Below are 56,653 nucleotides of genomic sequence, written 5' to 3'. Positions count from 1 at the left end.
TTCATGGCCTGGCTCCTATTATGGCCCCTTTACTAATGACACAATACTCTAATTCTAACAATGATACGCGCTGAAACAGACTTGGTACTGATAGATCCTTTGGATCTAATTCATTTTTTCTTTACAAATTCTGTTTATTAACTATTTAAAAACAATAAGGTGTTAGCTTCAGTGGTATTGAGATAGGATCCCAGTTTTCATCTGCTAAATGTTTTTTTCAAAACAAAGAAATAAAATACTATAAATTTTACAGCTAAATTTAACAGTTTTTCTTAAATTCTAATTCAGATTTGATAGAAAACTGTAATTTCAACTTAAATTAAGTCAAAAATATGTAACATTCCTAGATTCTGAATGTGTATTGACCTAATCAGACATTAAGAATTTTAATGAAACCTAATTGAAGAGAAATTTCACTTCATGCAGTTATCTTAATTTATTTGAATCCCTTTCCCTGTTTTTTCATTTCATGCTATTCTGTTCCCCCATGCTGGTCCCCTCCTGGCCCCCGTGACACATTTGGTCTAGAACAGCCACTGGATCCAACAGATTCTGCAACAGTTTCTTCCCCACTGCCATCAGACTGCTGCACTGTTAAAAGAAAAAGTCTCTAAATCAAGTCACAGATTCTGCATCACACTGATAACACCAACAGCTAGATGGGGGGCCAGGGGGGGCCATGGCCACCCTTAGTCAATCATTTGCCACCCCTACCATTTTTTTCCCTCTAATACAGACAGTGGCAGCAGAATTACTCTCAAGTGGAATGTTTTAACTTATTCAACATTTTAATTTTCTATATGTAAACAATTACCTGACAACTAAAAAGCTGTGGTTAATTATGCACATCAATATGCTTACAATAAAGATGATACAGAATTAATGCACTTTTCAGAACTACATTTTGTCTTATATTGGGTCTACAATTCATTTGCGAATCTCCACTTAAATCAGAGATAATTATTTTAATAAAAAGTAATCCATTTAATATAGATATTATTAGATTTAAATATTAATTGTATACAGAATGATTATTGATAAAAGTAGATAGGTAGTGACAACAAATAAGATGTTCGCCCCAGAACCCAAAACTGAAAGAATTTTTTCCACCACACCTTTAATTTAATTAGCATGGATGTTTAAATATATGCGTCTATTTGTTAGCAAAGGCTGTAGGAAAGTATAGTTTGTCTTTATTTTGAAAATATGGATGTTGTAGTTGTTCATTTTCTTTTTTTGGAACAATGTAGATTGACCCTGAGCTTCTGGCACCTATCTGCTTTTGGCCTCCCCTCAGGTTATTGCCTGGCCACCCTTATTAAAATGTTCTGGCTACACCTCTGAACACCAAGCCAAAAATACTGCACATTTGCACCAAATGTATAAATGCTCTGAACTTCGATATCAATGCATTTTTTGCACCATGTTTTTTTCCCCCACACTGTTTACATTTGCTCACTGCTGCACTTTATGGAATGCCAATGTTCATTTACTATCTGAAAAGCTGCACAACATGAAATTTCGTTTTGTATAAACTCTGTGTATAGAAAATGACAATAAAAGTTGTCTAAGTCATCTCAGCAAAGATATCATTACAATTTCATTCCAAAAAAGTAAAAAAAAAGTAATAAAAAAACACCTTTTTGTCTGTTTATTTGTTTTAAATGTTTTGAACTTTTCTGGAATAATAAATGACCTGGATGACTGAGAATTTTTACCAGCATATACATTTTCTTTTAATTTTCACAACCATCATTTTTTCTTCCTCTCAAAACTTCTAATTGATGTTTTTGAACATTCAGTAAAAATAGCCCTTTGTTGCCTACATCCTCTCTGTTAAGGGTGTCAGTGACTCACAGTTGTACCGAAACATTACATTGAAAAAAAAATGCATATATATTCACGTTTGTAAAACTGGTAGAGAATTATTTCACCCACTTTAGTAAAGAGGAAAGCCGAACATTTGCAGCTGTTTCTTGCAGTGCAGAGCTGGGCCCAGTGACGTGCGGTGAGGTTCATAGCTGGTGAGGCACTGACGTCATCAGAATCAGATTTGCAAATAGATGCATAGATTGACAGCAGTTTACAGGTTATGTTTCACTTCTGCATCCTTACACATACAAACTGTAGCTCACAAAACACACATTTCCTTAAAAAACAAAACAAAATAAATGTTATTACTGTCTTACCTTTACTTATAAATGAATAGAAGTCCTCCTTATCTTCCTTCAGTTTTAAAAGTCTCTCTGTCTCAATGGAGATCACTGCCAGGGAAGAAAGCCTTCCTTGATCCGTCCTGTTCCTGCCTTATGTTTTCAGTCTCTTGAGCACCCCCTGCCATGAGGCAAGAGAACTGCCTGCCTCACCTCGAACTTGTTCTCTGCCGTTTATAATCGCTCATTACACGAAACACGTTACACAAACACAGTTGGTGACAAAAAGCTCTGTACATTATATACATAAGCCAAATTATTAGAAATAAGTTCACATATTACATTTGTTTAAACCATTTTATTGATGCCGTACAGCAACATGCTCTCTCCGCTTTGCAGCCAGCGCAGAGCCAGGGGTTGCGCAATCCAAGGTGAGGCAGAGCTCGCTGCTGCCTCACCGGCATCGCTTCCAAGCATTTGAATGGGAAAATAAGAAAATTCAGCGATTTTGAACAAATAAAAATCGAAATTGGTGAAGCTACATGAAAAATGAATATTTTTTAGTACAAACCACCGGATGAATATAACAATTTAAATTACTTTATGATTATATATTTTCTTTCTTTCCATGATGGCTGGTGAGGCACTGCCTCACCTGCCTCCCCTGACCGCACGTCACTGGCTGGGCCATATGTCTCTAAGGACACTTTGCTCTCCTTTCATTTGCAGTCTGAGGTTAGTTGAGGGTAGCTAACCCATGCACTGAATAGATTCAGGGTACGCATGAAAATCCCTAGAGCAGCGTGAAATAAAAAAATAAGCATGTAATGTATATGAGTTATAATTGAAAAATAACAAAAAATATGGAGTTTTATTAAAACTGAATTTGTATTACAGTAATTTAGTTCAATAAATGGGGTAGGTTATTGAATGTCATAAATTATACATCCAGTGTAAATAGGTGTCAGCCATCTGGCAGGGCTGATCTTATCAGAGACCTTTCTCCATTAGATTTTAAATGTCATTTAGTGAGATGCAAATTCAGGGCAGGCACAAGTTTCCATGCCCTGAGCAGAATTTGATTTTCTACCCTTTATTTCTGCCAATAATAAAGAGACCCCACAATAATGATAATCAGCTCATTCACACACCTACTATAAGCATTGTAGCTCTGCAATGCAGTTTACAGTCTCCTAAATTAAAACAAAATGAAATTTAAAGTTAAATAATTAGCTGTGAAAATAATGTAAATGTACGTAACTGCAGTGCAAACACACAGGCTTCCTAGCTTTAAAGATTTTACTAAGGGGAACTTTTAAACTCCAAACAGAGCTTTTGGCCAGAATGTTGCAATCCTACTACTATATCCAAATTTGAAAGAATGTTCTGTCTGTGTCACGTTTTAGTTGTGGTTTGAGGACCCAAATGCAGAGGCAGGGAGGCAGATGTGAGTTCTTGTAGTTTTAATGAGAGGAAACAGTTTAACAGAGGCAGGAGTCCAAAATTCAACTTAATATTTAACACAAACCAGAACCATGGAGACATCAAGGGAAAACACGCACAAGGAGCCAGGGAGAGACGAGGTGAGAGGACAACGGCGACGACAGGACCAGCAACAACAGGGAACCAACAAGGAGCGACTTCAGAGGGAGAGTATATGTAGCTGACAGACAAAGGGAGGGCTAACGAGCTGACAAGGAGCAGGTGTGAGAGGAGACAACGAGGGAGCCAAGGGGAAAGGAACAAACACACACACAAGAGGGCAACAGAGGACAACAGAAAAACATGAGAACTAACATAAATCTAGAAATTACAACAAAAAAGGAATTAAACCAATAAAACTAGGAAACACTGAGCAAAGTAAAGCACAATATAACCAAAACCATGACAGTCTGTTTCTATCTCTTTCTTTCTATCTTTCTTTCCATTCAGCTAGACACATCAAAACAACTGAATTGCTATTTCAGCTAAAGTGTTGTGTTGTGATACATTTTTCCCCCGCATGGGATACAGTGAGTTGTCTGCCCTCCACAGCCTTGTCATGCTCCAAGCAATCGCATCTCTCTGCACCTGTGTAATTGGATATGCTTACACTTTAGGCGCACACATAATACAGCACACATTTCGATGAGGAATTTTAACTGAACTTATTCAAATTTTTATCCCCTTTCCAACAGACAGAAATTTGACACTGGATTATCCGGCTAATGACAGGCTTATTTGCATACTAAATGGTAATAGGGTGTTCACTGTGGGAAAGCTCTCTCCTGGTCACAGAGAGAAAATGACAAAACCAGCCCAGCACAGAGCAGAGGGGACAGAGAGATTAGAGCAAAAGGCTTTTTGGCAGATCTGATTTGAGGGTGGAGGGCAATTGGGCAGTGTACCATGTCGACCATACATATGGCCAACCATAAAAAGTAAAACTAAAAAGCAGATCAAAACATTTTAAGACTGCTATGCTTTATTATAAATTTCTTTATGAACTTTTGGCAGTCTTCTTGCTTGTGCTGTAAAATTCCTACTTCAATTAAAAACAGGTGACACAATTCATAAGAATATCTCGTCTCTGTTTAGTTTGTGTTTTTACTTCACTAATACGTCATATATGCCAAGATTCACCATAGCACTATATTATTGTGCGATTAATAAAATGTCCTTAACAATCCTTTTAAGTACCCAGACATCTGCATTCCTGTGTTTGATTATTGGCTCTATGTTAATGGAAGATTTTAATTTTAAATTGGTCCTTCAGTCAAATAAACTCAAGCTGTTTTTAGGATTACCTCACCGGTCTTCATTACCTATTGGCTGCCATTGTCAGTATATGATGCCGGGGTGCTCTGAGTGATGAGAAAATCCTCGTTCCTATTGTCACCGTTCTCTCTAACATCCTATTAGCTGGCTCAATTACCAGCTACCAGCCTTACCAACAAGGACCAGAGACTCCCGTGACACTGACATTGCCTCTCTTCTTCCCAGTTCAGGACCTACAAGCTACACCAATGTAGCATCTCCAGACTTCCTGAGTTACATTAACGCACAGTCTACTGTGTATATAATATATGGCTATATACTATATATTTTATACAGTATATTGTATTTTTTATTTTGTATATAGCTATAGATTCTGTATTCTGTATATATGTCTGATTTGTCTGCACCATCAATACCAAGTCAAATTTCTTGTAAGTGCAAACCTACTTGGCAATAAACTTGATTCTGACTCCTTCTTTTCCATTCCTGATTTCTGTTGTACCCACTTTCTCTCTGGAGAGGAACAAGTAATGTAACCAAAGCATAACCCTGACTTCAGCTAGCAAATGTATTTTCATTAATATATACCTATGTGTTGTAGATGCATTTCTAGGTCTTTAGTGTCTCCTTCTACAGGAATGTTTATAATTCATATGTGAGCAAAGTCCAATATTTATCCTACAAACATTCTTTTAAAAGTAATCCTTTTTGTGACATCTACAGCACATTCTCTGAAGGGTACTACATTAGCTTATGACCTACAGTATAGTTATGACCTGTTAGAAACAACCACACCTCTTAGTTCCTATTATAGTTTCCCCATTGGATAACAGGATGGATATTTACAGCTGCAAATATTCATGAATCATTTAGACAAAGTGTCTCCAACCTGGAGAGCCTCTGTCCATTAAGCACCTCTTCTCAAACACATCTGAATCAATTGATTTTCTATTACCAGACCTCAGAGGAACTTTAAGTTAATGTCATCTTTTTATTATATTACAATGTACAGTTTTAATATTGATACATTTCAAAGAAACAATGTTGATTAAAATGCTTCACAAGAGGGTACAAAAACAAAATAAATTCAGAAGACAATCATAAAGTGCAATTACATTGAATTAAAAAAAACTGAAATATGAAAACAAAAACAATATCTAACAGATCTGATGGAAATCAAACTGAACTCTAGTTAAAAGCTAATGAGAAAAATCGGTTTCAAGAAGGGCCTTAGATATCTGCCTTATGAATCCCGGGCAAATTATGTCTGGGGGTTGAAAAGCCTGATTCCCTCTGCCTTTAACCTGGCTTTCATCTTTATCAAAATGATCTGGGTGGAATATCGCAGTGCTCTTTTTTGTTTTAAATGTTTATAAAAAATCTATGAACTAGCTGTGTGGCTAACCATTTAAAAGTGAGTTAAAAAATTAAAGTTAAAAAGTTAAAGTTAAAACAATACGTAACTGAACAGGCAGCCAAGTCAAATCTGCTAAAATTGGAATGATGTGGTAATGCTCTCTGGTACTTGTTACGAGCTGCAGCGTTCTGGACCGCATGAAGGTCATCAACAGATATTTTTAAATCCAAAATATTAGTATTTGCAGTAGTCTGATTTGGAAGTAATGAAGTCATGCACAGGAGCGACAAAGTTCTAGGAGATATTTAAGAGTTTGTAATTGTACACATTGAGTTCAGTGTTAGTGATAATCATTTCTCTAAGTTGAATTGAACTCCATCTTTTAAACTTCTGGTTTGATAATACTGTATGTGTGCAGCAACTGTTTGAAAAAGAAAAAACCTTTATTAACCTGCCGTCTTGAAGGAAAATCTTTACTGATTGACTCAAACAGCATACCTACACCTTAGACTGATAAGTATGATTCTATTTCTGGTTTTAATGAAATAATTGTATACGTATAATTTTTTGTGGTTGCTTTTTTTTTTTTTTGACAGTTTGATCATGTCTTTTGCCTCAATCTCAGTCTAACCTCCTATCATCTGAAAGGAAAAATCACCTCATTAACATTCTAAAATTAGGAGGATACTTTATGTTTTAATTAATTTGAAGTTATAAATAAATGACTTGTTTAGCAATGAAGTCATCAGAGATCTACAAGCTGAGGACATCATGTTGGTAGACATTTAAAAATGGGATCAGCTGGAGATTTTTTTTAATAAATAATGGTTAGATGGAGATAATATAAATGAAATAATATTTATATACTCCCATGTAAAACTGAGAAAGACTGGAACAATACAGTAAAATGGTCACAATTATGCACAAATGTTTGCTCTACAACTTCACTTTAAATATCTGTTATTCTTTTAATTATGTTAAATGTACAGAAACATGTGAGGCAACATGAAAGCAAAGCTTTTATTAAATACTTTAGCACACATGCCATCATATAATGTAAGTCTATGCAGAATCATCAGAAACGGCTTTAGCTTGCTGTTTTTTACGGGCTTTTTTTCTGGGTGTTCTGAAGATATTTTTTAACAAATTGAGCCACTTGTTAATACAGTAAAAGCTGGCCAATTTTTTTTTGTTGTATTTTAGAATGAGTTGTTTTCAAATGCTTTTGTAAGGCCACAATAGAAAAAATAAAGAAGAGACATAAGTTACTGCCTGTTACTCATATAAGTTGAAAAAGAGTCACTTTTGGAACAGACTAAGACAAAAAAATAGACACCAGACTTTGCTTGTTTGTTGTTTTCCCACCACAAAGCTACAGTCTAGAACTATATATTGTCTTTTCCCACAGAGTGGAAAAAATCACACCATCTTACATCTTCAAAGCTCCAACACAGCAGGAAACAGAGCTGGAAACAGAATCACACACACAAAAAACAGCCACACACGTCAAAGAGGTGAGCCATAACACTTAACACATAGTGACACTATTACAACGATTAAAAGTATCAACACAGCAGCTGTACTCTTACAGACATCAGTAACGGTGAAAGCTTAATGTCAGTAATTCCTCTTTTTAATTTAGCAATTATTTAAGGTTTTGGCAATGGCAAAGTGAAAGATTATGTCACTAAAGACGTAAACTCACTGCATTGCATGATCTTTAGCTGGTGAAAACTTTGAAGGCATTATGTGACTTATGTTGTTTTTATTTTTTAAAGCATGATTAACTTTTGTGTGACTTCCTTTACTTTAGGCTGTTAATAGTGCAATAGTTTATCTCTGCACTGAGAGCAGCATCTTGGAAGATTAAGATGCACATTCAGTCAGTTTACAGTAGTTTGTTGCTCTTCAGTGAATGATTTTTTTTCAGCTAAAACTCAGACTGGAGTTTTGAGAGATAGTTACAAGAAGCTATGTGACAGAATATGTCATGAGTAGTTATTTGCCTTTGCAGTGGCTACAGGTTATAGTAAATACATTAACCGTGATTTTGCACAGAAAGATGCAAAAAAAATATTTCATCATTAGCGGACACTCCTGAGAAATAAAAAAAAACTACAGCTGAGATCAATTCTCCTTTTCTTGATTCTGTTTATACTGTAAACAGATTTGCATTTGCACTGCTAAACAGCAAGCTGTTAGCTTCCACTTGTCCCTTCAACAGTTATTTACAAGCTGCCAGCGTTTGTTGATTGATTATATTCTGTTCTGATATTATGAAAATGAATTTCATGAAGTATTTTTGTTAAATGTTTTTACAGAGAATTAGTGCTAAATGTACCCAAACACTGGGCTGAGAAAATGAGTATTCCTTTGTGTATTATAGCTCTTGTTCTCCTTAAAGGTATAGTGGAGGATGTTCTTTTTCCAGGTGGATAATCAAAATAAGCGGTTCTCCTAATTGGCAATCATTCTGGAAATATGTTTGCGTAAGGCCGTCCCACGTGTTCTTCCCAATTTTCACGTACCTTTGGCAAGTCTGAAATAGTTTAAAAATTGAAAACCTGCTTTTGGAAAATAAGCTTGTATGAGTGATGCAAACAGCAACTTTTAAACAGAGCGTGCATGTTTTTGCACACATTTAACAGGCGTTCCTTCTCGGGAGCGGGAACAGGGTTGTGCATGTGCATTTCTTTTGAGTGGAGAGGGCGGGTCTTTTAAAAAATTAGCAAAATCTTCCATTATACCTTTAAATTTGAAACAATTTTAATTATTTTCTATTCAACTTTGGCGATATGTGAAATCAGAAGCAGATTTATTAATATGTAACTTAGGTTGAAGTCTCTATAAACATTCATATTAGCTTGCTTAAGTGAGACGGATTCTGTTACAGGGAAACAGCAAATCTGATAAACCTGAAGGGTGTTAATCCAAACAAAACAAGACCATTCTTTATCTACTGTGACTGGCTGGTTTATTTTAACACACTTATCTACTGTAGCAATCACAGCATCTATCCTTGTTTTACAGTCTCTTTCATTCTATCTTGAAGAATTTTAGGGTAACAATCATAACCTCTGTTCAGGTTCAGGAGACATTGCCAAGCTGGTTCTATTCACACAAAGACACTGAACAGAGGGAACTCTGACTGGTCTGGTTGTAGGAGGTCGACCAGGAAACAAACAGTCCCAGAGAGGCCCTCGAACAGACTGTAGATGCTGGTGACAGAGAGCGAGCCTGCTTTAAACTCCTCAGTGAAGATGAACTCTGCAAACCTGTAAGTGGAAGAAAAAAACAGAAAGTAAACGATGAAATCACTTGGCAGCAGCTGATTGCTGATGCAGATCACATTGGTTGGTGTATATTTGTATTAACGACATGTAGCTGTGTTCAAGATAAACATCAGCAGGGAAAATAGGTACTAAACACATCAATGTGTTGGGTAGCACTGATGCCTTGCAGCAAAAAAATTCCGGGTTCAATTCCCGATTCTGCATGGAGTTTGCAAGTTCTCCCTGTGCATGGTTGGGTTCTCTCTAGGTACTCTGGCTTCCTCCCACAATCCAAAAACATGATCGTTAGGTTAATTGGCTTCTCTAAATTCTCCTTAAGTGTATGTGTGTGCGTGAAAGGTTGTTTGTCCTGTTTACCTCTGTGTTGCTGGATGGATGGATGGATGGATGGATGGATGGATGGATGGATGGATGGATGGATGGATGGATGGATGGATGGATGGATGGATGGATGGATGGATGGATGGATGGATGGATGGGAATGAGTAATGAAAACATAAATAAAGGGAGGTATAAAACAGGATAGAAATCCATTAAAAATTAAATAAATTCTGTCTTTCAAATGGTATCTCTTTACCTCTCTGTAGCTTATAGAACATCTCTAAATTGGTAAATGCATCTTTTTTTGTTGAAACACAAGTTGATGGTGTTAGTTACAGAAAAAAATCATAGCTTTCGAAAGTTAAAGATTAAAAGAGTAAAGCCATAATCCAGAAAAAGAAATTATGCAATTTTACATGACATGAGGGATAATCAGGGACTCCTTTATATTATTTTTTACTGAAGAAGAAAATAAATAATAACATGAGTTTCCATCAGCTGAAGTCTAACAAGAGAGACGGACCTGTTTCAAGAAAAATAATATTGAAGCTAATTTTAATAAATTTTGACAAGCCATTGAAATATAGTCTGATAAGAACAGACTTGAACTCTTTTGAGGTCTAAGCTCACATTATGTTTGGACAAATAATGTTAATTTAAGCAGCCTGACAAAAATATTTAGCAACATATCATAAAGCTAAATCTTGGTCCAAAATTTGAACAAAATAAACAGCAGTGGTTCATGGAGCTACGGTATCTCTCTTGGGAAAATTGAAGCTTGTTTTAATGTCGATACTTTATTTGCTATACATTTAAATAATTTAGATATAAAGTACAATTAAATAGTTTTCTCCCATCTTAGTTCATATTTTTGCTGTGTGAAAACTAAAATGAAGGTCAGAAAGAAAGTTTAGTTTAACTGAGCAACCATTTTATGACATACTGGGAAAATCAAATTTACTGCCAGTTTCAGACACATCTCATGAAATTTCGATCTTACAGACGGTCTATGGCCGATCTACTTCAGACCAGTGGGAATAATGAAAATGTATTGCCTGCCTTTGTGCACGGTAGAGGTATTTCGAATTGCCTGTGAGACGATAAAGTAGCAGAAAGACATAAGCGCTGCCTGCAACCCCGTGACAAATGCCAGGTCCTTTCTTTAGCAGGCCTTTCTGCCAGACCAGCTCCCCACTTCGGATGCACGTGTCCAGATACTGTGGCTTCTTATTGATCAGATAGGCTTTTGCAAAGAGATACGCCACACCTGCAGGACGAGATGGAACCATTAGCATAACCACAATATGCAACAGGTAATGTGAAACGACATCATTAACAGTTGTTGTACCCGGCGCTCCGTGGCACCAGTGCACCAGCTCGTTTTCTCTCTCGATGATGGCCCCAAGCTCTGCCGGCCAGTTGCAATTCTGTTCCTGGCTCATTAGGAAATCAACGCTCTGCCACACCAGGTCCTTCTCCGCCCCACTGAGCATATCCTGGTAGCTTAGCAGCATCTGCAGCACTGAAGATAGGCCATGGGCTGCACCTAAAAGGAGGCACCGTGAGGAGTGGGTCATGCACGCACCAACGAAACCAGGCATGCAGGCCAACACTATGCCAGGCACACAAACAGACACAGCCTTGCAAGATACAAGCATAAAACACTGACAACAGACTGCATGTAGACTTCTTTTTGCCTCTTGTAGCTCACTGACCTGGCTCAGCAATTATACCTGGCAGCAATGAGAAAACTTTGGAGAATATCTGCGAGTAAATCAATGACATCTGGCTTCAATATCAGTTAAGCCCAACATTTCTTTACCCCCCTGGAAGGTGTAGGCTAAAGTTTTTTAATTTTTATTTGACTCGTTTTGACAAATACAACTTTGGATCATCCCAGCATGGGTTCTGACTTGAATATAGAAGAGAACTGATGGAAGGAGCTAAACATTAGGATGATGGCAAGAAGATGTTACAAAAACTTGGAGCTCAGTCACCATTGAGAAGTTGTTAAAATAGTGCAAACACTTAAAAATCTTATTAAAAATTATGAAAAGGGTTTGATATATCTGGAAGTCCCACAGGTTCTTAGCTCTGCCATTCTCCACCACCTTAGGCGGTGGCTCCCATTTTGACCTGTGGGTCGCCAGTTTGTATTCTGCGCAGATGCACACATCCTGGTGGTGTGGATCAGCAAGTCAATGTCTTATTCACTCGTAGCAAACAGCAAGATGTCATCCATGTACATGAGGTGGCCCCATTTACAAGTTGGTATCCATAGCCAGTCTTGTTGATTATTTGACTGTACAGGCCTATGCAGAACAGAAGGGGGAGTAGAGCATCTCTTTGGTATATTCCAGACTTGATGGAGATTTTTCCAAGTGGTTTGAAGTTGATCTCATGTGTGGTTTTCCACAGCACCATGGAGTTTAACATGAAGGCTCTTAGAGGGCTGTTGGTCTTGTAGGACTTCAGGCATTCCAGGATCCATGTGTGTGTCATTGAGTCATAGGCTTCTTGTAATCAACTTTGGCTGTGCACAGATTTGGTTGTCTGGTTTTGTATATAGGTGAATATTTTTTTAACATTTACATTAATTGACATATATAGGCTAAAAGAAAAACAAAACTAATGCAAATTTGATTGTGCCTTCAAATTGTCTCAAAATCAGTTTCACTGACATATTTGCCATATGTAGCCTGGTAAATAAAGGTATATTATTCTTGATTTAATAATTGACTTAAATAACAGAATATTTTGGGTGTTTTGTTTTTTTCAAAAGCAATCAAAATTGTCATTCATAAATCTGTTTTAGGGTCAATAGCATGACATATTATAAATAAGATGCACAGGTCCGCAACTGAAAATAACTCTGACCTACAAACTGGGAAAACCCTTTTCCCAAAAACCAATACCACTGGGTTTAAATCAGGCCAGATCGTTGAAAGGTGGAGCTAAATCACATGAATCCTGGACAGAGAGTCATTAACATCGCTAAACACATGCAGTGCAACCAAAGCTCTCTGGGATTTTACAAACACTGCAGTCTTCTTTCAGGATCAGAAACCTACTGTACAAACGGTAAACGGTAAGCAAAGGTTTCAGGACAGGCAAAGTTGAACACATGCAGATCCCTAAACAAGCGCCCAACTCTTAAAACTCTTAAAATAGTCAACTTGTTTCACCCCTCAATCAGCCGTTGATGATGAAACCATGCAGAGGTGACCAGCAGGGCTATGCTTACTATGAACTCTGCGCTTGTCTGAAAGTTAGTGAGGAACTCCAGCCCTGATGCTTCTCCTCATCTGATGCAGTCGGGAAAAGCACAGTTAGCTTTACACATATGAACACAACAGCTCTACAGCCAGAGACACAGTCATGTATAAAGATCAGGACACCTAATACCAGTCTGCTTGTGTTTTTATAGCAAATATGGATATTTGATAGCAATTTTTAACAATGGAAAAACATTTTAGGTAATAACTAAATTCAAAACATGTAATTTCTATGCAGGATTAGATTCACACAACCAAGCATATATTTCTGTCCATGATAACTAAATTTACACATAGCTGCATCACATTAGATTTAAATGGTTACATCATTACTCAGCTTTTTGAAATAGGGTCACCCTGTTTACACCTCAGCCATTTAGCGTGGGACTCTCCTGGCAGTTATAGCCAGAGCAATCACCATGCATAGATGTAATACATGTCCAATAAAGTTTACTTGAAAAAGAGACTGCATGATGATAAACATTTGCTGCAAATGGACCAGGACAGCATAAAATCCACCATGACCTCTAAGGTGTATCAGAGGACGTTTGAGGAAAATGTGAGGTTATCTATTTAAAAAAATAAGGCTGTGTCTGATATAAAACATAGTATTTAATCTGCCAAAGGATACTGAGAATTAAGAAATGAAAAGTAGTTCATGTTGAGGTCAAATTTCATAACTTTATTTAACTCATAAAGTTATGATGCCGCATAACAGGCTGACTGTAAGAGAAGCCCTTCAAACATCTCACAAGGTGAGGGGGAGAGAAAACTTTCTGTGATCCAGACTACAAAAACATATGTGAAACTATTATTTAAAAAAGGTGTGTGGCTAGGAAACAGAATGTAGGGTGTCGTAACTTTTTCCTAAGCTATAAATGCCTTTTTCTTACATTTCAATTAACATTTAAAATTAGCTTTATTACAGGTGCTTACCTGCAGGTTTTCCAGAGATAAATAAAAAAATGAAACAATATTCAACATTTTCTTCAGAAACTGAATATTTAATGGGGTGTTCATATTTTTTTTTCCACATTACTGAAGTTCTGGAATTGAACAATACATTTTTATCATTAAAAGTGATAAAACCGTTATGACAGGCATTTGAGGAAGCAGGACTGTACAAAGGTTTTAAAATGGCACACTCTCTTTATATCAGTAGATCATCTAAGGGTCTTTTACAAAGTTGAAAAGAGAACAAAAAACAAAACCAGGCTTTTTCAAGGGAACTTGTAAATAAATTAGGAATGATTAAGGGCTTATGTAGAAAACTGTTAAAAAAAAATGAAATAAGTAAGGGGAAAGTTAATGTTCTTACCGAGGTATTCTGTTCCATAGTATGAATACATTAGCGGGAAAGGCTTTCTCTTCCTCCTGGCGTACTGCTTTCCTGACTCAATGATAGCCTGGCAAATATATTTGATCTGATCTTTGCTTAGAATCTGCAGAAAGACGAACACACACAGATGTTATCTGTAATGCATTCATTACAATAAAGACAATGATTAATCTGCAGTCAGAAGCTCTCAAGCACCACTAATGATTTGTCCTTCTGCTAGAATAACTACAAATTACAATCCTACTCTCTAAGACACAAAAGTCATTAATGCAATAAACTGATGGCAACATCCATCCTAATAAGACAAATCCAAAAAATGCTCCAGGAAAAAGCTGCCAGTACTGACTCAGAGATTCCTGGTAAGGCCAGAAATAAAAGAGACTAAAGGCGTCAGGGAGAATAAAGGTCACCTAAGGAAGCAAACTATGAAGAAAGTCAAAGGTGTTCTATGTCTTGTTTAGTCAGGCAAGAGGGGAGAGTGAAATAGATGAGGCTGAAACTGCTGTGACAACAATCAAGAATAGAACATTTGAAGATGAAGTCCTGTCAAGGTCCTTTATCGGATATCATCTTTAATATTACCTTTAGGATAATTACCAATGGGTAAGTCTACATTAAAACTAGTTTGATTCTGGTAATTATAAGATAATTGTGATGCTGAAACAAGTAACTGTTTTACTATAACTGGTTTAGTCATTGAGTACTAATATCCCGATATGCATGGGCATTTCTAGACAGGGGCCAGCAGGCCCAAGGGCCCCTGTAGAACTGGTCTTTGCCCCTGCTGTGGCCCCTGTACTAAAGACATAATACTAAATACATTTCAAATAATTGTATAAGCCATAATTTATTGGTCCCTGTATCTATTTTTTAGGGTTTACTTTTTAAATAATGCAAAAAAATAATTTATTCCACTTTAAGCTTATAGTCATATTTAGACAGGATCACAGTTTTTATTTGTTTTTCTTAGGTGTCCACACATGAAAGTAGCAGCTGTTTGGATCAAGTGTCACTGATGTAACCGGAACTATTTCCCTCTGAAGATACACCCCTCTGAGGTTTTAAAAGAGGTAACTTCCTGTTTCATCGTTCTAATTTGATGATGACCCTAGGCTGCATAAGGCTAGTGTGAGCACTCCCCATCTGAAGGCTTCACTCAGTAGCGACCAAATTCCTCCTGAGAAGTCTGCGCTCGCTGGACCGAGTCAGACTGCCTTTTTCCTGTGATTCAGAAGGACCTGAACACAGTGTTTTTATTCTTCCTGCGATTCAAACCAAGTTGAACGCAGTGTTTCCTGAAGCCTTCTGCAGCAGAGACAGAGAAGAGGTAATCCAGCTCTGCTAACCTGAATCTAACCGCTGAAAAACGGGGCCCTCCAATCCAAGGAGCCATTAGAAGCCGCCAGGTCCATGACTATCTGAGACAGAGAGATGGAGTAGCACACAGGAGCTTCTGTTTGAAGTATGCGGCAAGCTTACCATGATAGCTAAAAGGGAGTGAGTTATAAAATTAACCTCTTTGCAAAGTCGCCTCTTATTATTGCATCGAATTGATCTATATATATCTTAGAGCTGCTGTTGGACTGACGGACTGGACAGAAGACCAGAAGACTGGTCTGCAGAAAACCGGACCGTGCCGAAGGCCTTCACTCCACCGAACCAAAACAGTAACATCATCCTTCCCCCTCCTTTCCATCGGATACTTAATAAGTGCTCTACTTGAGTGAACTAGGTAGAATAGGTAGTCGTGTTGGTGTTTTGTTTGAATAACCTCTCTGATTCAACTGCTTATGGTTTTAAGAGTTTAAGTGAATGCTGATGCTCACAACATAGACTGAACGAGTTTCTGAAGCTAACTGCTCCAGTGGACTGGCTAGCATTGTAGCTCCCGCTACCTTTTGCATCACATTATAAAGGCTATATCGTGAGTTAACCCTCTTCTTTGTTCAGCCTAACTGCTGTTTAATGCATTCCTGTACTGTTTTGACTGCAGTTAACATCTCTGCGTCAGGGCTAATTCACATTTTATCTACTGCTATTTTAAAGGACACTTTCAAATGCATTAAACCTTAAGCTTCAAACATTCCTCAAACTTTAAACAGACTTTTAAACCCCTCTTCCCCTTTTATTATTTTATCTTTGCTTATTTTTTGCAGCGTTTGGTGTCTGCTTAATTATTAGATATAATACTGTGGGATTGTAAGTAATAAAGGTACCATTCTATCTTAACCTGTGGTCTTTTGTGCTTATTTTACACAGTGAACGATTTATCACTCAGGTTGGATTCACTCTTTTTTCAGTAGCATCCGAATGAACAGAGACATATTTATTTGGTTGGTGGTTAACAACATTGCTGACAGTCATAGCCTAAATGACTAAATTAGTAAAAGAACTGAATATTTTACAGTCGAATTCAGGAGTCCAACCTTTAAGATAAGAGGCTAAAACCCTGGTCAGTAAGCAAATTACAGTTATAATCATTCAACTGATAATAATTTGTTTTACCCTTGATTTGAATGACCTATTCATTAACTATAACTTCCAGTTCTAGTTATTATATACTTTCATAATCTTCTGGTAAACTATCATAACACAGCTCACTTAATATTTAGATGTATGAACTTTTGCCCTGTTTTTGTTTTGTATTTTCCTCTTTTGCCCCCACAGCCGATATGTGCGGGATGTAAAGCAGTGCCTGAGGACCTGCAGGTGTAACAACTACATGTTGCATAATCTGAAACACAAAGGTATAGAGGATGATCTTTTATTTCCTTCTAGTTAATCATTCTGGTGATATGTTGATGTAAAGCTGTCCTACATGCTTGTCCTGTTAGCTATCTTTTTCTGTGCATGAGCATTTTCAGCCTCATATTTATGGTCAGCTATGGTTTCAGACAGTCATTAAAGTTCAACCTCAGAGGCAGATATATCCCAGAATTCTATGTGCAGAGAGCTCTCTTCACAAAGCACTATACGATTTGCTCTCACAGCGGCCTGCTGTCGCTATAGTCTGTCGCTACTAATAGGCTGTTGTGGAGACTAATAACTATGATGGTGCAGGCACCGCACAGGGGAGGAGGAATTACGTGACCAACAGAGCAAAAAGCAGTAATCGTCTGTCCATACGGTCAGTTAACTGACTTTGCTATAAAGTCCCCTATATAGTCCCCGCTGTATGTGGACACAGTAAGCTTGTATGAGAACATCACTTTTTAAGGAGGCCATGCACAAGGACAAATTGGCTCATCCATGCTCTTGCTCGCAATTTTTTTTTTTAAAGTGGAGAGGGCAGGTATTTAAAAAAATCCTCCACAATACTTTTAACTGTAGGTTACCAATATGAAAACATCACACAAAAAGGAGTTCTGTGGTCTATTTTCTAACTATTTGGGAACACAAATTTCTCCTCTGACAGGGACAAATGCAAATGTATTTTGCAACAAAGAATTATTTGGAGTTAGCTTAAAGTATTGCACTGATGTGTATGCTATTGCTCTAAAATTAGTCACTATTTAGAAAGCTTAACTCAACATGCTTTCAATTAAATATTACCAAATAAGACAGCAGGTGACTAATTACTTCAGGATGATTGTTTCAGCTGCACTGTATTCCCCAACAGTGCTATAAACTCAATACAATTGCAGAGCTGTCCTCAAAGCTGCCATATTGTTTAGGCACCACAAATGTTTTAAGTTCACTCAACTGGTTACCCAGTTATTGATTATTTTGACAAGATTAACTCTTAGTATATGAGTAGAACTGACCCCCAAACTCATTCCTTTCAAGAGTGGATTGAATTTACGTCTGACGTAATAATGACGTGCCAGTTCATTGGATAGGTTCATATCAACATGGCAATTAACCTAACAAACCAATATAAAAAAAATACAAAAAATCGGATATCCCAAATGAATGGTGGATGAACTATATGGAACCCCGAATGATTCATAATTAAATAAATAAATAAAAATTATGAAATAAATATAATTTTGATAAATAACAAACAAATATATAATATGGTCATGAAATAAAAACAAGGTAATGTTATTATGAAATATATATTTTTATTCTTTAATATATTTGTGTGTTATTTATCAAAATGGTATTTATTTAATAAAGTTTTTAATTTATTTAATTATGAATCATTCGGGGTTCCGTAGAACTAGTCTATGATCGATTGTGGTGAATGTAATCTGTTACAATTTGACATCGTATGACTAGATGTTTGCAGTGACTGCTGTTCACTCGGATGTAGGCAGGCAACAACATTGAGGAGATCATCAACAACATCAGGCTGCAAACCGTAGCCTCTCTGCACAAAAGGTAAGAACGCGCTTGTAGGCTACTTTGTTTATTTATTTGTTTGTCGTCTTCCAGCGGGCAGACCTCAGCTGTTTTTGCGAGTTAACTAAAGTTCGTTGTCTCAGCTGTGAGCCAGCTAGCCTTTTGCGCTACTTTAGTGGAAAACAGGACAGACAAACCGTATGGTTTTAGCACTACCAGATATCTTTTATCATCCGTTTCTGGTGTTAAGCCTACTACTTTGGCCGCGAAAGTTATAGCCAGCCAGACGCCGAAGCAATGTTTCATAACTTGAGCCTATGATAGGAAGCCAAGTAATATCCAAACTTGCCGACAATAGCCTAGCTTAGCATGATCACTGTCAATGTGTCTGATTCTGATAGGCAGTGTTGGGCAAGCTACTTGTCCAGTGTAGTGAGCTAAGCTATCAGTTACTCAACAATAAATTAAGCTTCACTACACCAAAGCAACCACCTAAAGAATTATAGCAAGCTAAGTTACACTAATATGTTAACAGTAGCTTAAAGCTGCAGTCCGTAACATTGAGAAGAGAGCAGACTTCGACTGAAAATTTGAAGAAAAACAGGTTTCACGCCACTCCCCCACCCTCTCTGCTTCACTCATGCCCCACCTTCAAGCTCCACCCCTCTCACAGCATCTGCGTGGCTACCGCATGCGACCAGAAAGGGGGGGGGCGGGATTCAGCATGTGTGAGCTGTGATTGACACTCCATCAGACGCTCCTCTGGCTGTGATTGGTTGTTTTGACTCGTCCCGAATTATTCTTTCCAGATTGAAATACAGGCAGTAGGCGGTACCAATTGAAGCAGTTTTTTTCACAGGTTACATATCACATGTACTGCTGTCTGGGCATAGGGACAGTTTTAGCCAATATGACAAAAAAGTGATTTTTAAAAACTTACAGACTTCAGCTTTAACTACATCAGAAGCTACTTAAAGTTTTACCAACCTAATATCAATTCAAAATGTGTCTGATACACTGGTTAAAATATTTATTAAAGATCAGCCAATTACATAACACAGTGTAAAAATTGTTTTATGATCAGCATAATAAAAAAAATAAACAATCTGCTGTTATTAGAACCAAATTAAAGGTACTGTGTAGTGTTCTACACCTGGAGACATAGCTGTGAGTTTGCATTCAATGGACATCTCTAGGGAAAACAAAACCCTACAAAAGGCATCTGATTTCTTTAGGGTTTCCCTTAGAGAAAACTTCTTCAGACCTCAATTAAACAGTCGATTCAAGTAACAAATAAAACTGTTTACAAAAAGGTGAAAAAATAAAGAAGCCAATTAATATAAATACATTTATGTCTCACTGTATAATTTAACTTCTACCCACATATTTATTCATTGTATTTTGGGGGGGTAATTAATTGAATGCTTATTTATTTATTGAGCATGTATTTATTTATGTATTTATTTTTATATATGGGAGAGCTGTTCCTCCATACCTAAAAAATCTTATCTGTGCAAATAAGCCTTAAAACAGATTTATGTAAACATCCTGTCTGGTAAACTAGGCCATAAAAATACAATATCTAAGTTTGGCTACTGCTCTCTAATGAGAATATCTTAGTGGCACTCATCAGACGTAAGAAACTACTAATTTGATTATTTGCTTCGATGTCCCAAAACATCATACTTTCATAAAATCATGCAACATACTCTACCCTATCTGTGGACATTGTTATTTGCAAAGTAGGTGCTGGATAAACAAATAAAAGTGCTTTAATGTTGCTTTAAAGAAACAGACTTATCCTCACTAAAGATACCTGTAGCTTTTTCCGTTATCAAAATCGGACATGCTCTACAGCCAATAATATTTAGCAGTGTAGCCACCCCTCAGGAAGTGGTCTAACACAGACACCCAGTTGTGAGGAAGTGCAACTATTTTAGCATAATTTGACCTATGGGTAGTGATGCCATGCTGCAGCAATATATAACTTAATGTCATTGTGACCAATTTTCTTTTTGCATTTTCAGATTTGTGCAGAATTCCATCGATTAACAAATCTAAATTTAAAGAGTACATTTTATTCTGCATTTGATAAGTACATGCCATGGCTAATGACGATGTACCGTGAGAAAGCGCCCCGCACTGGCAAAACTTCTGAATTGCTAAGAAACATCTTCAGGACCTATGATCTCCTTGTATGTAACATTTCCTACCTCATGACAATTTGTACTATAGTATTATTTAATATATGCATATGATTAATATTCTGCTTATTCTGCAATTCTGTCTTCCCATTACCCACAATCCCTCTGTCTTCTAGGAAGACGTTGATGTTAACAGCAGACGCACAATTGCTCTGCAGGCACTTCCCATCTTCCTGCGTGAAGATGCTGCTGGATTTTTTAAGACCTGGAATGTAAGTTTATGATTCAACTAGGGCTGCAACAACGAATCGATAAAATCGATAAAAATCGACTTTTAAAAGCGTTGGCAACGAATTTCATCATCGATTAGTTGTGTCGCGCGATTAATGCGTCATCCGCAGCCGTCATCACTGCCACTTGACTGAAACGGGGGAAGAAAAAAAAATTACGGCAGAGCGAGTCAGCACCGCAGGTGCGCAGTGTTGCCAACTCAGCGACTTTGTCGCTATATTTAGCGACTTTTCAGACCCCTCCAGCGACTGTTTAAAAAAAAAAAAAGCGAATAGTGACAAATCTGGAAACTTTTTACGGTGTCACTGGCGGCCTTTGGAGACTCTTACGTGAACGCATGTATCGTTCCTACTCTGCCGTGAGGCGCCTCCCCCATCTCAACCCCGTTCTCCCACAGGAGTCCCTCTCAGCGCTGCAGTCAGAGCCGCAGGATGTTTACCCTCAGCGTCCAGACTGCAAATGAAGCGCGCATGCGCGGGGATTGACGGCGCAAATTGATCACAATAATTAAAACAGCCTTTATAAATAAATTAACTTGCTAATTATGAGGGCAAGGCTTTTAAAGTTTAAATCTTCTGGCAAAGATAAAGTAAAGAAGATCCTGCAATTTATGGAAGTAAAGCAGAATAAAATCCAGCAAGATCAGTAATATGTCAATTAGAGATGTCCCGATCCAGGTTTTTGCACTTCCGATCCGATACCGATATTGTTTTTGGACTTACGATTCGATACCGATACTGGCCGATACCAACCTATCCGAGCATGTATTTAAGTTTAAGTTAAAGTATTTAGCCTTAGTTGTAAGACTCATGTTGAAAAGGGTTTTAGTACTCTTGATAACATCTAGCCAGCTGAATTAGGTGAGATTGAATAAAACACAATGATTGGTAACAACAAACTTACCTGTTTATTAAGAGATAAACACAAACTGGACAAAATTATGAATAGCAATCTGAAATTGCACAGTGAAGAGTAAAACCGTAAACAGTTAAAGGTGCAAGTATTACTGTAAGTTTTAATAAAAATGCAAAACAGAATATGGAAAATATTCTATTAACTTAGAATTGTCTTGAAAAAAGACACTGCTTAAAAAAAATCAGTGCAAATAATAGTGAACTATTACACAAAAATGCCTTATACTCCCCAATCTCCTCCACACCTAGTCTCCATCTACACATCGTGCAGGATAAAATAATCCCACACGGCTGACATTTTCCCCGCTATCTTCCAATTCACCTGTTTTAATGGTTAGGCCGGGAGACAGACCCAAAAAGACCTGTGGGTGTGTTGAAGGTGTTCTGGAAAATGCGGACCGGATTCGGGGAACACTGGCGCAAAATAGTGGAATGGATCATTTCAATCGGTGAAACTGGAAAATACGGACCAGAGTTTTTTTTTTAAACTGGATCGGCAGTCTGGATCGGCATTTTTACATACTTCGCCGATACGCATTTTTTTGCCAATATCGGCGTTCGATCCGATACGTGGATCGGATCGGGACAAGCCTAATGTCAATTAATTATATGCCACATTCCCATGTAAATATCTGTCTTTAGAGGATGTGTTTTTTAGCACCCCTAGTTCTCTCATTTTTATTCCAAATACAATTTATAATTTGAATCACAGGGCTATTTTTATCTCTATGGTTCAGTATTTTCTCAAGTAGCAACTTTAACTGTTATACTTTCCTGTCTTAAAAGGCAGAACTGTTCTAGTCTAAAAAAACTCATTTGTTGAAATGGGGGGACCTATTGTTTGAACCCCTTAGGGGCTTTTAAAAACAAAAATGCCTGTCTTTTTTTGCGCTTTATGAAACGAAGTAGCCTATATTTTGTGGATGTACAGCTACATTTCTCATGTAAGTTTGCGTAGTTTTAACACAAACATTTATTTTTCATATTGCACCAGTACAGTTAATGAGCAACCTGTACTTGTCTGCTTGTTTGTTCTGTCTAAAATGTTTATTTTGGAATAAAGAGGTTAGTATAAAAAATATTTTTTGTCCGATTTATCGATTAATCGAAAAAATAATCGGCCGATTCATCGATTTTTAAAATAATCGTTAGTTGCAGCCCTAGATTCAACTGTGTGTACTCTTTTACTCTTTCTTTTTCTTAGTTTGTGTATCTCTATAAATATATATTTTTTCTATTTAACCCTCTGTTACTGCCAAAAGACAACAACCACAACCCTCTTCCTAGCCACCAGAAAAGCTATTGAATCATACTGTACTACAGTAATTCTCCAAGAATGTCATATTTGGGAATTTTACCTGAACTTTTCATTCACTGGTATTTCATATTAAATACACATGTAGTGTTTTTCATTGACTGCTCTACTCATTAACTAATTACTGTCATGTTCTTTAGGCAGAAGACATTGACCTGCCAGACCTCTCGGATACAACTGTAGCTGTTCTCACTGTCTCGAATGATACAGTCTCCCTTGTGAAGTTTGGTCCTGCAATACATTCTATAGTTCTTGAGGGAGAGATTGTGGTATGTGATATACTATAGCACAGTTAACAGAGACATTCATTTTGCTTTTTGGCTTGATTTATGCACTACATCTACAGTATCCCAAGAAATTGACATATACATTCAATTTTATTCAGAAAGTTGTAATGGGTTTGGATGACCTGAAGCGGTTACCTCCGAGACTGCTTAGCCTTAAAAATGATCTGATGATGGATGAGTAAGCAGTCTGCTTGAAAGATGTCGTTGTTACTACCAGCATGGTGATACTCAAGCAACCATTTTGTCTTTGTTTTTTGTTTTCGCTTTTTTATTTATGTTGGCCTATTATTGTTGGCCTATTATTTTTGGATCGGCCTATTATGTTGGCCAATTTTTCGTTTTTTGTGGATACAGAGAAGCCGATGTTTCAGAAGGCAGCTTTGAACAGACCTGCAGATTTGTAATTGTTTTTGACTTGATAATTTCAGTGTTTGGCTTGAGGTCCCAGAGTTTCGTACGGAAATGCTTTGGTCTGCCTTGAAGTCACTGGGAACTAAAAGATCTTTTACGGTTTTATTTGCTGAATAAATAAAACCGTATTTATTCAGCATTTTGATTGAAAATGTGGTTGTTATTTATTTTATTTTCTGTATTAACCCCATTGCTGGGGACATTGTTCTGAATTCTAATGGAATTCATAAATAAATGGAATCTGCAGTAAAATTGTCTTTTGAATATTTTTTTATTTGAATCATACAAATAAAATATATTTGATTTTGAGAAAAATTGCTAACATATACAGGCAATAAAATGTGTTTAAATACAGTTAAGTCAACTTAAAAATATAAAAGGCTGAATTGACAATGTTTAGGTCTGAGAAACTGAATGAGTCATGGTGATAACATGAATATATTATTAGGGGTGATAACTTAAAAAAATCAACTCCGTGTCCAGTGTCAATTTTGTTAGTTTTAACATTAGTTTCAAAATGATCAGGTTCATTAAACTTATCAAAAATTTAAGTATTGATTACTTAAAATGTTAGTTTGTGAAATTATTATGTTTCAGTTCATCAACTTCCTCAAAATAAATGAGTGTGAATAACTTTTCTAGTTTAGAGTAGTAATTACTTAAAATGTTTGTTTGTTGAAATTATTTGTTTTAATGTTGTTCATTTGACCAAAGATTTTAAGTGTAAAGAGCTTGTCTAACTAATGTAATTACTTAAAACATCTTTTTCTCACATTATTCTTTTTAATTTTATCCTTGTCCTCAAAGATTTTGAGCACTAACAAAAGTCTCATTTTAAGTAGAAATTACTTAAAATATTCTTTAACATAGCTAAATATTTTGAGGTAATCAGTTTTATCAAATATTTTGAGTTCATTGAACCTGTTGGGGTTTACAGTGTGATGTTTAAAACTTCTCTACAAAACAGATGTTTTCTTTCATCCAATCATATTGCCACCTAAATGTAATTTGATGAATTGCAGTTTAAAAGTCTTGTTCACAATAGTGAACCATCCTCAAATCTAACTAATGCAGGTGTTGCAGATGTGCTGCAAATGTTGTCAATACCAATGCACCCCATGGAATTTAAAATTAAAACATTTTAGGGATGTATGCTTCTTAAGGCTCCACAGCAAACATTTTCGCCAATATTCTGATTATCTGACCCAGAGAGAAATTTCTCAAATAAGCATTTTAATCATTAAATGATGTTTATTTATATGAAAAACAAATAAATAATTAAAAGGCAGCATGGACATTTAAAATTACCCATTAGGTAACTTAATTTTACTTTGTCTCTTTTTATTCTATCATGTCAGGAACCAATCTCTGATGAGTCTCTCAAGGCCATTCATCTCCTTCTAAAACCACAAGAGAGCCGAAAAAGCTTTTTCCATCTATGCAGTACCATAACTAAAGTCATGTAAACAAATTGTGTGCAAATGTGTAACAGGAACATAACTATGAAAATGGGTTTGCACACTTACACATTTCTCCTTTATATTATATATTTTTATTCGGGGGTTGAATTCAAAATTAAATTTGCCTGTGAATTTAATTGTCTTACTGCAGAACTAAAGATATTACAACACAATTTGTTTTCTTATATTTAAATATTAGCCTTTAAACCTACTTCATGTTGTCAAATGGTTTCTATTTAAACAGTTGCTTGAATCTAGAAATCAGGCAGTAATCAGGCTAAGGTGTATCTTCAAAAGTTAGGGTACGGTTGGCCTGTTAGGGGAGTGTTGGCCAAGTGGTTAGAGCAGTGCCTTTATGCTCTGAGAAGGTTGCAAGTACCTGGTTTGATCCCCACAGGCTGCACTCTGGGTCTCTGAGCAAGACCCTTAACCCCACACTGCTCCCCTTTCACTGCAGAGTGGCAGCTGTAAATTTCTCCAATGTGAGATCAATAAAGTTCTATTCTATTATAATGTTTTGGACATACACTATATTGCCAAAAGTATTTGCTCACCCATCCAAATTATTGGAATCAGGTGTTCCAATCACTTCCATGGCCACAGGTGTATAAATTCAAACACCTAGGCATGCAGACTGTTTTTACAAACATTTGTGAAAGAATGGGTCGCTCTCAGGAGCTCAGTGAATTCCAGCGTGGAACTGTGATAGGATGCCACCTGTGCAACAAATCCAGTCGTGAAATTTCCTCGCTCCTAAATATTCCACAGTCAACTGTCAGCTGTATTATAAGAAAATGGAAGTGTTTGGGAACGACAGCAACTCAGCCACGAAGTGGTAGGCCACGTAAACTGACGGAGCGGGGTCAGCGGATGCTGACGCGCATAGTGCGAAGAGGTCGCCAACTTTCTGCAGAGTCAATCACTACAGACCTCCAAACTTCATGTGGCCTTCAGATTAGCTCAAGAACAGTGCGCAGAGAGCTTCATGGAATGGGTTTCCATGGTCGAGCAGCTGCATCCAAGCCATACATCACCAAGTGCAATGCAAAGCGTCGGATGCGGTGGTGTAAAGCACGCCGCCACTGGACTCTAGAGCAGTGGAGACGCGTTCTCTGGAGTGACGAATCGCGCTTCTCCATCTGGCAATCTGATGGACGGGTCTGGGTTTGGCGGTTGCCAGGAGAACGGTACTTGTCTGACTGCATTGTGCCAAGTGTAAAGTTTGGTGGAGGGGGGATTATGGTGTGAGGTTGTTTTTCAGGAGCTGGGCTTGGCCCCTTAGTTCCAGTGAAAGGAACTCTGAATGCTTCAGCATACCAAGACATTTTGGACAATTCCATGCTCCCAACTTTGTGGGAACAGTTTGGAGCTGGCCCCTTCCTCTTCCAACATGACTGTGCACCAGTGCACAAAGCAAGGTCCATAAAGACATGGATGACAGAGTCTGGTGTGGATGAACTTGACTGGCCTGCACAGAGTCCTGACCTCAACCCGATAGAACACCTTTGGGATGAATTAGAGCGGAGACTGAGAGCCAGGCCTTCTCGTCCAACATCAGTGTGCGACCTCACAAATGCGCTTCTGGAAGAATGGTCAAAAATTCCCATAAACACACTCCTAAACCTTGTGGACAGCCTTCCCAGAAGAGTTGAAGCTGTTCTAGCTGCAAAGGGTGGACCGACGTCATATTGAACCCTATGGATTAGGAACGGGATGTCACTTAAGCTCATATGTGAGTCAAGGCAGGTGAGCAAATACTTTTGGCAATATAGTGTATATCCAAAAATGTGCTGAATCATAGTGAGCTTTTATCACAGAAAATGGTAAATGGCCTGTATTTATAGTGCATTTTTTTAAGTCAGGAGACTTGACCAAAGTTCTTTACACTAAATTTCAGTCATTCACCCATTCACGCACACATTCACGCACTGATGGTGGCAAGCTACATTGTAGCCACACCTGCCCTTGGGCTCACTGACAGAAGCAAGGCTGCCGTACACTGGCCCACCGCTCCATCTGACCCCCATCAAAGGTGCAATTATACATTTCACACAAGATATATTATCGTTCAATCTTTTAAAAACTTTATATTCAATCAACTTCCCTTTGTCTGATATCAGCATTTGTTTGGTGTCCTGAAACATTTGAACTTGATCTTAAAAAGTAGATAGAAATTGAAATATTTTAGGATTTATTCATTTTCTCGTGTTTACTTTAGACAATGTATTTCAGCTATATTGAGATGGTTGTTAAAGGGTAAGGCCTAATTTAAAGTTGTACATTGACACAAGACTCAAATAGAGCAACTATTTTCATACTTTCGTAAAATATCACCATTTCCCTTCAGGCCTGTCAATGTCTTCTTTGGCAAACAATTGAAGGACTGTGTACAGTTGCTAGTATGGCTTTGCACAGGTGTCCACAATTTGTTAGAGCCAGAAATAACTTTTGATAATTTTGTAATCACATTGGAGCTGATCACTGGTGGAGCCTTTCCTATTTCGGATATTGCCAGATACAGATAGATGGTACTTGACAGATTTCTTACAAGTCTCATTGGTTTTTGTTTTCTGTTTTTTCAAATAATTCTAGTAATTTGATCATTTTAGCTTAGTAGGACAAAATATTGTAGTTGTGAAAGAGGCAAAAAAAAAAACAGTATATGGAGGCATGCAAATGGGAGAATACAACAAATAAAAAGGACAAACAACTGGCAATTTTATTTCAAAAACAGACTTCCCAACATAACAAAAAAAAACTTCTCAGGAAAAAAGACAGACAAAATAAAATAATTCAATAAAATGAAAAAAAAAAAACAGCAGTCCATTTACATAAAATAAGAGAAAACATGATTATGATGGATTGTTTAAAAAAAATAAACTTCTAGAGCAGGTAGGAACTATGGAGATAATATGTTATAAATATTATAACCTGTCAATTAACCAAGAAACTAACAGCTTATAATTTTCTGCACTTGTTGTAGTTTTCCCCTCTCCATATCATATAATTTTTCTACAGCAGGATGTTTTTTTGTTTTGTTTTTTTTAAACAATATCTTAATGTCTCATTTTAATCAGGCTTTGGAAGGAATGCACTATAAGCATCATGTAAAACATTTGCATTTTCCAAAACAGAAACATCTGTGTGACTCCTATCATTTACAGAATGAATCATTTTGAACAGTTCAGATTAATGATTCAGTTATAGAAAATCAGCAGCTCCTAGGCGATGACTGGAAGGTGTTGGTTTGATATTTCTCAGAAGAAATGATTATCCACCTATGAACATGGTTTGTACCAATGTAACAGTGATGAAATGGTTTGTTGCTGTTGGATTTAAACCGATTCTAACATATTTTCACAAATAATACTGATAATAGGCTAATCCACCCTTCAAACAACATAAGGTAAGGTTTTGTGGATGTTTTTTTAAACATGTTTTTTGCAGTACTGATCAGTCACAGTGAAATAGTTCATCTTTCTTGACTAAAATGCGTCATCCAGGGGTGTCTGTCTCACCTCGATGCCCAGCTTCTGTTTCAGGACCAGGGCGGCGCACAGGTAGCCCGCCCGCCCCACGAACAGCTCATCGGAGCCGCACTCCAGGAAATTGATGGGCGCACACACCTCCCACAGACTCCGAAACTTGCTCAGCGGCTTCACGAAATCGGCCAAGCCCAAGGACTTGTATATCATCGCGGCCACCGCGTATATACCGGCCCCGCCGAGCAGGAAGGCGGCTCGCATGTTCTTGTCCGGCTCTGCGTCCGCGTACCTCACCGACACGTCGATGATCTGCTTGGCCGTCTTCAGGTAGACCTCCCGCTGCTCGGAGAACAGAGGACACTCGCTGACGTGATACAGCATGTAAGCCACTCCAGCCGGCCCGTCGTACAGCCCCCCATCGCAGTCGTTGATGTCGATGGGAACCTTTTTTAAGATTCTTTCAATTTTGGCAACGACTGCTGGGATGACGGCCTCCGCGCCCTGGCCCGGCAGCAGCGCGCCTCTGTAGTCGGAGAAGCGGTTGGCGAAGCAGCGGGTGTTCTCCATGACGGAGAAGAGGCTAAAACCTGAGCTCCCTCTCTGTTTCTCTCTGCTCTAGGTATCCAAGGATAGGAGAGGAAAAACAATTGGACTGCGCACCAGGTTCCTTCAGGCCGCAGCTGATTGGATGGGAGCGGTGATGGATGGATGATGGGACGCGCAGCTTGTCCGCCTCCAGGAGCTGCAGCAGCCCTGATGCACACAGGTGGAGAGGAGCGAGTTTGCATCAAGCAGTGCTTCTCCTTTAGACTGTGGAATATTTTGAGAGGAAATTCTACATATTTGCTTGTTAGGACTATGCATGGGCGTAGGTGTGCATATGGTTTCACAGTTTTGGTTCTGTTATGTTTTCTTTTGAGTCCTCAGTTTTACATTGCTCCATGTTTTCTGGTTTTAGTGGTTTAATTCTTATTTTGTTGTGTTTTCTGGTTATTTTCAGTTTTCAGGTTTTTATTTCTTGCCCTCTGCTGTCCTCTTTTGTTCTCCTTTTTCCCTAGCTCCTTTCCTGTTCTGCTCTGTTCACACCTGCTTCCAATCTGCTTGTTAGTCCTCTCTTTGTTTCAGTCTCCCATAAATACACTCTCTGTTCAGTTCCTCGGTGATGGTTCCTCATCTAACTTCCTCTAACTCCCTCTCTCTGAGTCCTCCTCCTCGTGATAGTTTCCCCCCTGGCGTCTCCATGGTTTCTGGTTTGTTTGACTTTGTTTTCATGTTTGATTTTTTTCTGATTTTGGATTCCTGCCTCAGTTGTTTGTTTACTCTTAATTAAATCATCGAGAAACTCACCTCTGCCTCCCTGTCTCTGCATTTGGGTCCTCACATCACAATCTAATCTTGACATAGGGACCATAGGTACAGGTCCTTACCAAAATTTTGGCCCGACCTACCTGTCCCTACCAATAATTCTATGTGAAAAACATGTTTATAATTTACAATCCAGCGTTGTTGTAGCAGTAGCTTCTTTTCTCACAACTTGTATATTGAAGTCAATATTTTAAATGCTGACTGTCAGTTCCTCTTATAGTTCCCACACCCATGTAAATACAATAACTCTATTTGTAGTCCCTTGTTATTTTGCTTTGTTTTACAATACAGAGAATATCAGCATATCAGATAAAAAAAACAAGAGTGGGTTTTACCTCTGTTTACCTCTGCATATTACCTATAGAAAATGACGGATAAATACACATACAACAGACATATTTAGACTATATTTGGTTGAAAAGGCACATACCCTCCGTCTTAGTCCCTGGTAAGTTCAAATGTAACAATTTTACATTTTTCTGAGCCACTGATGCTTCAAACATTGATAAACAGCATCTTGTGTGTAGTCCTTATAAAATGTGTATAAATGTAGCAAAAAATGCTGTTTTCTCTTTCAAGGAAATGCGCCGTGATGCTTACGTCAAGCATAAAAAAAAATAGGAGCATGCATAATGCGTAGGACCAAAGACATCAGACCAATTCAACTTAAGACCAATAGTGTCCCTACCAAAGTTGAGATCAAACCTATGCTCCTGGGACTATGTACCCAACCCAAGGGTGTAACTTTGTGATGAAATTTCGTGGTGACACTCTAAGGGTGGGGGCTGATGGACTTACAGTTACAGTACTTGACATAAACGCTTTTAATAGGGTTTGTATTTTCCAGAAATTAGGTCAAACATATATTTATTGAATGCTTTCCTATGTTTGAGATCACAAAAGAACAAAAATACAATGATGTTTATGTTTAGTCTATAGTTAGACATTACTGTATAAAAAAAGGATGAATAACAGCCGATTCTGATGCCAACAGCAATATATCATGCCTCCCTAGTTTGTACGCAATTTTAGGTTAATTCAATCACCCATCCAGAAAAATTTGGATTGATTGATGGATGTTTTCCCTTTCAGCTACACCAGTAATTATCCTCCTTCAAAAGCGGCGAAATCAAATTTAGAAAATTGTTCCACATATTGTTGAGAGCCAAAGTCTATGTATTGAAATTATTTGTGGGGACATGTCTCCACCAGTTCTTCAGAAAGTTACATCTGTGACCCAACCCATACACACTGATATCCAAAATAAAACCCACGTCAACCAGCAACTCTCAGAATGCATCTGTTTAGGGCTGCAACTAACGATTATCTTGCAAATCCATTCATCTGTTGATTATTTTTTTTCCCGATTGATTAATATTGATAGATAGCAAAAGGTTCCATAAGATTCTTTAGGTGAAACAAAAAGTTTTCCACTTAGGTAGCTCTGAATAGAGCATATTGACAGACGAAAAACATTTTTTTTTATCTTGCTGATGAAAGTTCTCAGTCATCCAGGTCATAGTCATTCCGTAAAAATTCAAAAAATATCCACTGGACTTGGTTTCGAAGATTTGAAGATGTTTCTCCACCTCTCCAGGAAGCTTTCTCAATTCCAATGTCTGGATTGCAGTGAGTTTGAGTCTTATATAGACAAAGCCTTGTATCGCCTGGAAACATGCAAATGGTAACCGATGAATGGGTCGTTTGGTTCCATTGTTAGCCTGTAATATCTGAAACCTGTGTATGATTCTGAGGGTCGGTCGTTAAAAGGGGGGGGATTGCTGTTAAGGGGGGGATTGTCTCCTGTAATACCTGAAACCTGTCTATGATTGTTAAGAGTCGGTCGTTAAGGAGGTATTGTTCAACGGCTGGAGCGTTTTTTTTTTTTATCTTAAATGCAAATGTTTATCTATTTTTTTTTTTTACAATTTTGTTATAAATTCTGCTCTTAGTGGGTCAGCTAAAGGCATGTTTTAGAATCTTTACACACCAGCAAACAATTACTCAGTTACTAAATCAGTTGACAATTATTTCAATAATCAATTAGTCACAATTAATTGGATTAATTGTTTCAGCCCTACATCTGTTTAACATAAAAAGTATAAATTAATTTGTTCTCTTAAGGCCTCTGTGATTACTTAGAAATGTTTGTGAACAAGCAGAATCAGTATAGAAAGGAGAAGAGTATGTAGACATGGTCCCATACTGTATCTAAACTGATGGGTTGGCTGAAGAGACCCATAATTTGAAAGGCAGCAAAGAGGTAACTCTGGAGGAGCTACTGAGATCTACTACATGAATCTGATGACAGTATAGCTAGAAAGAATAGATTGAAACTTATTATTACAAGAGAAATGGCAGAAAAGTTCCAGTTCACTAGTTTCTCTCTACAATCCCAAGTTTTCCCAGTTGAGCTGGGTATTACAAAAGTAAGTATGTTTATTTTTAAAATATTATTCATCGCATGTTTTCAGCTTAAATCTCTTTTCAATCTACTATCTTTTTTTCATCTGACACCAATTATAGTTTTAGATAACCACATCTTATCTTTTTAAATGCACTACACACAAACTACATTTCGTTGCTTTGTAATTGTGAATTTGTAATGAGAATAAAGTTGAATTCTATTCTATTGTATTATTGCACGATGCAACGTTAAATAACAAGCAAGCACAAAATCATTGAAGAATTATCTCTTGGATTACTAACATAAGCTGTTCTAGATCCCGCTAGTTAAAATAAGAGAAACGGAAAGAGAGAAAATGATTGAAATGCCTTTGTGTTTTTTCTTCTGTTACTTTCTTGTATAGCAGATCTCTCAGATCAGCAGCTCAGCTGTTTTCCCTATGGACAACTGTAATGTAACTTTGGACCTCACTTCTAACTTATTGAAACTAAAAATAATTCAACCCATTTCTTAGTTAAACCCCTTGTTTTCAGCCGTCGGTCAATCATTTTGGACTTTTTTTTAAATTATTATTATTTTTATACAGTCTTAAACGCCATTAAAAAAAAGTTTTTTGTGAAGTTCATTCTGCGAATAATTCTTTCGCCATTGCAGTATGTACACTATCCAGCGGTATCTTCATTTAACCTTAATTTAACATTCAACGGTAAGTAATTATTACCAGCAGGTGGCGCCAGAGGGCTGTAGGCTCATTCAGCCGCTGTCCATGGTGCTGAATAAATATGTGATAAAAGAGGCGTAGAGCATGTTCTAATAGAGTACAAAAGGCTGCAAATTTAAAGATAATTCTCATTCGATCTATTAAGCTTTGTATTTAAAATATGTCCATAGAAACAGCAAAAACAAAAATAGATAAATGAAAAAAAAATCTCAAAACAAAATGAATTACAAATAGATCCACCTGAAACATTAAGTTATAGGTATTTAATTAGATATAAATTATTTCCAGGGTATTTGTGAAGCTATATGTAAACTAAAGGGTAACCTTATCAACCAATTCAATGAAAATATATTAAGAAAATATATTTTCAACCCCTCTTTTCTCATTGATTTAAAACTTACATTTTAATTGAATTTAGTTTGTTCTGTTTGTTTTTTATCTAATCTCATTTACACAGTCTTTGAAGGGAAGAATCTCAAGCTGAGTTCTTAATAGTCTATAGCACTTGTTCCCTGAGCCTGGTGATCAAACACATAACAAGGATGAAAAACAAAAACAGGGATGACTCCAGACAGACAAACAAGTATAAAACATGAGTCCATTTCCCAGATGTGAAGTGTGGGAAGGTGAGGGAGTATCTCAATGAGATTTTCACAATAAATGGCTTTGCGCTCAGAATGCGGATTAACTATTAGTTCCTTGAGCTTTTAAAAATAGAGTGAGGCGTAGATTGTTTATTGTGCTGGATAAATCCAAATGAAATTGGACTGCTGTAACTTGATCTAAATATGATTTTAATGTTGGATTGGGAAGAGTTGCCTTGATTTGAATCAAATTTAGATCAACACTGATTCTTCTAATGATTGCATTTTTTTTTTTCTAACAGTTGCATTATGTCTGTTGTGAAGTGGTAAAATGGGCTAAAAAAAACTTGGTTTTAAATGAAAGTGAAATGTTCTGAATGTAGTTGGTGATTAGATTTTTTTTTAAGTCTTTTAAGGAATTTTCTTGGAAATGAATATAATAATGTAATAAGATGGCTTTCGTATTCTGGTCATATTCCAACTGTGCTTTAACATTATTGATGTCAATGTATACCACATACAGTAAGTCATTATAGTTTACTCATAAACCTGGCAAAGTTTTTACTTCAGATATCCTTATTTTCCTTTTGGGTTTTTAAAAATGTTTTTGCTAAATATATTTCCTTTTTTTAATTAGTTTGAAATACCTTTTGATTCATTAATTTATTCATCCTTCTTGACAGAAGCAGGATACTTACCTGGATTGCCCACATTAGAACAGAGAATCTGGATATGCCACATAGGAAAATTGTAATAAGAAAATATATTGCTTTGAAAATATATTATTGCATCTAAGGAAAAAAATGTATATATATTCGCTAAGTTAATTACATTAGTAGCCAATTAATCTAAATCTCACCAGAGATTTCTAAATCTTAGATGACAGTGAGGCTAATAATATAAAATAGAATAGGCTAAAATAAGCTCTTCTCTTCATAAATTTGCATGTTAATGAAATTGGAATCTAAGAAGCTTCTTTTAACCCTTGCGTAGCCCTTGTTTATTCTGCATTTCTGTCAATTTGAATGAGTCTCTGAAATAAGTTCTTTCAGGTTTCATATCTAAACCCAGTGTTGCCATCATGATAGTAATCTCATGTTATCTATGTTATTCATTCATGATTCAGATTTTGCTTATCAAATTGATCTAATCTTTCTATGAGTTCACTTTGATCAAAAGGAGAAGTTTCAAAGATTTCAAACAATTCTTTTTTTCTTTTTTCTTTTTTGAACAGTAGATAATAGTTGTTTCACCTGTTTGACCTTACACTGACCAACCAAGGACACCAATTAACAGTTTGATTTTTGATAAATTGGGTATGAAAGACATTTTCAGGCTGTTATACAGTTTCTTGTAAAAGCATCAAAATCATTATGTCTATTATCATGACAAAGGTTTATGCATTTGATGCGATGCATTAAGACGGTGGAGTATAATTGTGATCCATGTAGTATAATGGCACCACCATGTCTCATTCTTTGGTTGTTGTTAATTACCTGCCATGCAGTGCTTTGAGAAAGTTTCATTTTGGTGTCATCTGGCTGGAGTAGTCACTGTGCTTTTTGGTTATATTGTGTCTACTACAGTCAACATCAACCAAAGGAAGCAAAGTATGGACAAGCATGATAAAGGTGAAGACTTTCTCCAAACAGCTGATGTTCCTGTGACTGTGAGTGGCATCTTATTCAGAAATTTAACATTCATAGGACTGTAGCCAAACCCCTAAACCTGGCTGCAGGAGAAAAGTTGATGAAATCAAAGAGACGAATAATATTGCAACAGGATAGTGAACCAAAACACACAGCTAAAAACATCCAAGAATGGCTAAGAGGAAAATACAGACTTTCCTGAAGTGGCCTTCAATGAGCCTTAAATTATATTGAGCATCTTTGAAAGGAGATGAAACATGAGAAAGGCTCCCTTCAATCCTGAGAAAACTGGAGCAGTTTACTCATGAGGTGTGGACCAAAATACCCGCAGATAGAAGTCCCATCGAAAATTACAGAGATTGTTTGATTGCAGTGATTGAATCAAAAGGTTGCGACAGAAATATTTAAGTGAATAGTTCATAATTTTTGTTGAAAGTTGGTTAAAAAGCACTATCTACGTTTTATCTGTTTGTTTTTATATAATTTTTGTTTATTACATCTTTTGTCAGATACCAGTTACTTCAGTTACCATTGTTGGTTTTGTTTTATTATAACGAGGGGGTACCTCCTATTCTGGGGGGAGTGTCCCTGTGAGGTTATTAGGAAAGGATGCCTACCAGAGCCCCACTTCTCTCAGCATGCCAACACACTTCTAGGGGCCATATGCCACCTGGCAAGGACCGAGCACCCACAAAGACAACACCTCATTAAGGCAAGCAGCTTGGTGCTCCTCACCGGTCACCCAATGTTACTGTCAAAGACTCCCTGGCTCCCCTCGCACCACCAGTACTTGCCAGACTGCAACGGGAGCTGAGGAACCACCATGTACCTTTCAACCACAAAACCCAGCCCCCCTCCTCTACAACCCGACCATTGTGTGTGTGGGATAAAATATTCAGATATATTAAAATGGACAGACACCTCACTTTGTCTCACAGTACCATTTTCAGCATGAATCTATCTCAGTCAAGGCTATGATTGTAAGACATGGTTTAAATATTTTAATTTGAAAGCAGCTTCTGCTTGAAAAGACAGAGAGATAAAAGCAGAGGATGAATGCCATGCTGATATAGAGGTGCTGGAAAAGGTCGCCGTATGAATACTGAGGTAATTATAAATTTCAAGGCTCAGTTTCTCTGATCCAAAAATGTAACTTGAAGCAAAGCAATTGAAAGGCAAGCACAGCTTTCTGGAGCATTTATGAAGCTGTTAGTGAGAGCTGTAGTTTAGGTTATTAGTGGAAATAATGGATGGTGGATTAGCATCAGTTTCTGAGGCGTGCCCTTGATTGTGGGTTTGGATACAAGTCTCCTTATAGTCTTACTTTGATGCTGCGCTCCCTGCAGAATCACATCACAGACAAAATAGCAATTTTTTATTTTTCTTTGAAAACATTTCATGGCAATTTTGAGTGAGAGTTCTCAGAAGTTGCCTACAGAGCAGTCAGGAAAATTAAAATAGTTGAAGTCATGCTCTGAGATGTGTGCTCTCAATGGTTTTATCTACAGAGATAAAAAAAAGCACGAAAAAAAATAATGATTTGCATTTATATGAGGAAATGATTTTGAATCAACAATTACCATGTGATGCTGTAACACATAATGCCAGTGAATGGCTTCAGTTTGAGTTGCACAGGGACTTGAACAGTGTGAGAATAAAAAGAAAGTGACCCGTTCCATCTATAACACCAAATAAAGAAAACTCTTTCAGCTTTTTTAAAACAAATTACAGGTATACATTGTCTTGCATGAATATTCTTATGCTTTAGGTTTTGTGCTTTTCATTGTACTACAATATCCCAATAATATAAACAATATTTCAAAACATCTGGCAAGGCTGGGCAATGCTAACTTTAACCAGAGCAAGAACAAAGAAGCCCATTGGAAACTTTGGAGGAGCTTCGGTATTTCACAGCGCAGGATGGTTATTCTTAATTTACTTCACAGATCCTGTCTTAATTGAAGGCCGAGTGTGGCAGACATCCTGTTGGACAGCCAGAAAACATGTGGAATTAGGAGTTCTGGTGAGATGGAACCTATATTGAAATAAATTAATTATAAACAAATACTGGATTTGTTGTGAAAAGAACACTGCAACCTAAAAGCACCTATCTCACAGAAAAACATAATGATAGCAGGGTGATGCTGGTGAATTCATTTTCTTCAGCAGGGTCAGGGAAGCTGATAAGATTAAAGCCTACAGAGAAATAATGGAGAGAGCATGTTACAGGCTGCAACAGATTTAAGATTGTGACATTGGTTTCATAAAATATTTCTTAAGGGAGGCTAAATAGAAATTCATCCCACACTTTTCATATTTTTATTTTTTTTTTATTGAAAACAATGCTTCTTTGACAAAGCACTTTATAATTTTGTTTCATCCTTTGTTGGTCTATAAAATAGACTAAGTAGGTTAATCAACCAAGTTGCAAAAATGTTGAATATTTTGCAATGCACAAAAGCATTTAGTTTATCAGCTTATATGTTCTCGCTTCATTTTGGTTTAAGTAAGGATAGAAAAAGGTTTTATTATTTTCTTAAATTTGCAGATTAGAATTTTTAAAAAGTGGACAAGTCCAACTGCGTAAAAGAGACTGATGTAAAGTGAGAGAGCTTGCAGACATCAGTATGGGGCTGCAGCTGGGTGATTGGCAGAAAGCACTACACCAGCAGGAGAGCTGTCAGCTTAAGAGTAGAAAAGGCCTAGTAAAACTCCCTCAAGAAGGTCATTCAGCATAATAGAACATGTTTGCTATTCCAAGTCTTACGTGTCCGGAATACATAGAGCAAGGGCAAACAGAATAAAAATGACAAACATCAGGTAGATCGATAAAGATGTCAAAGTATCAGTACATTAAGCAGAAAGTAAGAAACTTTAAAAGTATGCTTTAGAAAAAAAGGAAAAAGAAAAGAGCAGAAGGTGGAATAAAGGTTCCTCATTCAGCGAAGAAAGCGGCGATCTTATAATGCAAAGACAATTATTTTCCATAATTGAGATCTAAGCTAGAGTAAAGAGGTTCGAATGAAGTAAATGAAAAACAGCAATGAACTGTGAATCATTGCAATAAGGAGAATGAGTCACTGTTCTGCAGTTGGTAGAGAGGTGATGCCAGAACATAATGATGACAGTCTGGTGAGAGCAACAGCATCTCAACAGTGCTCGATGAGTCCACATATAAGATAAAACAATAGGGCAGATGGCCTTCTTACCTCTGCAGTAAATATGCAACTGGTGAGTCTGAACACATTTTTTCTGCCATCATAAACAGAAAACCTACACATTCAATCGTGTTTTTTTCAAACAACCTTAAAAATAAATAAATTTTCATTCAAGTATTTTAACAATCATTTGAGTATATTTTCTTATCACAATTAGATAGATCTATAAATGATGACAGTTATTTTGTAATGTTTTTTATAGGATTTTTTTAACTATAGGACTAGCGTTCTGTTTGATGCTGCAGACAACAGTTAGCCCACTAATTTAAACCTATCTTTTATGTTGGTGAGGTGTAGGAGCCCAAATAAAATTCCCATTAGCGTTTAGAATGCAGTATGGATACAGTCATAGTATAGGTATATAGACAGTGATGGATTCCTGAGAAATGGATTCCTTTTAGATGCTTTGCATTTTCAAAAATCTGCATAGAAATACTTAACAGAAGTCCCCATCCAATCACTGTGTGTTCTGTTTTATTTTTGCAATGGGAAAAATAGGATCTCTGAAGCAGTGCTGCAGCTAATATGAGGTTTCTGGAGGCTTGACTTTGCCAAGTCTTCTGGACATCCTTTAAAGTGTCAACCTGATTTGATAGAAAACGACAACAACTAGCAGGCAAAATGTCATGACACCTGTTGGAGAGGAGAATAAAGGCAAGGATCCAAATTATATCCTTTAAATTCCCCCCATTGCAGCAAGGATGTTTTGTTATCAGGCCTCAATTTCAACTTAGTAAGATAATCAGATCAAGTGAAGATTTTGGTTTATATTAGATATTTATTTCTAAAATTGTTTCATAGGAAAGCCACAAAAAAAAGAAGACAGTTCTAGCAAAACTGATTTCTTGCATATGGATGTTTGTATTTTAAGATAAACTGAGTGGTTAAAACCCTGCATAAATTTTTCAAACCCACTTTATGCAGTTCAGAGTCTCTGGGGATGGAGCATAACCTTGCACTTTAAACGGGTCACAGAGCCAGTTACTAAATGTAGAAATTTTCATATCTTTGTCTCAGAGTAGACTCAGATGACGTACTATGTGAGGCATAATAGGATTCTGTTAATGAAAAAAAGTCAAGTTAACTTAAAATAAGAAAACAGTAAACTAGACATGGAGACAGAAGGCAAAGAAACATGAAATTCTTCTGCAGATGCATTAAAAAACAACAGCTAAAAAAAACATGACGGTAGAAGATTAATTTTCCAGGTTATGGTTGCATTCATTCATTTGCTCTATTTATTACTCTAAGTTTGCATTTCTTTACTTATTATACATCATTCTTAAAATAATAGTGCAAATCGAATTGCTCACTATGTCGGTAGAAATCGCTTCCCCCCTCAGATAAGAAGTTACATGTAAATCTAGTAGATTAGTAGAAAAATAATGAGGTCATCAGTCACGCCATGCATGTTGCTGATGTACATGCAGATATTGGTACTTTCTGCATTTTGGGGTCAAGGGGCTTCAGGAAGTTTGTCAGAAGGCCTTCAAATAGTGAATTTAAGTCAAAACACTGATTTTATAAGATCTGTTTTTTGCAATACAAAGAATTATGGTAATGTTCTCTTGTGCTAAAGAGTAAATGCCCCTGAATGGATGTTTCAGTTAATATAGAAAATATATCCATGTAAAAATATTGACAATTTCTCAACAACTTAATATAATTTTTGTCCCACTCACATACTTACTATTAATGGATTATAAATTATTTCAATTTAGGCTACATATGTTCATTCCGTCCAGAGATAAATGGAGTGCCATCTCTTTCTCAGATTTTCTCTGATTTAGTTTCTGTTTTGTTTAGTTCTGGAGCTAAGCTCCATGACTAAAGCTCAGATTACTGCGAAAAACCCTGTGCTTGCATCCTGGCAAGGGCCTTTCTTTATGGTTTCTCCAGGTACCCTTGCGTCCTCACAGAGTGATGGACTGGTGAGCTGTCCAGATTTGCATTCCTTCCTATTAAATGAATACTGCAAATAGGCACAAGCTTCCTATGATCATGCAATTATTATGCAGGTGTAGATTGCCTGAAGTTCTGTATCAGAGAAATGTTAAGTAGGCCTACACTCAAAGCATTCTTGTTAAACAGCTTTTCTTCCCAAAACCTTTGGGATTTTTTTCTTTCTGGCTGATCATAGAGAATGCTATACGTTTATTGCATTTGAGGAGTTCCTTTTCATCTGTAACGGAAATGTGTGTAATCCTGGTTTGCTTTGTGAGAATGTGAACACCTGTGTGTTACAAGATGCGGCAAAAAGCTGCACAGTGTCACCAGACATATTGCATCTAAAGTTTGACACCTCTCTAAATCTATGCACTGGTTCAAACCTAATGCTTGATCCTGGAGCTAACATGTTCTTATCTCACTGAAGTAATTTTTTAATCAATCAGTTAATTATCAATTAACTTAACTGAAATGAATACAGAGGGAGCTAGTGATGACAGCATAAAGTTCCTGGGCATTCAAAATTCCTCTGACCTCTCCCAGACTGAGAACACCTCCCACTTGGTGAAGAAATCCCATCAAACACTCCTTTTTTCTCAGGAAGCTAAAACGGATGGGACTTTCTGTCAGTGTCACGTGTTTAGTCAGTGTCACAGAGCTGAACCTGTGCCCCAGGATTACCGAGCTGCACACAGTGCTCTTAAAACACAGCATTTTTTTTTTTTTTTTTCAAAAGCCAAGCAGAATCTTACTCATGGAGTATACATTTATTCTTATGAACTGGAAATCAAAGTCAAATATCACATTGGAAAAATGTAATGCTTCCCTATTACTTCATAGTGTCCACTTAAGTATTTTATATTCAGAATTTCTTTCCTCTGTCTTTCTTTGGAGAGGTCCTCTCCATGCAGCCGCCCTATCTTGGTAGGTTGCTTTCATTTTAGTAAACTCTCATTAGTTCAGCTGTGTCCAGATTCCATTTGACACAGAGGCTTAAGCCTGTCTTTATTTTATTTTATGTTATTTTTTGGTGTTTTTTTTTTCTTTTTGGTTGCATATAAATTTATAAAGTTTGCCAAAGTTTTTTTTTTTTTTTTTTCAATTTAATAGGAGGAGAGCACAATGTAAAGCATCACTGTAAAAGTGAATCGCAAGAGAGACACACGGCTGAAAAAGAGAGGAATGTATTAGCTTAGGTTGTGAGTTCAGCAGAAAGTATTGTGGGATGCCTTTGGCATGTTGTATGACCCCAGAAAATGGTCGACACCGTACTGCAGATCCCACCCACCTCAGCTATGCACAACTTGTCCTACTTTCAGCTGGAAAACGATTCAGGGACATTGCATCAAAACTAATAGACCCATCAGCAGCTTAGGCAGACGATAAAAATCCCTGTTGAATATCATAGGAACCTCCGTTCACGTTTCAGAACAAGTTGCATTTTATGCAATTACTAAATGCCACACTTCATGTTCTTGTTTTTTACACTAAGCCTCCTCCAAGGATGCCCATTCTTCATCCTATTGTACAAATATTTTTAACTTAAGGCTCTGTAATGTATGTTCATTTTGATACCGAGTCTCCAAAATATTCTATTACGGTAAAAAACACAAAAATAGTCTTGACTCAAGATTAAAAACAGCTTTCAGTTTTCAAGCTATAAAAATCTGATTATCTTTTAAGGGCAAACTAGCAAAAATGTTAGAAAGTGCAAAACAATTTGAAATATCCAGCGATATTGTGTTCTCACTTTTATTTTATATTACCAATTATGACAGTATAGCACAGCTATGTGTTCATGCCTGGACACACAGAGAAGGTAGAGCTTTTTTTTACTAAGCTCAGACAAATAAGAAAACTGTCCGAGCTTTGTAGAATAATAGTTCAAGAGAAGAGGATTCCCTGGACTCAAATACAGTTTCTCTGTTCTTAATACTTTTCTTAGAAGAAATATTTGTTTTTAGGTGAACAAAGTGACCAAATATAGGGCGAAACAAAAAAAATATATATAATATATAAAAAAATATAATATTATATATATATATATATATATTTATGCTGACATCCATGAATAAGGGAGACTTTCAGCACTTTCTTCACTTAACCACTGCTTGGGTGGTTAAGTTAAAAGCGAATAAAATATTCTCCGGGCACTTTTTTAGTGAAATAGGAATTCAATATCAGTTAGAAGTGGAGCAAAATTTTAATCCTTCATATGCCACTGGCAATAATTATCAAAAAATGACTTTTCTGCTGTCAGTGAACACATCTGCTGACTTTCTTCTCTCAACTCATAGATTTTTCTGTTATTATCTAACTTTACAACTTGCATATTTCACTATCATAATTTTGTTGGCCTTTGATGCAGGAATTGATGCTCATTTAACCCATTTTTGGGTACTCTAAGCTGTGCTCTTGGTTTCCTTCTGTTATTAATTTTTAGACATATTGTTTTTAATTAAGAATTATGCTTATATCTGCACTGTAAAAGTATGTGTATAGAGCTAAACATTAAAAAATCATAGGTATAAATTAGCTATATCTACTGTTTTCAACCCTAATTTCACTGTTAAACTCCTTACAGGTCATTAAAGAAGTCCACTGTAACAATACAATCCTCTCCCTTTCTTGATTCCAACTTCTAATTCAGTCTTAGCCTTTTCTGTTGTTTTGAGAAGAATGTGATGCAAGTTTATCTAAATCTACTGACACCTTATTGAGACCTCTTAGCTCCAATTCTTCAGGATTCATCTTGTGCTCCGGTGACGCACGACCCTGTAGGTGGGCAGACAATTTATATAGCTGCCAGAAAACCATCAGCACTCAGCAGTCGGTGTCCTCTGCTCCAGATGGAGGACCAGTTCATTCCTGCGTTAGAGGACAGCAGAGCTTTGCTCCTAAATGTCTCCAAGGTGATGGTGGACTCCGGCGCGGAGCGGCACCAGTACGCAGTCTGGCTCCCGGGCATCGGGATCGCTGCCGTCTACGGGATGATCATCCTCGTGGGTCTGGTCGGAAATGTCACGCTGATGAAGACGTGTCTGCTGGTGAAGTCCATGCGCACGGTGCCCAACCTGTTCCTGTCCAGCCTAGCTCTGGGGGACCTGTTGCTGCTGGTGACCTGCGCCCCTGTTGATGCCAGCCGCTATCTAGTGGACGAATGGCTGTTCGGGCGCGTGGGCTGCAAGCTGATCCCCTTCATCCAGCTCACCTCGGTCGGGGTCTCCGTTTTCACCCTGACTGCGCTCTCTGCTGACCGGTAAACCTGACTGGAGCTGCTTTAATATCTGTCTGACCGTTTATGATTTATTTATGATAAATTGCGGTGTTTAAAATTTTCTTCTTCAATAATGCAGCAATGTTTAATTCCTAAACATCAAATATTGATGCTCCCGGAGTGCAGAGGCGCCCCTTGAAAGTTTTGGGTTGGATAATAATGTTGGTTTGGCATTAAAAAAAAAACACAATCTAGAGCAAAATCATCTCAGATTTAGGTAAGCCTAGATATGGTGCTATGGGTGCACTCAAAATATTACTAAATCAACTTAAGGATTTTATAAACTTTCATTAAATCTGCAGCTTCCAGTTGTTTTAACCCTTTACCCGAGTTTTGAAACCTCTGTATCATCATTGTGATGCTTTTGTTCTTGAAACCCTGACTTACATAATCAGACACATGTAGTGAACAGAAAACATATAAAAGATGATAAAGAAATGTGTAATGTATCAAAATTGATACAAATTAATTATGTAGTTTAATGTATATGAAACTTATAGTGTTGTTTCATTCGTCAGAAAGTTCAATGAGAATTCTAATTTTGGAAAATTAGAATCTTCAGTCTATTATTTCGTGGTTCAGGCTTTAAAGGGTTAATAAATCTATAAAGTGTTTTTCCATTATTGGATTTATCCAAAACAAGAATGATAAAAAAAAAAAAAAAACATCAATAAAAAGTGTTATCAAAAAACTTTTTGATAAAACGACGTATATCTAAAAAAAAAAAAAAAGGATAGATTAAATCTAAAAAAAAAATAAAATAAAAAATAACTAAATGCCACAGTTATGTATGGAGCTTATTTAAAGACAAAGCCTTTTTGTTGGTTTGTTTTAACAGTTTTGGGTTAATTATTGTTCTGATTTTTTTATGTTTTTGCTTTATTTTTTGGAGGCTAAAGAGGCCTACTCTATTAAGCAACTGTTCAAAAACCTAATGAGTTGATTTCATTTTTAATTATCAGTTAATAATGATCAATACAACTCAAACTATATGTCACAGTTTATGCTTCCAAGTAGCAGTATATACAAAAATAATTTGTGAGAATTTGTTTTTCAGTCTCATGAAATGTAACTGAAATAATTTAAAAACAATTTAAGTGATTGGCTCACTGTGGCCACGTAATCATAGTATAATTTAATCTCAGAGCCAGATACAAGAAAAAATGAAGACTTTTGATCTGTAATTTTGGTAGAGAAATTTACCATTGACAAGAATTGCTACTTCAGGTGGAAAGATTGCTGTTGCTTAAACATTAAATCTGGCTTGTTACAGTATACTGATTGAACATTCCCTATATTACAGAGAAAAAAAAGTGCATCAAATAAATGCATTGAAAAAATATGTATAAAGAACTTGATATGGTAATAAAATAAAAGTGCTTTACAGGATAATGAAAAATAAACAGATGCCAGAGTTTAAAAAAATTACAAAATCCGAAAACGCTTATAAGAGATTTTTTTGTCGTAACTTGATAAGGTTTGTTCCTTCATTATCTTAATGCACGCATGCTATGGTGTATATAAAACAGCAGCATTGAATAGACAGCTACCCTCAGAACCTTCCTCCTTGGTCCCACAATATGTTTGCAGATTTCTGTCAGGTTTAGTGGAGGTTTGAATGATCCAAATGCAGAGACTGAAGCTGAGGTGCTTTCTTGCTAGATTTAATTAACCAAAAAGGGAAACAGAAGCAAAAATCCAAAAACATAGATTAAAAAAATCAACAAAACCAGGAACACTCACAACAAGGGCAAAGAAATGACGATGAACAAGCAAACAGTGATTGAGCAGGAGGTGTACCGGTATATATGGGAGAAAGTGACAAGGACCAGGCTAATCAGCAGACTGGGAGCAGTTGTGGACAGAGAAGTCTAGAAGGGAGCCAGGGGAAGGAGACTGACACAAGAGGGCAACAATGATCAAACAAGAAATACCTAAAAGCTCATATATATTAGAAAATAACTAGAATAACACAAAATGGAAATAAAACCATTGAAAACTCTTTAGGTTTTATCTTTAAAAACTCAGAGACAAAACTTTAACAGAACCAAAACCACGACAGATTTCACAGATTTCATCTGCAGTTCCTGGCAGATGGCTATAGTTACTCAAAAGTAACCTATAGCAAGTTATTTAAGATAAGAATGATTTCACTGAAACCTTATTAAAACATATAGAACCCCCCAAAACTATTATTAAAATACTGGAACTACCCTCAACCATTTTAGAGAAAAAGGGGCCAGCTATGTAGAGTACTCTAAATCAGGGAAAGCTAGTTTAAAGCAGAAAACCTGCCTCAGATATACAGTCCTCACTGATTGCAGCTCTACGGGTTAGTATGCTGATGAAGATTCTCAAGAAGATCTACTGGTGAAGTTTTGATTTTGTTCGGTAGAAAAAAATGTTTGATAACATATTTGACAAGAAAAATATTCACATTAAACTTTGTTTTGTTCAAAGTTTCACATAATTAAAGGGGTCAGTCTTGTCTTTTGTGTTTCCCTTGCTTCCGACCGGTCCAACGATAATTCATTCAACCCATTTAATTGTCATTGCCTTCACTGTTTTGGATACATTTTGCTGAGGTTAATTAATTTGCTCTGGGAGCACTGGGAGAAATCATTAGTGACAACAGGCCACAACTTTTATCCAGAAAAAAGAAAATCAGATCAAACTAATAATAAGATCTTAATAAGATCTAACGGTATTAAAAACTCAACTATTTTAAAATAGAAAGCAGTAAAATTTAGTTTATTATAACAATAAAAAAGTTTTTTGCCCAAGGAAGCCCTGTTAAAAACGTCATTCACTTTGTATCAAGCCTTTTTTAATTAGCATGTTGTGACAGGTGGAAAACTTGAATAGCATAAGAGGCAATCAACAATGATAAAACCTTTTGTATTGATGAAGTGAACTGTTAAAGAGAAAGTCCGTTCGGCTAGGAATAATCATTGGGTCATTATCTATACCTAAAACTAATACGTTTGCAGTGATTTAATGAATTTAGCGTTAGTCAGTAAAAAAAACGAAAACAATAATTTTCTTTATGATCACTGAGTCCAGGTCCGGCCATTTTTGTCAAAATATAATAACACTTCACTCTTGATATTTTAAGGCAGTGACGTCACGATGCGGTAAGTTGAAGGCTATTCTCCCCGCTTTACATGCAAAATCAAAGGGAACTACTAGACACACCTGCAATCAACAACAATTATTTAAGATTTAGAGAGGACTTCACCCTGAAATTCACAATAGCTATAGTTAAACTGTTAATGCTCACGTGCTTGGCAGTTGGATTTTGTAATAACTCGGGTAAAAGTGAAAAAAAAAAGTTATTTCACCTTTCCGACTCATGATCCTCCAAGGAGGGGTTCATCGTTGGATTGCCAACTTGAAGAGGGAGGATTTGCCATCAAACTTCTGGCCAGAGAAAAAACACGTAATATGTAGCCAACATTTCAAAGATTGCTTTTAAGATGACTTGGATAATTGCATCTTAATTAAAAATACTTATCATTTATTGAACAGTATGTAATAATTTCATATTTAAAGTACTTTCAGTATTTTGAATTCTAAATATGACCAGACTTTTCCTTTAAGATGCATTTAAGAACATCTGACAGACAGACAGACAGACAGACAGACAGGCTTTGAGTAAAATGTCTATATAACCACATAGATTAAAATTGATACTTATGTAAACTTGTAGTTTATTCAGTAATATTTCTTTTTGTCTAATGGACAGTTGGAAAATTCTTTTTTTTTTTGTTCACTAACCAGCTGTTTGATTAGCGCTCCAGCCTCCAGACTACTATAGAGTGTAAAGGTCCTGGATGAATGTTTCCTCTGCGCATCCAAAATAAATGTAGAGAGATTTTACTTTGGTTTTTCACAATAAAATGGATTGCATTTTGCTTTTTTCTTCTTAATCGGCTCATAAATTAAACCAGATATTGAAATAAAATCTGTGGTCTAATCTAGGTTTGACCTGTCTATGCAGTCTATTACTGTTTTCCTTTGGCTTTAATGTAAATATGTTCATTAAGGTGAGGTGGGACATGAGTGCTTGTCTGCAGGAGGATGATTGCTTTCACAGCTTTAGAAAACAAGCAGTTTTAAGTCTATTTGCATCGGATTTAATGTCCATATGTTGTTCTCCTGACGGAAGTGGGAAAGCAGTACAGTCCAGGTTATTTGAAAAAGACAAAAAACAAAAAAACATTTCAGCTAAATGGGAATGTTAACCCAGATTCTTTAGATACATTAAGAAATCATGTTTTTAATTTGTTTGGTTTTATTTATTTATTTATTTATTTATTTATTTATTTATTTATTTATTTATTTATTTATTTATTTATTTATTTATTTTCAGATGTTTCTATTCCCCCAATCCAAGTTAGCACCAGTAATGCTTATAACTCATATCAACAACACAGATATTGTTTTAGCCCGTTTGAAAAAGAGATGTTTACCAACTCAGCTCTAAACTGAGCAGCCTGCTAACCAGTTTGGAATTTTTTCTGGGGGGGATAAAAGTTTTATTAAAAAAAAAACCCAAAGCAATTAATAATGTTTAGAAAATATTTCATTCAGAGCAAAAAATACATGCAATTTTCCTTTACCGATGCAATTTTAAACCGATGTTGCAATAGTAATCCCCTTCAAAAAGTGACTGTCAAGGTAGTTTTAATCAACACCAAAATCTGAAGTTACAAAAAAAAAATCCACACTTTTATTTTCCCTTCAGAAAGTTTAGGTTTGGATTCTTTGATTCAAAAATACAGCAATCATTGACAAAGAGGGAGAAAAACATTGTGTGCTCGTTTATATAAAATATAAGTATGAAAAAATAATGTTTGCTGAAACTTTGAAGTATCAAGTGCAGAGATGGATTGTTGGAGCTTAGATATGTAATTAACAAATGGCTCTGCTACAGTAGACAAAGGCAGTACAGATAAAGCTTTTAATGGAGATAAATGTCAATAATGTGTCAGGAGCTTTTAGTGTTTTCAGATTTATTTTTTGACATTTATTGCTTTTGGAAGAAAACAGCTCAGATATCAAACAGAGCTGGGTAGATGTGTTTGGACTGGATATTTAAGCGCATTCGTGTTTATCTGATGATCTCCACATGTAGTTTAGATGGCCTACTGCTGCTTTGATTCAAAGCTTGCTTTGATTTTCTCTGCATTGTTGTCTGCTTAAATGTTAGCTTCTACACCCTATAATCTGCTCCCTTTACGCTTGGTAGAGAAATACCAGGTTCATGCTGAATTTGGGTTGTTATAGTTGAGTTCAGGAAATCTCTCTCCACCTCTGGCTCTGTTGAAGACCCATTTAAGCTGTAGTTTACAACAACATCTCAGATATGACCTCATAGTACTTTACACTGCTGAATCAGATGCTTTGCTTTGTGTTCAGAGATGCAAGGCTTGGATGCAGGTGCAACATTAACGGCCATTTTATTAAGCTAATCTAAAGAACACATTAAGTTGTGAGGGCTGCAGGTATAGAATGTGAAAAGCTGAATGCTGATTCTACCTACCAGAACTACCTTACTGGGTTTTATTTCAACTCCCCCAAAAATGACAAAGGTTCAAAATAAAATCAATGAGTCCATTAAGAGGTCAACTAAAAATAACAGGATAAAAGAGTTAAAAAAAAAAAGTGAACTGAGTAAAACTGACATAGACATAAAGGCAGACTAAGGTGACTTATTTTGGAGTTTGGACAAACTTTTTACCTACAACAAGGGAATCAGAACTCCGCTTTAACAATAACTGTGTCACAACTCAGAACAGAGGACCCAGTATTTAAGGCAAGACAGACAGTGGGAACATACCAAAAGCATTAATAATAAAATGGCTGCAGATCTGCAGTTGCTAAACCGTCTAAGGCAGGAAACTCTGCATGAGAGAAACACAGGTTTTGACCACGATAATCTGACAGAGGATGATTATGAACGTGAGTCACTAACCAAGTTCAGTCTGTGCCCAGAGAACAAGGTAGGATCCAGCCGTTGGGCTGCCAACAACAAGACACTATGAGTGTCCCTGATGCTGCAGGTCCAGGAGTCCAAAGCCAGGTCAGGCAAAAAGATCAGAACAGGAACGTGCAGGCTCAGAGGTCCAGGAGTTCAAAGACGGTTCAGGCAAACCGCTCAGAAGAAAACAGGAAGGCTTAGTTGTTGAGAGGCAGAACAGGTCAGGATCAGGCAAACAGAAATACTAAGGAACTATAAAAATACTCACCACTGGCTACAGAGAACAAAAGGTTATTCAGATCAATTAGTAAATATCTTTGGTAAAAGACAATGTTTTAGTCAAATAAAATAGATATTAGGTAAGATACAACTAAAACCAAATGTCTTTCAAAAGGGCAAGCTCTAACTAAGCTGAAGTACTATTCTCTGTTAAAGTTACTGCAATTTTTCAATTCAGTTCATTTTAAATCAATTTATTAATACAGATCCAGCTGAAAGTGGTCTTGAAGGCATTTAACAGAATAAATTCAATCAAATCAAGTCCGTAGATTTTTGTTTTGTTGTTCCTCCATACACCTTGGACACGTTCTCATCGCAGCATCCATTCCTTTATGGGTGCATCTGTAAGTGATCCAAAGCGATGAACTTATTCATCCACGGTGAGACGTGAGACATTCGCTGTCTCATGGAGCTTTGGCATACAGAACTGCTGTCTGAAGCAAAACCACCTATTAGTGCAGAATGAATCCGAATCTGTGCAACGCTTCAACCGCAAATGTTTTATTGTGGTGGTTCTGGCACTGAGAGCTGACAGGTATTAGTAGTTCTTCTGACACTTGGAAGACTTTTTCCTACCTTTGGATAATCTAAGTATTCGAACGTGGCATGTTTTGTATTTTTCTTTTACTTGAATAATCATCTCTGTATTTTCATGAGGCCATTTAACATTATTGCTGATATCAATGATAGATCCTTATGTTCAGGCGAAGGGTCAATTTTCAACTACTTACAAATAAATCTTTATCCTAAATGATGTTCAGATATCTTCTTGCTTCTTTCATCTCACAAATCTGTATCTTGATCATTGAAAAGGTAAATAATTCATCTTTTAAATTGATTTAGGATAAAACCAAGCGGCTGATATATGAACCTTACCATAGTTATCATAACATCTTTACTGTAAAGATGTTTTCTTCTTTTCTCAGGTACAAAGCAATTGTCAAACCCCTGGACATCAACAGATCCAAGGCCACACTGAGCATCAGTCTCCGTGTGGCTACGATCTGGCTGCTGTCCATCACTCTGGCTATTCCCGAGGCCATCTTCTCCGACCTGCACTCCTTCACCACCAGCGACACGAACGAGACGTTTGTAACATGCGCTCCCTACCCCCACGCTGGAGAGCTGCATCCAAAGATCCACTCCACTGCCTCCTTCCTCATCTTCTACATCATCCCCCTACTCATCATTTCTGTTTACTACTTCTTCATCGCTAACAGTCTGATCAGGAGCTCAGCTGAAATCCCTGCTGAGGGACATCTGCATCTGCAGAAACAGGTATGGATCAGAACATGGTGGGGATGTTTTATTGAATGGTTCAGTTTATTTACCAAATAAGAAAATACTTAGAATGGCACAATAAACACAGCAGGCTTATTGGTTTCTTGTCCAGACGAAGCAAAATAAAAAATGAATAAAGGCAGGTGTTCAATCTTTATCACCAGATCATTTTTAATTAACTAAATTGACTTAGGGTACTAAAATCCTTTGCACTGAGGTTTATTTTAATCACAGTATTTAGATTTGAAGTGATGAGCACCTTGAGATGAAATGTCAAATAAAGAGACAAAAAAATGATAAAACACATAAACAAAAAGAATCCTGCTGTATAAAAAATATAAGAAAACGCATACCTAAACTAATCGCCGCACACACAACCAATCACACGTTGCGTCAAAACACAAATTGCTCATATACAGACTCTATTAGACATTAACACAAAATTACAATTTTATACACACACAAACACATACTCGTTCTACCATCGTGGTGAGGACCCTGTGTTCACTCCCCTTGACTTCCATTGATTTTCAGTCATTTTCAACCCTTTCTATGTCCTAACCCTAAAACTAACCCTAAACCTAACCATTGCCAATGCATACCTCACCGTAACCCTAACCCAATCGACACCTTAGCCCTAAACCTTACCATTAGTAAAATAGCATGCGGGGACCGGATAAAATGTCCTCACTTTACAACAACTGGTCCTCAATTTGAAGGTGAAATTGGAAAAATGGTCCTCACTCTGAGGGCTAGACAGGTACACGCGCACACACACACACACACAAAGACAATGTTTAGCAAAAGGCCTTCTTAAATGCATAAACAGAAGTTATCGAGCTGAAAGCAGATGGAGGACTGTTCCTATTAAAAGGTGCTTTATGTTTAAATTAACATTTTCCAATTTTGTTACTCGTTTTTCAACTTTGAATTGCATGTCCAATACTTTATGAGGCGCTAAATTGCATCAGGTGCTGTTTTAATGATCAGGATAACAGAGTAATAATAAGCAGTGAAATTGTTGTCTAGAGTATGGAGCAAGCTAAGACAAATGCTGGTACAACAGACAAGGGCAGGTTCTCAAAGAGTATCTAAGAATAAACCTCAAAACCAGTTCTATAAAACATTAAATAATTTGAGATACGTAGATGTGGTATTTTGATCATTTATATCACAACGATCAAAAATAGGAAGTAGTAATTGCAATCTGTTTTCTTAGTGAGAAAATCAAAATATTTAAATGCTAAAGATGCTACAAAATATATGTTCCTTTTTTTGTAATAGAGTGTATATCAGAGGTGAAATATAGTGCAGTGTTGAGCCAGAGGCCTAAATATCTATAACTATCCCTCTGCTTCTTTTGTCTTTCCCATTCTAAAGAGTGGCTAAGAGAAACAGACTTGAATGTTAGACTTAGACTTAGACTTAGACTTAGACTTCTTTATTTGTCATTTTGTATGCACAGGGTGCATACAGAACGAAATTGCGTTACATACAGCTTATGAACGTTGCATTGATATTTCACAATGGCACGAGTTATAGAAAAATACAAAAAGTGCAGCAGTGGTCAAAGTGTGAACAGTGCAGAGGATAAGAGACAGTGTGCAAGTTGCAGTGGTTCAGTGCAAAATGGCATTTGTGCAAAAAATGTGTTATTGAAAAATACAATGAGATGAACAATTTAAAGGGCTAAAAGTTAAAAGTTCAGCAGCATTTGATGCCCGATAATGTGCAATAGGTGCAGAGTTCGGATTGTGGATCAAAGGTTCAACAGTCTGATGGCAGTGGGGAATGTTAAAACAGAAGGTAATTTTTCTCTATTTAAACGTTCCTTGGATATTTTACCATGTTTCAAAAGCGTTAACTACAAAAAGGCCTTTGTAATTTTTTATTTTGTTTCCAGGAAATGTTACAAAAACTATTAATAACAATATATATATATATATATATATATATATATATATATATATATATATATATATATATATATATATATATATATATATATATATATATATATATACAGTATATATATATATATATATGTTTATTTGCCCCAATCCGAAGTCTTTTGTAGATTCTTAGACAAACTTTTTTCAGTACAGCTCTCAAGACATTTCCTTTTCTTAAAGTGTAACAGTGATCAAATGTAAACATAGCACTGAGTTATGATTAACAGTTTTTCCAGTGATCAGCACCCCCCACCCCCTTTTTTTATTCAACATACAGCAGGGAGAACAGTCCATGGTAGGGGGTCATTTATAATGTTACGGGCTCGGGACGAACAGGGGATGAAATGTCTTTTATGGAGGGGAGAAGAGCCCTGATGATCTTCTCTGCCGTGTCTGTCTCCAATGTGTGTTGTTGCAGCCTCCACACCACACAGTGAGACAGCTGGTCAGAACGCTCTATATTGTGCTTCTGTAGAAGGTGGTGAGGGTGGGTGGGTGCAGGTGGGCTCTCCTCATCCTCCACAGGAAGTACGTGCAAATTTGTGCCCTTTTGACCAGTGACGTGCTGTTTACAGTCTAGGTGAGGTTGTCTGTTATGTGCACCTGCAGGAATTTGGTGCTTCTGACCACCTCTACAGCTGAGCTCTTGATGAGCAGTGGTTTGGCTGGAAGTAAATCTCTATCAGGTTTTTTTCCATAATATCTCTGAATTTAACCATCCATCCTCCATTCAGCTCTGCCATTCACATCTGCTTCTGCTAAGGAAAGCTTTCCCCACATTTCATGATAGAAATGATCAGTTCAGGGTTATGTTCTGTTTGTTTTCTTGAATAACTGATTTCATGTAGATTCAACAGCTATTTTTTTGCTCAGTTGGCCTTCATGGCAGAAACTAGAAGATAGAAATATGTATCTTCATAAAGGCCTTTATCACCCATTTTAACCTAAATTCGTATATTTATAGCATTACTTGATGAATTAGGAATAAGATTTCAATGCATATCTTCCATGATGCATAGGTATCCAAACTCGTTCAATTTTTTTAAAACCAGAGTAGTAGGCTTTATTTGCTTACTTACTCTGCTTGATTTTCAGAGGAATAATGTTTTCTGAAAAGGATTTGATTGGAACAATTAAAATAAATTGCACCAATTTTCAGCAGTGTTAGTTCAGGCTCAGGGTGGTAGCCACACATTTCATTACAACCGATTAAAGCTAAAATAGTAAGACAACTATTGAAGACATTATGATGTGATTTCTCCCTCCTCTTCTCCTTTCAGATCAAGTCCAGGAAGCGTTTGGCCAAAACCGTGCTGGTGTTTGTCGGCTTGTTTGCTCTCTGCTGGCTCCCCAGTCACGTCATCTACCTTTACCGCTCCTACCACTATGACCAGGTGGACACCTCTCTGGCTCACTTCATTGCCAGTGTGTGCGCACGCATCTTGGCATTCACCAACTCCTGCATAAACCCATTCGCTCTGTACCTGATGAGCAAGAGTTTCAGCAAGCACTTCAGGAATCAGCTGGTGTGCTGCAGCTCTCCCAGACGCCTGTACAGCCAAAACAGTGCAACCACAAATGTAACCTCCGTCTGAAGCAGTCCTGTGTCACCCAAACGCAGCAGTGTGCTTTACAAGGACTACTACCTTTGAGTCAATTGGACTATTTGCTAAACAATCAATTTAGTAGAAAAGAAGCGTTATCATGATGTAAAGCAGGTGTGAATATTGTTTTGGCTATTATTACACTTTAATCATAAAATTAAAACGCAACAGCACAATTTGAGAAATTTAAATTATATTAACTTGCTTTTATTGCTTACAAAGGGCCGGATTTAGGCTATCAAGATCCAATTTTGCGTGCAGTAATTTGCGCTCGCAAACTGGAATTTTGCGCGAGGGGCTGAACCATGGTTTGCGGGTGATTTAACAAGAGCGATTGCGTAACTGGTGGCAGGTGCAAAACTGTTGGAGACGCCCTATTTAAATGATGGTTTTGCGCGTTTTGTGGTTTGCGGCAAAGTAGTTTGTACAAACTAGTGCATTAAGAAATTTAAATCTTACAGTGACCCCCAACAACAAAAAAATAAAATAATAATTATATCTATATATATATAGAAAAAACTTTGGCAACCTTTATTCCCTAAGGTGGTATGTGGCTGAATATGTGTGCTGCGCGTACGCATACCCGCAGCATTTGGCACGTTGCTGCACAGGCGCAGGGGGAGAACCCCGACCCCGTCGGACAGCACTTCGGACAGCACTTCTGAAAAAAAGAGATTGGGAGATCCTAGCTCTCGCTGCAACCGTACGCTGGAATGACCCAGATGCAAAAAAGTGCAATGTTGCAAGGAGTTTTGTGATATCTGGTATTGCGTGGGTCCTCCTTGTGGCTGGCTCCAAATCCATTCTGACTTCCCCCAACAGCTCCAAAATTCCAATGCTGGATAAACGTTATGTTTTCATGATCGTTTCCTCCTTCATTGCAAAAATATTCATACGGAGTGAAAAAATGCGTTCTCTGCGTCTCCTTGCTTCATTTCGATGTCTCCTTCTTGCGACAATAACCGCTGCCATGTGTGCGCAATTACGCATACAGACCATTTGCACCTTCTTTTGAAAAGTGTTAAATATAGAGTCAGATACCGTTAGCAAAATTGCTTTCAGGTTTAATAAATCACTTTGCGAGTGCTAAATTAATATATTTACATGTTCTCCTCCCACAAGACGCACTTTTGCGTGTAAACGCCCCATATTGCATATTCATTGCAGAAAAAGTACTAAATGGATAAGAGGCGCTATTTAGCATGTTTTAAAGACCAAATCCTTTTAGCACGCTGTTGATAGATCAGTTTGTACATTTTTTAGCGTGCGCAGTGAAATAGTTCACGTTTTTATACACGCA

General features: G+C 36.9%; 2 protein-coding genes across 2 annotated transcripts; one reads left to right on the top strand and one right to left on the bottom strand.

Annotated features, from left to right (window-relative positions):
* Positions 1 to 8,956: 8,956 nt before the first annotated feature.
* On the bottom strand, positions 8,957 to 29,800 carry LOC119786410 (lanC-like protein 3). The gene is made up of 5 exons (XM_038289730.1): positions 29,120 to 29,800; positions 14,475 to 14,598; positions 11,230 to 11,427; positions 10,941 to 11,148; positions 8,957 to 9,542 (listed from the first exon to the last, which is right to left on the bottom strand). Exons 1-5 carry the CDS (start codon positions 29,651 to 29,653, stop codon positions 9,383 to 9,385), a joined length of 1,224 nt encoding a protein of 407 aa, XP_038145658.1. The 5' UTR covers positions 29,654 to 29,800; the 3' UTR covers positions 8,957 to 9,382.
* Positions 29,801 to 43,808: 14,008 nt separating this feature from the next.
* On the top strand, positions 43,809 to 55,569 carry LOC119786408 (gastrin-releasing peptide receptor-like). The gene is made up of 3 exons (XM_038289729.1): positions 43,809 to 44,236; positions 51,443 to 51,794; positions 55,030 to 55,569. The coding sequence occupies exons 1-3, from the start codon at positions 43,827 to 43,829 to the stop codon at positions 55,342 to 55,344; spliced, it is 1,077 nt and encodes a 358-aa protein (XP_038145657.1). The 5' UTR covers positions 43,809 to 43,826; the 3' UTR covers positions 55,345 to 55,569.
* Positions 55,570 to 56,653: the final 1,084 nt, after the last annotated feature.

The sequence above is a fragment of the Cyprinodon tularosa genome, unplaced genomic scaffold, assembly GCF_016077235.1.
Source record: "Cyprinodon tularosa strain WSP-4 unplaced genomic scaffold, ASM1607723v1 ctg270, whole genome shotgun sequence".
In the NCBI taxonomy this organism is placed as follows: domain Eukaryota; kingdom Metazoa; phylum Chordata; class Actinopteri; order Cyprinodontiformes; family Cyprinodontidae; genus Cyprinodon; species Cyprinodon tularosa.
The sequence above is the reverse complement of the archived record's forward strand: the minus strand, read 5'-3'. Positions and strand labels throughout refer to the sequence as shown.

Excerpts from the sequence above, each read along its gene's own strand:
- LOC119786410 (XM_038289730.1), bottom strand. The coding sequence starts at position 29,653 with ATGGAGAACACCCGCTGCTTCGCCAACCGCTTCTCCGACTACAGAGGC. Across the intron at positions 11,428-14,474 it reads CTATGGAACAGAATACCTCG|GTGCAGCCCATGGCCTATCT; the intron begins GTAAGAACATTA and ends GCCTCCTTTTAG. Across the intron at positions 11,149-11,229 it reads CTGGTGCCACGGAGCGCCGG|GTGTGGCGTATCTCTTTGCA; the intron begins GTACAACAACTG and ends CTCGTCCTGCAG.
- LOC119786408 (XM_038289729.1), top strand. The coding sequence starts at position 43,827 with ATGGAGGACCAGTTCATTCCTGCGTTAGAGGACAGCAGAGCTTTGCTC. Across the intron at positions 44,237-51,442 it reads ACTGCGCTCTCTGCTGACCG|GTACAAAGCAATTGTCAAAC; the intron begins GTAAACCTGACT and ends TTCTTTTCTCAG. Across the intron at positions 51,795-55,029 it reads ATCTGCATCTGCAGAAACAG|ATCAAGTCCAGGAAGCGTTT; the intron begins GTATGGATCAGA and ends TTCTCCTTTCAG.